Source organism: Phyllobates terribilis, unplaced genomic scaffold, assembly GCF_046119375.1.
Source record: "Phyllobates terribilis strain yellow unplaced genomic scaffold, ASM4611937v1 Scaffold_2__4_contigs__length_985480577, whole genome shotgun sequence".
Lineage (NCBI taxonomy): Eukaryota > Metazoa > Chordata > Amphibia > Anura > Dendrobatidae > Phyllobates > Phyllobates terribilis.
Genome location: NW_027362762.1, coordinates 255,442,251 through 255,514,339, shown reverse-complemented (window position 1 = coordinate 255,514,339; position 72,089 = coordinate 255,442,251).

Sequence of the window (72,089 nt, the reverse complement as noted above, 5' to 3'; positions counted from 1 at the left end):
TTGTTACTGTGGCCCTGCTCCATGTGTCTTTAAATTCTTAGTCAAGATTTTCCTAAAATTGGTCAGCCGTTGGACTCACTGCATACCCTATAACTATATAGCAGACCCTCTCATTTCTAATGGGAACATGTCATACCTTGTTACTGTGGCCCTGCTTCGTGAGTATTTTAAATTCTTCGTGGGTTTTTTCCTAAAATTGGTCAGCCGATGGACTCACTGCATACCCTATAACTGTATAGCAGACCCTCCCCTTTCTAATGGGAACATGTCGCACTTGTTACTGTGGCCCTGTTCTGTGTGTATTTAAATTCTTAGTAGTGTTTTTCCTAAAATTGGTCAGCCGTTGGACTCACTGCATACCCTATAACTATATAGCAGACCCTCTCCTTTCTAATGGGAACATGCCGTACCTTGTTGCTGTGGCCCTACTCTATGTGTCTTTAAATTCTTAGTGGGGTTTTTCCTAAAATTGGTCAGCCGTTGGACTCACTGCATACCCTCTAAATGTATAGCAGACACTCTCCTTTCTAATGGGAACATGTCGTACCTTGTTACTGTGGCCCTGCTCCATGTGTCTTTAAATTCTTAGTGGGTTTATCCTAAAATTGGTTAGCCGTTGTCTCACTGCATACCCTATAACTGTAGAGCAGAACCTATCCGATCTAATGGCAACATGTCGCACTTGTTAGTGTGGCCCTGCTCTGTGTGTATTTAAATTCTTAGTGGGGTTTTTCCTAAAATTTGTCAGCCGTTGGACTTACTGCATACCCTATAACTGTATAGCAGAACCTCTCCTTTCTAATGGGAACATGTTGTACGTTGTTACTGTGGCCATGCTCTATGTGTCTTTAAATTTTTAGTGTGGTTTTTCCTAAAATTGGTCAGCCGTTGGACTCACTTCATACCCTATAACTGTATAGCAGACCCTATCCTTTCTAATGAGAACTTGTCGTACTGGTTACTGTGGCCCTGCTATATGCGTCTGTAAATTCTTAGTGGGGTTTTTCCTAAATTTGGTCAGCAGTTGGACTCACTGCATACCCTATAACTGTATAGAAAACTCTCTCCTTTCTAATGGGAACACGTCGTACCTTGTTACTGTCGCCCTGCTCTATGTGTCTTTTAATTCTTAGTGGGGTTTTTCCTAAAACTGGTCAGCCATTGGACTCACTGCATACCTTATAACTGTACAGCAGACCCTCTCCTTTCTAATGGGAATATGTCGTACTTTTTCCTGCGGCCCTGCTCTATGTGTCTTTTAATTCTTAGTGGGGTTTTTCCTAAAACTGGTCAGCTGTTGGACTCACTGCATACCCTATAACTGTATAGCAGACCCTCTCCTTTCTATATGGGAACATATCGTACCTTGTTACTGTGGCCCTGCTCCATGTGTCTTTAAATTCTTAGTCAAGTTTTTCCTAAAATTGGTCAGCCGTTGGACTCACTGCATACCCTATAACTATATAGCAGACCCTCTCATTTCTAATGGGAACATGTCATACCTTGTTACTGTGGCCCTGCTTCGTGAGTATTTTAAATTCTTCGTGGGTTTTTTCCTAAAATTGGTCAGCCGATGGACTCACTGCATACCCTATAACTGTATAGCAGACCCTCCCCTTTCTAATGGGAACATGTCGCACTTGTTACTGTGGCCCTGTTCTGTGTGTATTTAAATTCTTAGTAGTGTTTTTCCTAAAATTGGTCAGCCGTTGGACTCACTGCATACCCTATAACTGTATAGCAGACCCTCTCCTTTCTAATGGGAACATGCCGTACCTTGTTGCTGTGGCCCTACTCTATGTGTCTTTAAATTCTTAGTGGGGTTTTTCCTAAAATTGGTCAGCCGTTGGACTCACTGCATACCCTCTAAATGTATAGCAGACACTCTCCTTTCTAATGGGAACATGTCGTACCTTGTTACTGTGGCCCTGCTCCATGTGTCTTTAAATTCTTAGTGGGTTTATCCTAAAATTGGTTAGCCGTTGTCTCACTGCATACCCTATAACTGTAGAGCAGAACCTATCCGATCTAATGGGAACATGTCGCACTTGTTAGTGTGGCCCTGCTCTGTGTGTATTTAAATTCTTAGTGGGGTTTTTCCTAAAAATTGTCAGCCGTTGGACTTACTGCATACCCTATAACTGTATAGCAGAACCTCTCCTTTCTAATGGGAACATGTTGTACGTTGTTACTGTGGCCATGCTCTATGTGTCTTTAAATTTTTAGTGTGGTTTTTCCTAAAATTGGTCAGCCGTTGGACTCACTTCATACCCTATAACTGTATAGCAGACCCTATCCTTTCTAATGAGAACTTGTCGTACTGGTTACTGTGGCCCTGCTATATGCGTCTGTAAATTCTTAGTGGGGTTTTTCCTAAAATTGGTCAGCAGTTGGACTCACTGCATACCCTATAACTGTATAGCAAACTCTCTCCTTTCTAATGGGAACACGTCGTACCTTGTTACTGTCGCCCTGCTCTATGTGTCTTTTAATTCTTAGTGGGGTTTTTCCTAAAATTGGTCAGCCATTGGACTCACTGCATACCTTATAACTGTACGGCAGACCCTCTCCTTTCTAATGGGAATATGTCGTACTTTTTCCTGTGGCCCTGCTCTGTGTGTCTTTAAATTCTTCTTGGGGTTTTTCCTAAAATTGGTCAGCTGTTGGACTCACTGCATACCCTATAACTTTATAACAGACCCTCTCCTTTATATATGGGAACATGTCGTACCTTGTTACTGTGGCCCTGCTTCATGAGTTTTTAAATTCTTCGTGGGGTTTTTCCTAAAATTGGTCAGCTGTTGGACTCACTGCATACCCTATAACTGTATAGCAGACCCTCCCCTTTCTAATGGGAACATGTCGCACTTGTTAATGTGGCCCTGTTCTGTGTGGATTTAAATTCTTAGCAGTGTTTTTCCTAAAATTGGTCAGCCGTTGTACTCACTGCATACTCTATAACTGTATAGCAGACCCTCTCCTTTCTAATGGGAACATGTTGTACCTTGTTAATGTGGCCCTGCTCTATGTGTCTTCAAATTCTTAGTGTGGTTTTTCCTAACATTGGTCAGCCGTTGGGTTCACTTCATACCCTATAACTGTATAGCAGACCCTCTCCTTTCTAATGGGAACATGTTGTACCTTGTTAATGTGGCCCTGCTCTATGTGTCTTCAAATTCTTAGTGTGGTTTTTCCTAACATTGGTCAGCCGTTGGGTTCACTTCATACCCTATAACTGTATAGCAGACCCTCTCCTTTCTAATGGGAACATGTCGTACCTTGTTACTGTGGCCCTGCTCCATGTGTTTTTAAATACTTCGTGGGGTTTTTCCTAAAATTGGTCAGCCGTTGGACTCACTGCATACTCTATAACCGTATAGCCGACCCTCTACTTTCTAATGGGAACATGTCAAACATTGTTACTGTGGCGCTACTCTGTGTGTCTTTAAAATCTTAGTGGGGTTTTTCCTAAAATTGGTCAGCCGTTAGACTCACTGCATACACTATAACTGTATAGCAAACTCTCTCCTTTCTAATGGGAACATGTTGGACCGTGTTACTGTGGCACTGCTCCATGTGTTTTCAAATTCTTCGTGGGGTTTTTCCTAAGATTTGTCAGCCGTTGGACTCACTGCATACCCTATAACTGTCTAGCAGACCGTCAACTTTCTAATGGGATCATGTTGTACCTTGATACTGTGGCCCTGCTCTATGTGTCTTTAAATTCTTAGTGGGGTTAATCCTTAAATTGGTCAGCAGTTGGACTTACTGCATAAACTATAACTGTATAGCAGACCCTCTCCTTTCTAATGAGAACATGTTGTACCTTGTTTCTGTGGCCCTACTCTATGTGTCTTTAAATTCTTAGTGGGGTTTTTCCTAAAATTGGTCAGCCGTTGGACTCACTGCATACCCTATATCTGTATAGCAGATCCTCTGCTTTCTAATGGGAACATGTCATAACTTGTTACTGCAGCGCTGCTCTGTGTGTCTATAAATACTTAGTGGGGTTTTTCCTAAAATTGGTCAGCTGTTAGACTCACTGCATACCCTATAACTGTATAGCAGACCCTCTCCTTTCTAATGGGAACATGTTGTACCTTGTTACTGTTGCTCTGCTCTATGAGTCTTTAAATTCTTCGTGGGGTTTTTCCTAAAATTGGTCATCCGTTGGACTCACTGCATACCCTTTAACTGTAGAGCAGACCCTCTCCTTTCTATTGGGAACATGTCGTACCTTGTTACTGTGGCCCTGCTCCATGTGTCTTTAAATTCTTAGTCGGGTTTTTCCTAAAATTGGTCAGCCGTTGGACTCACTGCATATCTTATAACTATATAGCAGACCCTATCCTTTCTAATGGGAACATGTCATACTGGTTACTGTGGCCCTGCTATATGTGTCTTTAAATTCTTAGTGGGGTTAATCCTTAAATTGGTCAGCAGTTGGACTTACTGCATAAACTATAACTGTATAGCAGACCCTCTCCTTTCTAATGGGAGCATGTCGTAACTTTTTCCTGTGGCCCTGCTCTGTGTGTCTTTAAATTCTTAGTGGGGTTTTTCCTAAAATTGGTCAGCCGTTGGACTCACTGCATACCCTATAACTGTATGCAGACCCTCTCCTTTCTATTGGGAACATGTCGTACCTTGTTACTGTGGTCCTGCTCCATGTGTCTTTAAATTCTTAGTCGGGTTTTTCCTAAAATTGGTCAGCCGTTGGACTCACTGCATACCCTATAACTATATAGCAGACCCTCTCATTTCTAATGGTAACATGTCATACCTTGTTACTGTGGCCCTTCTTCATGTGTCTTTAAATTCTTAGTGCGGTTTTTCCTAAAATTGGTCAGCCGTTGGACTCACTGCATAAACTATAACTGTATAGCAGACCCTCTCCTTTCTAATGAGAACATGTTGTACCTTGTTTCTGTGGCCCTACTCTATGTGTCTTTAAATTCTTAGTGGGGTTTTTCCTAAAATTGGTCAGCCGTTGGACTCACTGCATACCCTATATCTGTATAGCAGATCCTCTGCTTTCTAATGGGAACATGTCATAACTTGTTACTGCAGCGCTGCTCTGTGTGTCTATAAATACTTAGTGGGGTTTTTCCTAAAATTGGTCAGCCGTTAGACTCACTGCATACCCTATAACTGTATAGCAGACCCTCTCCTTTCTAATGGGAACATGTTGTACCTTGTTACTGTTGCTCTGCTCTATGAGTCTTTAAATTCTTCGTGGGGTTTTTCCTAAAATTGGTCATCCGTTGGACTCACTGCATACCCTTTAACTGTAGAGCAGACCCTCTCCTTTCTATTGGGAACATGTCGTACCTTGTTACTGTGGCCCTGCTCCATGTGTCTTTAAATTCTTAGTCGGGTTTTTCCTAAAATTGGTCAGCCGTTGGACTCACTGCATATCTTATAACTATATAGCAGACCCTATCCTTTCTAATGGGAACATGTCATACTGGTTACTGTGGCCCTGCTATATGTGTCTTTAAATTCTTAGTGGGGTTAATCCTTAAATTGGTCAGCAGTTGGACTCACTGCATACCCTATAACTGTATAGCAGACCCTCTCCTTTCTAATGGGAACACGTTGTACCTTGTTACTGTCGCCCTGCTCTATGTGTCTTTAATTTCTTAGTGGGATTTTTCCTAAAATTGGTCAGCCATTCGACTCACTGCATACCCTATAACTGTACAGCAGACCCTCTGCTTTCTAATGGGAACATGTCGTAACTTTTTCCTGTGGCCCTGCTCTGTATGTCTTTAAATTCTTAGTGGGGTTTTTCCTAAAATTGGTCAGCCGTTGGACTCACTGCATACCCTGTAACTGTATGCAGACCCTCTCCTTTCTATTGGGAACATGTCGTACCTTGTTACTGTGGCCCTGCTCCATGTGTCTTTAAATTCTTAGTCGGGTTTTTCCTAAAATTGGTCAGCCGTTGGACTCACTGCATACCCTATAACTATATAGCAGACCCTCTCATTTCTAATGGTAACATGTCATACCTTGTTACTGTGGCCCTTCTTCATGTGTCTTTAAATTCTTAGTGCGGTTTTTCCTAAAATTGGTCAGCCGTTGGACTCACTGCATACCCCATAACTGTATAGCAGACCCTCTCCTTTCTAATGGGAACACGTCGTACCTTGTTACTGTCGCCCTGCTCTATGTGTCTTTAATTTCTTAGTGGGATTTTTCCTAAAATTGGTCAGCCATTCGACTCACTGCATACCCTATAACTGTACAGGAGACTCTCTGCTTTCTAATGGGAACATGTCGTAACTTTTTCCTGTGGCCCTGCTCTGTGTGTCTTTAAATTCTTAGTGGGGTTTTTCCTAAAATTGGTCAGCCGTTGGACTCACTGCATACCCTGTAACTGTATGCAGACCCTCTCCTTTCTATTGGGAACATGTCGTAACTTGTTACTGTGGTCCTGCTCCATGTGTCTTTAAATTCTTAGTCGGGTTTTTCCTAAAATTGGTCAGCCGTTGGACTCACTGCATACCCTATAACTATATAGCAGACCCTCTCATTTCTAATGAGAACATGTTGTACCTTGTTTCTGTGGCCCTACTCTATGTGTCTTTAAATTCTTAGTGGGGTTTTTCCTAAAATTGGTCAGCCGTTGGACTCACTGCATACCCTATATCTGTATAGCAGATCCTCTGCTTTCTAATGGGAACATGTCATAACTTGTTACTGCAGCGCTGCTCTGTTTGTCTATAAATACTTAGTGGGGTTTTTCCTAAAATTGGTCATCCGTTGTACTCACTGCATACCCTTTAACTGTATAGCAGACCCCCTCCTTTCTAATGAGAACATGTTGTACCTTGTTTCTGTGGCCCTACTCTATGTGTCTTTAAATTCTTAGTGGGGTTTTTCCTAAAATTGGTCAGCCGTTGGAGTCACTGCATACCCTATATCTTTATAGCAGATCCTCTGCTTTCTAATGGGAACATGTCATAACTTGTTACTGCAGCGCTGCTCTGTGTGTCTTTAAATACTTAGTGGGGTTTTTCCTAAAATTGGTCAGCCGTTAGACTCACTGCATACCCTAGAACTGTATAGCAGACCCCCTCCTTTCTAATGGGAACATGTTCTACCTTGTTACTGTTGCTCTGCTCTATGAGTCTTTAAATTCTTTGTGGGGTTTTTCCTAAAATTGGTCATCCGTTGGACTCACTGCATACCCTTTAATTGTATAGCAGACCCTCTCCTTTCTATTGAGAACATGTCGTACCTTGTTACTGTGGCCCTGCTCCATGTGTCTTTAAATTCTTAGTCAGGTTTTTCCTAAAATTGGTCAGCCGTTGGACTCACTGCATATCTTATAACTATATAGCAGACCCTCTCATTTCTAATGGGAACATGTCATACCTTGCTACTATGGCCTTGCTCTATGTGTCTTTAAATTCTTAGTGGGATTTTTCCTAATATTGGTCAGCCATTGAACTCACTGCATAGCCTATAACTGTATAGCATACCCTCTCCTTTCTAATGGAAACATGTCGCACCTTGTTACTGTGGCCCTGCTCCATGTGGCTTTAAATTCTTAGTGGGGTTTTTCCTAAAATTTTTTCAGCCACTGAGCTCACCGCAAACCCTATAACTTTATAGCAGACCCTCTCCTTTCTAATGGGAACATGTCGTACTTGTTACTGTGGCCCGGTTCTGTGTGTCTTTAAATTCTTAGTGGGTTTTTCCTGAAATTGGTCAGCCGTTGGACTCATTTCACACCCTAAAACTGTATAGCAGACCCTCTCCTTTCTATTGGGAACATATCGTACCTTGTTACTGTGGCACTGCTCCATGTGTTTTTAAATTCTTCGTGGGTTTTTCCTAAAATTGGTCAGCCGTTGGACTCACTGCATACCCTATAACCGTATAGCAGACCATCTACTTTCTAATGGGAACATGTCATAACTTGTTACTGTGGCGCTGCTCTGTGTGTCTTTAAATTCTTAGAGGGGTTTTTCCTAAAATTGGTCAGCCGCTAGAGTCACTGCATACCCTATAACTGTACAGCAGACCGTCTCCTTTCTAATGGGATCATGTTGTACCTTGTTACTGTGGCCCTGCTCTATGTGTCTTTAAATTTTTCTTGGGGTTTTTCCTTAAATTGGTCAGCCGTTGGACTCACAGCATACCCTATAACTGTATAGCAGACCCTCTCCTTTCTAATGAGAACATGTCATATATTGTTACTATGGCCTTCGTCTATGTGTCTTTAAATTCTTAGTGGAATTTTTCCTAATATTGGTCAGCCGTTGAACTCACTGCATAGCCTATAACTGTATAGCAAACCCTCTCCTTTCTAATGGAAACATGTCGTACCTTGTTGCTGTGGCCCTGCTACATGTGGCTTTAAATTCTTAGTTGGGTTTTTCCTAAAATTGGTCAGCCGTTGAACTCACTGCATACCCTATAACTTTATTTCAGACCCTCTCCTTTCTAATGGGAACATGTTGTACTGGTTACTTTGGCCCTGGTATATGTGTCTTTAAATTCTTAGTGGGGTTTTTCCTAAAATTGGTCAGCCATTCGACTCACTGCATACCCTATAACTGTACAGCAGACCCTCTCCTTTCTAAGTGGAATATGTCGTACCTATTTCCTGTGGCCCTGCTCTGTGTGTCTTTAAATTCTTAGTGGGGTTTTTCCTAAAATTGGTCAGCCGTTGAACTCACTGCATATCCTATAACTGTATGCAGACCCTCTCCTTTCAATTGGGAACATGACGTACCTTGTTACTGTGGCCCTGCTCCATGTGTCTTTAAATTCTTAGTCGGGTTTTTCCTAAAATTGGTCAGCCGTTGGACTCACTGCATACCTTATAACTATATAGCAGACCCTCTCATTTCTAATGGGAACATGTCATACCTTGTTACTGTGGCCCTGCTTTGTGTGTCTTTAAATTCTTAGTGGGGTTTTTCCTAAAATTGGTCCGCCGTTGGACTCACTGCATACCCTATAACTGTAGAGCAGACCCTATCCTATCTAATGGGATCATGTCGCACTTGATACTGTGGCCCTGCTCTGTGTGTATTTAAATTCTTAGTGGGGTTTTTCCTAAAATTTGTCAGCCGTTGGACTCACTGCATACCGTATAAATGTATAGCAGACACTCTCCTTTCTAATGGGAACATGTCGTACCTTGTTACTGTGGCCCTGCTCCATGTGTCTTTAAATTCTTAGTGTGGTTTTTCCTAAAATTGGTCAGCCGTTGGACTCACTTCATACCCTATAAACTGTTTTTAATATAGGCAGTATAGGTACCGTCCCAATTTAGGGTCACCTTGCCGCTGGTGGGACGGCTTGTATACTTTTTTTGATCAAAAATAGTTCACTAAGTACCCTATATTTATTATGCAACTTTGCTTTACATTTATATATAATTAAGGTAGGGTATGAGATATACTTTTGTCTTGCTTCTTTTTTGCTAGTGTGAACATGCCTCTGTTTCTTGTATGTCTGCCATCTTAGACCTCAGTTCACATTGTCTGGTTTTTTGACTTGTTTGCATTCTGTGCAATTTAAGGGTGTGGCATGCCCTTTGTTGAACTGATTGGTATATATGTAGCTTACCACGGGCCTAGGTGGTCTGGAGTTGGGACCCGGTCCTATTTGTCTACCCTTTTATATGCATTACTTCAACTTTGATATACAGTAAGGTTTTTAATATAGGCAGTATAGGTACCGTCCCAATTTAGGGTCACCTTGCCGCTGGTGGGACGGCTTGTATACTTTTTTTGATCAAAAATAGTTCACTAAGTACCCTATATTTATTATGCAACTTTGCTTTACATTTATATATAATTATGGTAGGGTATGAGATATATTTTTGTCTTGCTTCTTTTTTCCTATAACTGTATAGCAGACCCTCTCCTTTCTAATGAGAACTTGTCGTACTGGTTACTGTGGCCCTGCTATATGTGTCTTTAAATTCTTAGTGGGGTTTTTCCTAAAATTGGTCAGCAGTTGGACTCACTGCATACCCTATAACTGTATAGCAAACTCTCTCCTTTCTAATGGGAACACGTCGTACCTTGTTACTGTCGCCCTGCTCTATGTGTCTTTTAATTCTTAGTGGGGTTTTTCCTAAAATTGGTCAGCCATTGGACTCACTGCATACCTTATAACTGTACAGCAGACCCTCTCCTTTCTAATGGGAATATGTCATACTTTTTCCTGTGGCCCTGCTCTGTGTGTCTTTAAATTCTTCTTGGGGTTTTTCCTAAAATTGGTCAGCTGTTGGACTCACTGCAAACCCTATAACTATATAGCAGACCCTCTCCTTTCTATATGGGAACATGTCGTACCTTGTTACTGTGGCCCTGCTCCATGTGTCTTTAAATTCTTAGTCGGGTTTTTCCTAAAATTGGTCAGCCGTTGAACTCATTGCATACCCTATAACTATATAGCAGACCCTCTCATTTCTAATGGGAACATGTCATACCTTGTTACTGTGGCCCTACTTCGTGAGTCTTTAAATTCGTCGTGGGGTTTTTCCTAAAATTGGTCTGCCGTTGGACTCACTGCATACCCTGTAACTGTATAGCAGACCCTCCACTTTCTAATGGGAACATGTCGCACTTGTTACTGTGGCCCTGTTCTGTGTGTATTTAAATTCTTAGTAGTGTTTTTCCTAAAATTGGTCAGCCGTTGGACTCACTGCATACCCTATAACTGTATAGCAGACCCTCTCCTTTCTAATGGGAACATGTTGTACCTTGTTAATGTGGCCCTGCTCTATGTGTCTTCAAATTCTTAGTGTGGTTTTTCCTAACAGTGGTCAGCCGTTGGGTTCACTTCATACCCTATAACTGTATAGCAGACCCTCTCCTTTCTAATGGGAACATGTCGTACCTTGTTACTGTGGCCCTGCTCCATGTGTTTTTAAATTCTTCGTGGGGTGTTTCCTAAAATTGGTCAGCCGTTGGACTCACTGCATACCCTATAACTATATATCAGACCCTCTCCTTTCTAATGGGAACAAGTTGCACTTTGTTACTGTGGTCCTGCTCTATGTGTCTTTAAATTCTTAGTGTGGTTTTTCCTAAAATTGGTCAACCGTTGGACTCAGTTCATACACTATAACTGTATAGTAGACCCTCTCCTTTCTAATGGGAACATGTCGGACCTTGTTACTGTGGCACTGCTCCATGTGTCTTTTAATTCTTAGTGGGGTTTTTCCTAAAATTGGTCAGCCATTGAACTCACTGTATACCTTATAACTGTACAGCAGACCCTCTCCTTTCTAATGGGAATATGTTGTACTTTTTCCTGTGGCCCTGCTCTGTGTGTCTTTAAATTCTTCTTGGGGTTTTTCCTAAAATTGGTCAGCTGTTGGACTCACTGCAAACCCTATAACTGTATGCAGACCCTCTCCTTTCTATATGGGAACATGTCGTACCTTGTTACTGTGGCCCTGCTCCATGTGTCTTTAAATTCTTAGTCGGGTTTTTCCTAAAATTGGTCAGCCGTTGGACTCACTGCATACTCTATAACCGTATAGCCGACCCTCTACTTTCTAATGGGAACATGTCAAACCTTGCTACTGTGGCGCTGCTCTGTGTGTCTATAAATTCTTAGTGGGGTTTTTCCTAAAATTGGTCAGCGGTTAGACTCACTGCATACCCTATAACTGTATAGCAGACTCTCTCCTTTCTAATGGGAACATGCTGTACCTTGTTACTGTAGCCCTGCTCTATGTGTCTTTAAATTCTTAGTGTGGTTTTTCCTAAAATTGGTCAGCCGTTGGACTCACTGCATACTCTATAACCGTATAGCCGACCCTCTACTTTCTAATGGGAACATGTCAAACCTTGCTACTGTGGCGCTGCTCTGTGTGTCTATAAATTCTTAGTGGGGTTTTTCCTAAAATTGGTCAGCGGTTAGACTCACTGCATACCCTATAACTGTATAGCAGACTCTCTCCTTTCTAATGGGAACATGCTGTACCTTGTTACTGTAGCCCTGCTCTATGTGTCTTTAAATTCTTAGTGTGGTTTTTCCTAAAATTGGTCAACCGTTGGACTCAGTTCATACACTATTACTGTATAGTAGACCCTCTCCTTTCTAATGGGAACATGTCGGACCTTGTTACTGTGGCACTGCTCCATGTGTCTTTTAATTCTTAGTGGGGTTTTTCCTAAAATTGATCAGCCATTGGACTCACTGCATACCTTATAACTGTACAGCAGACCCTCTCCTTTCTAATGGGAATATGTCGTACTTTTTCCTGTGGCCCTGCTCTGTGTGTCTTTAAATTCTTCTTGGGGTTTTTCCTAAAATTGGTCAGCTGTTGGACTCACTGCAAACACTATAACTGTATAGCAGACCCTCTCCTTTCTATATGGGAACATGTCGTACCTTGTTACTGAGGCCCTGCTACATGTGTCTTTAAATTCTTAGTCGGGTTTTTCCTAAAATTGGTCAGCCGTTGAACTCATTGCATACCCTATAACTATATAGCAGACCCTCTCATTTCTAATGGGAACATGTCATACCTTGTTACTGTGGCCCTGCTTCGTGAGTCTTTAAATTTGTCGTGGGGTTTTTCCTAAAATTGGTCTGCCGTTGGACTCACTGCATACCCTGTAACTGTATAGCAGACCCTACACTTTCTAATGGGAACATGTCGCACTTGTTACTGTGGCCCTGTTCTGTGTGTATTTAAATTCTTAGTAGTGTTTTTCCTAAAATTGGTCAGCCGTTGGACTCACTGCATACCCTATAACTGTATAGCAGACCCTCTCCTTTCTAATGGGAACATGTTGTACCTTGTTAATGTGGCCCTGCTCTATGTGTCTTCAAATTCTTAGTGTGGTTTTTCCTAACAGTGGTCAGCCGTTGGGTTCACTTCATACCCTATAACTGTATAGCAGACCCTCTCCTTTCTAATGGGAACATGTCGTACCTTGTTACTGTGGCCCTGCTCCATGTGTTTTTAAATTCTTCGTGGGGTTTTTCCTAAAATTGGTCAGCCGTTGGACTCACTGCATACTCTATAACCGTATAGCCGACCCTCTACTTTCTAATGGGAACATGTCAAAACTTGTTACTGTGGCGCTGCTCTGTGTGTCTATAAATTCTTAGTGGGGTTTTTCCTAAAATTGGTCAGCCGTTAGACTCACTGCATACCCTATTACTGTATAGCAGACTCTCTCCTTTCTAATGGGAACATGCTGTACCTTGTTACTGTAGCCCTGCTCTATGAGTCTTTAAATTCTTCGTGGGGTTTTTCCTAAAATTGGTCAGCCGTTGGACTCACTGCATACCCTATAACTATATATCAGACCCTCTCCTTTCTAATGCAAACAAGTTGCACTTTGTTACTGTGGCCCTGCTCTATGTGTCTTTAAATTCTTAGTGTGGTTTTTCCTAAAATTGGTCAACCGTTGGACTCAGTTCATACACTATAACTGTATAGTAGACCCTCTCCTTTCTAATGGGAACATGTCGGACCTTGTTACTGTGGCACTGCTCCATGTGTCTTTTAATTCTTAGTGGGGTTTTTCCTAAAATTGGTCAGCCATTGAAATCACTGCATACCTTATAACTGTACAGCAGACCCTCTCCTTTCTAATGGGAATATGTCGTACTTTTTCCTGTGGCCCTGCTCTGTGTGTCTTTAAATTCTTCTTGGGGTTTTTCCTAAAATTGGTCAGCTGTTGGACTCACTGCAAACCCTATAACTGTATAGCAGACCCTCTCCTTTCTATATGGGAACATGTCGTACCTTGTTACTGTGGCCCTGCTGCATGTGTCTTTAAATTCTTAGTCGGGTTTTTCCTAAAATTGGTCAGCCGTTGAACTCATTGCATACCCTATAACTATATAGCAGACCCTCTCATTTCTAATGGGAACATGTCATACCTTGTTACTGTTGCCTGCTTCGTGAGTCTTTAAATTCGTCGTGGAGTTTTTCCTAAAATTGGTCTGCCATTGGACTCACTGCATACCGTGTAACTGTATAGCAGACCCTCCACTTTCTAATGGGAACATGTCGCACTTGTTACTGTGGCCCTGTTCTGTGTGTATTTAAATTCTTAGTAGTGTTTTTCCTAAAATTGGTCAGCCGTTGGACTCTCTGCATACCCTATAACTGTATAGCAGACCCTCTACTTTCTAATGGGAACATGTTGTACCTTGTTAATGTGGCCCTGCTCTATGTGTCTTCAAATTCTTAGTGTGGTTTTGCCTAACAGTGGTCAGCCGTTGGTTTCACTTCAACCCTATAACTGTATAGCAGACCCTCTCCTTTCTAATGGGAACATGTCGTACCTTGTTACTGTGGCCCTGCTCCATGTGTTTTTAAATTCTTCGTGGGGTTTTTCCTAAAATTGGTCAGCCGTTGGAGTCACTGCATACTCTATAACCGTATAGCCGACCCTCTACTTTCTAATGGGAACATGTCAAACCTTGTTACTGTGGCGCTGCTCTGTGTGTCTATAAATTCTTAGTGGGGTTTTTCCTAAAATTGGTCAGCCGTTAGACTCACTGCATACCCTATAACTGTATAGCAGACTCTCTCCTTTCTAATGGGAACATGCTGTACCTTGTTACTGTAGCCCTGCTCTATGAGTCTTTAAATTCTTCGTGGGGTTTTTCCTAAAATTGGTCAGCCGTTGGACTCACTGCATACCCTATAACTATATATCAGACCCTCTCCTTTCTAATGGGAACAAGTTGCACTTTGTTACTGTGGTCCTGCTCTATGTGTCTTTAAATTCTTAGTGTGGTTTTTCCTAAAATTGGTCAACCGTTGGACTCAGTTCATACACTATAACTGTATAGTAGACCCTCTCCTTTCTAATGGGAACATGTCGGACCTTGTTACTGTGGCACTGCTCCATGTGTCTTTTAATTCTTAGTGGGGTTTTTCCTAAAATTGGTCAGCCATTGAACTCACTGTATACCTTATAACTGTACAGCAGACCCTCTCCTTTCTAATGGGAATATGTTGTACTTTTTCCTGTGGCCCTGCTCTGTGTGTCTTTAAATTCTTCTTGGGGTTTTTCCTAAAATTGGTCAGCTGTTGGACTCACTGCAAACCCTATAACTGTATGCAGACCCTCTCCTTTCTATATGGGAACATGTCGTACCTTGTTACTGTGGCCCTGCTCCATGTGTCTTTAAATTCTTAGTCGGGTTTTTCCTAAAATTTGTCAGCCGTTGGACTCACTGCATACTCTATAACCGTATAGCCGACCCTCTACTTTCTAATGGGAACATGTCAAACCTTGCTACTGTGGCGCTGCTCTGTGTGTCTATAAATTCTTAGTGGGGTTTTTCCTAAAATTGGTCAGCGGTTAGACTCACTGCATACCCTATAACTGTATAGCAGACTCTCTCCTTTCTAATGGGAACATGCTGTACCTTTTTACTGTAGCCCTGCTCTATGTGTCTTTAAATTCTTAGTGTGGTTTTTCCTAAAATTGGTCAGCCGTTGGACTCACTGCATACTCTATAACCGTATAGCCGACCCTCTACTTTCTAATGGGAACATGTCAAACCTTGCTACTGTGGCGCTGCTCTGTGTGTCTATAAATTCTTAGTGGGGTTTTTCCTAAAATTGGTCAGCGGTTAGACTCACTGCATACCCTATAACTGTATAGCAGACTCTCTCCTTTCTAATGGGAACATGCTGTACCTTGTTACTGTAGCCCTGCTCTATGTGTCTTTAAATTCTTAGTGTGGTTTTTCCTAAAATTGGTCAACCGTTGGACTCAGTTCATACACTATTACTGTATAGTAGACCCTCTCCTTTCTAATGGGAACATGTCGGACCTTGTTACTGTGGCACTGCTCCATGTGTCTTTTAATTCTTAGTGGGGTTTTTCCTAAAATTGATCAGCCATTGGACTCACTGCATACCTTATAACTGTACAGCAGACCCTCTCCTTTCTAATGGGAATATGTCGTACTTTTTCCTGTGGCCCTGCTCTGTGTGTCTTTAAATTCTTCTTGGGGTTTTTCCTAAAATTGGTCAGCTGTTGGACTCACTGCAAACACTATAACTGTATAGCAGACCCTCTCCTTTCTATATGGGAACATGTCGTACCTTGTTACTGTGGCCCTGCTCCATGTGTCTTTAAATTCTTAGTCGGATTTTTCCTAAAATTGGTCTGCCGTTGGACTCACTGCATACCCTGTAACTGTATAGCAGACCCTCCACTTTCTAATGGGAACATGTCGCACTTGTTACTGTGGCCCTGTTCTGTGTGTATTTAAATTCTTAGTAGTGTTTTTCCTAAAATTGGTCAGCCGTTGGACTCACTGCATACCCTATAACTGTATAGCAGACCCTCTCCTTTCTAATGGGAACATGTTGTACCTTGTTAATGTGGCCCTGCTCTATGAGTCTTTAAATTCTTCGTGGGGTTTTTCCTAAAATTGGTCAGCAGTTGGACTCACTGCATACCCTATAACTATATGTCAGACCCTCTCCTTTCTAATGGGAACAAGTTGCACTTTGTTACTGTGGCCCTGCTCTATGTGTCTTTAAATTCTTAGTGTGGTTTTTCCTAAAATTGGTCAACTGTTGGACTCAGTTCATACACTATAACTGTATAGTAGACCCTCTCCTTTCTAATGGGAACATGTCGGACCTTGTTACTGTGGCACTGCTCCATGTGTTTTTAAATTCTTCGTGGGGTTTTTCCTAAAATTTGTCAGCCGTTGGACTCACTGCATACCCTATAAGTGTATAGCAGACCGTCAACTTTCTAATGGGATCATGTTGTACCTTATTACTGTGGCCTGCTCTATGTGTCTTTAAATTCTTAGTGGGATTTTTCCTAATATTGGTCAGCAATTGGACTCACTGCAAACCCTATAACTGTATAGCAGACCCTATCCTTTCTAATGGGAACATGTCGTACTGGTTACTGTGGCCCTGCTATATGTGTCTTTAAATTCTTAGTGGGGTTTTTCCTAAAATTGGTCAGCAGTTGGACTTAGTGCATACCCTATAACTGTATAGCAGACCCTCTCCTTTCTAATGGGAACATGTCGTAACTTGTTTCTGTCGCCATGCTCTATGTGTCTTTAATTTCTTAGTGGGGTTTTTCCTAAAATTGGTCAGCCATTCGACTCAGTGCATAACTTATAACTGTACATCAGAACCTCTCCTTTCTAATGGGAATATGTCGTAACTTTTTCCTGTGGCCCTGCTCTGTGTGTTTTTATATTCTTAGTGGGGTTTTTCCTAAAATTGGTCAGCCGTTGGACTCACTGCATACCCTATAACTGTATAGCAGACCCTCTCCTTTCTAATGGGAACATGTCGTACCTTGTTGCTGTTGCCCTACTCTATGTGTCTTTAAATTCTTAGTGGGGTTTTTCCTAAAATTGGTCAGCCGTTGGACTCACTGCATACCGTATAAATGTATAGCAGACACTCTCCTTTCTAATGGGAACATGTCGCACCTTGTTGCTGTGGCCCTGCTTTATGTGTCTTTAAATTCTTAGTGTGGTTTTTCCTAAAATTGGTCAACCGTTGGACTCAGTTCATAAACTATAACTGTATAGTAGACCCTCTCCTTTCTAATGGGAACATGTCGGACCTTGTTACTGAGGCACTGCTCCATGTGTTTTTAAATTCTTCGTGGGGTTTTTCCTAAAATTTGTCAGCCGTTGGACTCACTGCATACCCTATAACTGTATAGCAGACCGTCAACTTTCTAATGGGATCATGTTGTACCTTGTTACTGTGGCCCTGCTCTATGTGTCTTTAAATTCTTAGTGGGATTTTTCCTAATATTGGTCAGCCATTGGACTCACAGCAAACCCTATAACTGTATAGCAGACCCTATCCTTTCTAATGGGAACATGTTGTACTGGTTACTGTGGCCATGCTATATGTGTCTTGAAATTCTTAGTGCGGTTTTTCCTAAAATTGGTCAGCAGTTGGACTTAGTGCATACCCTATAACTGTATAGCAGACCCTCTCCTTTCTAAAGGGAACACGTCGTACCTTGTTACTGTCGCCATGCTCTATGTGTCTTTAATTTCTTATTTTGGTTTTTCCTAAAATTGGTCAGCCATTCGACTCAGTGCATACCCTATAACTGTACAGCAGCACCTCTCCTTTCTAATGGGAATATGTCGTAACTTTTTCCTGTGGCCCTGCTCTGTGTGTTTTTATATTCTTAGTGGGGTTTTTCCTAAAATTGGTCACCCATTGGACTCACTGCATACCCTATAACTGTATAGCAGACCCTCTCCTTTCTAATGGGAACATGTCGTACTGGTTACTGTGGCCCTGCTCTATGTGTCTTTAAATACTTAGTGGGGTTTTTCCTAAAATTGGTCAGCCGCTGGACTAACTGCATACCCTATAACTGTTTAGCAGACACTCTCCTTTCTAATGGGAACATGTCGTACCTTGTTGCTGTGGCCCTGCTTTATGTGTCTTTAAATCCTTAGTGGGGCTTTTCCTAAAATTGGTCAGCCGTTGGACTCACTGCACACCCTATAAATATATAGCAGACCATCTAATTTCTAATGAGAGCATGTCGTACCTTGTTACTGTAGCCCTGCTACATGTGTCTTACATTCTTAGTGGGTTTTTTCCTAAAATTGATCAGCCGTTGCTCTCTCTGCATACCCTATAACTGGATAGCAGACCCTCTCCTTTCTAATGGGAACATGTCGTACTGGTTACTGTGGCCCTGCTCTATGTGTCTTTAAATACTTAGTGGGGTTTTTCCTAAAATTGGTCAGCCGCTGGACTAACTGCATACCCTATAACTGTTTAGCAGACGCTCTCCTTTCTAATGGGAACATGTCGTACCTTGTTGCTGTGGCCCTGCTTTATGTGTCTTTAAATCCTTAGTGGGGCTTTTCCTAAAATTGGTCAGCCGTTGGACTCACTGCACACCCTATAAATATATAGCAGACCATCTAATTTCTAATGAGAGCATGTCGTACCTTGTTACTGTAGCCCTGCTACATGTGTCTTAAATTCTTAGTGGGTTTTTTCCTAAAATTGATCAGCCGTTGCTCTCTCTGCATACCCTATAACTGGATAGCAGACCCTCTCCTTTCTAATGAGAACATGTCGTACCTTGTTACTGTGGCCCTGCTCTATGTGTCTTTAAATTCTAAGTGGGGTTTTCCTAAAATTGGTCAGCCGTTGGACTCACTGCATACCCTATAACTGCATAGCAGACCCTCTGCTTTTTAATGGGAACATGTTGTACCTTGTTACTGTGGCCCTGCTATATGTGTCTTTAAATTCTTATTGGGGTTTTTCCTAAAATTGGTCAGCTTTTGGACTCACTGCACACCCTATAACTGTATAGGAGACCCTTTCTATTCTATTGGGAACATGTCGCACCTTGTTATTCCGGCCCTGCTCCGTGTGGCTTTAAATTCTTAGTGGGGTTTTCCTAAAATTGGTCTGCCGTTGGACTCACTGCATACCCTATAACTGTATAGCAGATCCTCTACTTTGTAATGGGAACATGTCGAACCTTGTTACTGTGGCCCTGCTCTATGTGTCTTTAAATTCTTAGTGGGGTTTTTCCTAAAATTGGTCAGCCATTGGACTCACTGCATACCCTATAACTGTATAGCAGACCCTCTCCTTTCTAATGGGAATATAGTAACATAGTTTTTACATAGTAACATAGTTTTTAAGGTTGAAGGAAGACTAAGCCCATCTAGTTCAACCCATAGCCTAACATGTTGATCCAGAGAAAGGCAAAGAAACCCATGCGGCAAACACTAAGCTCCACATTGGGGAAAAAAATTCCTTCCCGACTCCATACGACAATCAGACTAGGGATCAACGCCCTATCAAGAAATCTAGTATATATAACCTTTAATATTATACTTTTCAAGAAAGGCATCCATGACCTTCTTAAATTTTAATAGTGAATCACTCATTACAACATCATGCGGCAGAGAGTTCCATAGTCTCACTGCTCTTACAGTAAAGAATCCCCGTCTGTGATTATGATTAAACCTTCTTTCCTCCAGACGTAGAAGATGCCCCCTTGTCCCCATCTCTGGCCTCAGAGTGAAAAGATCAGTAGAAAGGGCTTTGTACTGTCCCCTCATATACTTGTTCATAGTAATAAGATCACCCCTAAGCCTTCTTTTTTCCACAGTAAATAACTCCAAGTGTAATAACCTGTCTTGGTATTGCAGACCCCCCAGTCCTCTAATAACCTTGGTCGCTCTTCTCTGCACCCTCTCTAGTTCAGCTATGTCTTTCTTATACACCGGAGACCAAAACTGTACACAGTATTCTAAGTGTGGTCGCACTAATGACTTGTATAGAGGTAAAATTATGTTCTCCTCATGAGCATCTATGCCTCTTTTAATGCATCCCATTATTTTATTTGCCTTTGCCGCAGCTGCCTGACACTGACCACTAAACGTGAGCTTGTCGTCCACCAATACACCCAGGTCTTTTTCATTTACAGTTTTGCCCAGTGTTCTACAATTAAGCATATAATTATACATTTTATTTCCTCGGCCCAAGTGCATTACCTTACATTTATCCCCATTAAAGCTCATTTGCCATTTATCAGCCCAAGCTTCTAGTTTACATAGATGCTCCTGTAATATAAAATTGTCCTCCTCTGTATTGATTACCCTGCAGAGTTTAGTGTCATCTGCAAATATTGAAATATTACTCTGTATGCCCTCTACAAGGTCATTAATAAATATGTTAAAAAGAAGGGGGACCAAAACTGACCCCTGTGATACCCCACTGTTATCTGAGACCCAATCTGAGTGTTTTCCATTAATAACCACCCTTTGTTTCCTATCACTAAGCCAATTCTTAACCCACATACATATATTTTTCCCTATCCCCATTGTTCTCATTTTATGTATTAACCTTTTGTATGGAACCGTATCAAAAGCTTTTGAAAAGTCCATATATACAACATCCACTGCATTTCCTTGGTCCAGTCCAGAACTTGCCTCCTCATAAAAACTGATCAGATTAGTTTGACAGGAATGGTCCCTCGTAAACCCATGTTGATATTGGGTCATGAGGTTATTCTTCTTCAGATACTCTATTATAGCATCTCTTAGGAAACCCTCCAGGATTTTACCCACAGTAGAGGTTAAGCTTACTGGCCTATAATTTCCAAGTTCAGTTTTTGTCCCCTTTTTGAATATTGGCACCACATTTGCTATACGCCAGTTGTGTGGTACAGACCCTGTTATTATGGAATCTTTAAAGATTAAAAATAATGGTCTATCTATGACGTTACTTAATTCCTGCAGTACTCGCGGGTGTATCCCATCCGGGCCCGGGGATTAGTCAACTTTAGTGATTTTTAGACGCCGCCGTACCTCCTGCTGGGTTAAGCAAGTGACATTTAATGGAGAATTTTTGTTATCACTAATCATGCTTTCTGTCATGTGATTTTCTTGTGTAAATACAATTGAAAAAAAATCATTTAGCATATTGGCTTTTTCCTCATCCTCATCCACGATTTCACCCAGACTATTTTTAAGGGGGCTAACACTTCCATTTTTTAGATTTTTACTATTTATGTAGCTAAAGAATATTTTGGGGTTATTTTTACTTTCTCTGGCAATGATTCTCTCTGCCTCAATCTTTGCTGCCTTGATTTGTTTTTTACATAATTTATTTAATTTTCTATATTTATTTAATGCCTCATCACTACCTACTTGCTTTAGTTCTCTAAATGCTTTCTTTTTGTCACTTATTGCGCCCCTTACAGCTCTATTTAGCCATAGTGGTTTCTTCCTATTTCTAGCATGTTTATTCCCAAACGTCCTGTTAGTCTAGGTATTCCACAACATATACATAAATATATGTATATATATATATATATATATATATATAAATATATATATATATATATATATATATATACAGTATATATATCAGAGCTAGGCAGGCAGGCAGTGTATGTGGCAGACTGCAGTGTATACTACAGCACAAGAGGATCCATTCCAGTTCTGTCTGCTGCTTCTGTTACAGATATTCCTACAGATAGCCCCAGGTATCAGGGGCCAGGAATAATTATTTTTTTTTATCTTAATCCTGATTATTTGGTTAAAAAGCAATCCAGAGAACACCGTTTTTCTGCTCCATTTACTTGTTGCCACAGCAGAATACAGTAAGATTCTTTCCATAGTACAGCAATAAAAATCCAGAAATTTGTAGTGAATGTAGAAAATATTGGCCCCTATTTCAATTTTTGTTGCAGTGTGTCATTGAAATTATTGACACCAGGTCGCTGTGAAAAATAGTAACCTACAGGCCAGCTATTTAAAACTGTGGTTTTCCGTCACACTTATCACATATCACTGCAGTTTAAATCCAGCCATTTGTAGAGAAAGAGGAAAATATTGTCCTCCATTCAAAATGGGCAAGGCGTATGTCGTACTTGTTACTGTGGCCCAGCTCCATGTGTCTTTAAATTCTAAGTGGGGTTTTTCCTAAAATTGGTCAGCCGTTCTCTCACTGCATACCCTATATCTGTATAGCAGACCCTTTCCTTTCTAATGGGAACATGTCGTACCTTGTTACTGTTGCCCTGCTCTATATGTCTTTAAATTCTTAGTGGGGTTTTTCCTAAAATTGGTCAGCCGTTGGACTCACTGCATACACTATGATTGCATAGCAGACCCTCTCCTTTTTAATGGGAACATGTTGTACCTTGTTACTGTGACCCTGCTCTATGTTTCTTTAAATTCTTAATGGGGTTTTTCGTAAAATTGGTGAGCCGTTGGACTCACTGCATGCCCTTGTTACTGTGGCCCTGCTCTGTGTGTCTTTAAATTTTTCTTCGGGTTTTCCTAAAATTGTTCAGTCATTGGACTCACTGCATACCCTATAACTGTATAGGAGACCCTCTCTTTTCTAATAGGAACATGTCGTACCTTGTTAGTATGGCCCAACTCTATGTGTCTTTAAATTCTTAGTGTTTTTTTTTTTAAATTGGTCAGCGTTTGGACTCCCTGCATACCCTATAACTGTATAGCTGACCCTCTCCTTTCTAAAGGGAACATGTCAAACTTGTTACTGTGGCCCTACTCTGTGTGTTTTTAAATTCTTATGTGGGTTTTTCCCAAAATTGGTCAGCCGTTGGACTCACTGCATACCCTATAACTGTATAGCAGGCCCTCTCCTTTATAATGGGAACATGTCGTACCTTGGTACTGTGGCCCTACTCTGTGTGTCTTTAAATTCTTAGTGGGGTTTTTTCCTAAAATTGGTCAGCCGTTGGACTCACTGCATACCCTATAACTGTATAGCAGACCCTCTCCTTTCTAATGGGAACATGTCATACCTTGTTACTGTGGCCCTCCTCCGTGTGTCTTTAAATTCTTAGTTTGGTTTTTCCTAAAATTGGTCAGCCTTTGTACTCACTGCATACCCTATAACTGTATAGCAGACCCTCTCCTTTCTAATGGGAACATGTCGTACCTTGTTAATGTGGCCTTGCTCCCAGTGTCTTTAAATTCTTAGTGTGGTTTATCCTAAAATTGATCAGCCGTTGGACTCACTGCATACCCTATAACTGTATAGCAGACCCTCTCTTTTCTAATGGGAACATGTTGTACCTTGTTACTGTGGCCCTGCTCCATGTGTCTTTAAATTCTTAGTGGGTTTTTTCCTAAAATTGGTCAGCCGTTGGACTCACTGCATACCCTATAACTGTATAGCAGACCATCTCCTTTCAAATGGGAACATGTTGTTCCTTGTTACTGTGGCCCTGCTCTATGTGTCTTTAAATTCTTATTGGGGTTTTTCCCAAATTTTGGCAGCCCTTGCAGTCACAGCATGGTCATTACCACTATAGGAGACCCGCTCCTTTATAATGGGAACATTTCATTTACTGAGACCTCCTTTATGTCTCTTCAAAGGGGCATTGGGTTGCATCCAAATTTTTGGTAGCCCCAGCAGTCACTGGATACGCAATAGCAGTATAAGAGACCCACTTGTTAATGATGGGAACAACAAAGCATAGCCTGCTGATGGCTCTCTAACAATAGCTACGGCCGACTGCTGGCCTTTTAAGAATAGTAAGGGCCGTCTGTTATCCCTGTAAAAATAGGCTTTATGACTTTCAGAATCCCTCCATCATAAGTAAAAAAGGATGTGTCTGATGATGTGTCACACACCACATTGCCAGAAAAGGTTGTAAAATGTTAAAATGACATTTCCCGGTGAATGCATTTGTCTTAAAAAATAACGTAAAAAAAACAAAACAATAGAATCTTTCTTTAGTATAAAAAACAGCGTCACCAATTTAACCTCAATGTAATCACATTGTTCAGCTCATGTACCTCCTCCATCTCCGAAATGATCACACCAGTCACAAGCTGACAGCACTGCAGCACTGCCTTGGCCAATCGGCAACAGGCTGTGCTGAAGATAACATGCTTAATGCTTAATTAACAAACCGCCCAGCTCTGCAGAGTTGTTGAAAGCTGTAACACTTTAGCCTGATCTGTGGCTCTCACCTCTGAACATACAGCCAGGCATGGTCGTGTGTGACAATGGGCGGAACCTGGTCACGGAGAAATGACAGCCGGGGTAGATACGGTTTCCCTCTATGCCAGCCCTTTCACTGAACTAAAGAATATGGCTGTGGTGAAATACAACTCCCACTGAGAAGCTGTTTCAGATTGAAAAACATTGGGCCCACCACATGATTTGATTCTGAGGGCTAACCTTTCTCACCTGCTCAAGAGCCCCATAGCAGCTGCAAAATTAGCGCTATCATGAACTCTCCTGTGGTAGAAGCCAAGGCACACCAGAGGTGGAACCGTTCAACCCTGCCGAGAAGCAGTCCTGGCTAAGAAAAGTGTGTGGGAAGGTTCCTGGATACTCTATGGCTGCTTTTTTACTGAGGAGGAAACACAAGCAAAAACAGGGAGAACATACAAAGTTCTTGCAGATGTTGTCCTTGCTGGGATTTGAACCCAGGATCCCAGCACCGCAAGGCTTCAGTGCTATCCACTGATCCAATGTGCTGCCGTTCACCCTCTAATATCTAACAGGCTGGAGAAACTTGCACCTACTGCCACTCTATCTTCAGCTCTTTTGTGAGAAAATGTATTTGGGCAGCCACTCAGTCTGCCAAATAAAATTCCTGAGAATGAAATTGGGGATAGCTTCGCTACTGGTATTGGGGGCAGTGCTAAAACCATGGCGTCGTACCATAGTTTTCTGGAAATATTCCAGGCTGGTAGGAGGCAAGCAAATTCCCACAGAAAAGTACAAGCAGTAATATTCAGGCCACATTTTAAGTGCAAGCAGCTTTAGAGGACTTCCTGGGAGAAATGACATGCAGGGTAGATACGGTTTCCCTTTATGCCAGTCCTTTCACCAAGCTAAATTCAACTCTCAGCCAAAAAAGTTGTGGACTGGCTCCGTACCATCCCTGGCAACATTCACCTGTCCACGTGTTTGTGGTTCGGCGGTCCTTCCCATTAAGTGCACTGGAGAGGGCACAGGTAATGTTGTGGAACCCGTGCTTGTGGAAGGCGGAGGCGATACCGGGAAATATAGTGGTTACTGGGGACCGAGTATGGACACCCGGCTGCCGCCGGCTTGAGGCTGTGAAAAGCTTCCGCCTCCATGAGCTTAAAAGGCCATATTTCAATTGCAAAGAGCTGCCCAGAAATCTGGCAGTTTAGTGTAGCGGCCTGTGGGTGGGTGGGTGTTTGGTTGCATACTTGCACTAGCATTCCAAGTAACAGAAAACTAAGCAGATGGTGGCCTCTATCATGATCATGGTCTCACCTCGGCACAATGAATTTTCCTGAAGGAGAAGCCAGGGCCCGCCGGAGGAGTCTCCGGTTCTTTGGTGGGCCCGTCCAACCCTGCCGAAAAGCAGCCCTGTCTAAGAAAAGTGCGGGGGAAGGTTCCTGGACACTCTTTGGCGGCTTTTTTAATGTGGATCGGCCATTCTTTTGCATGTTATTTCTCAAAATGCATTACAGATCAGGCCATTGTCCAACTCTGTATTCAAGAAATTAAATGCGCAAAGAAAGATGTGTGTCTGTGTCAAAGCACCACCGACAAGTGCGAGTTGATGTTGTTTGGGCTACCATTGCTTCTGCAACATGCTCAATTACAGGACTTCCTGGGAGAAATAACCTGCAGGGTACATGCGGTTTCCCTCTCTGGCAGTCCTTTCATCGAGCTAAATACAACTCTTAGCAAAAAAATTGTGGACTGGCTCTGTACCGTCCCTGGCCACATTCACCTGTCCACGTGTTTGTGGTAAGGTGGTCCTTCCCAGTAAGTGCACTGGGGAGGGCACTGGTAATGTGGGACCCGTGCTTGTGGAAGGCGGAGGCGATACCGGGAAATATAGTGGTGGCTGGGGACCGAGTATGGACACCCGGCCGCCGCTGGCATGAGGCTGTGAAAAGCTTCCGCCTCCACGAGCTTAAAAGGCCATATTTCAAGTGCAAAGAGCAGCCCAGAAATCTGGCAGTTTAGTGTTGCGGCCTGTGTGTGGGTGGGTGGCTGGCTGCATGCTTGCACTTGCATTCAAAGTAACAGAAAACTAAGCAGATGGTGGCCTCTTTCATAGAATCATAGAATGGTAGAGTTGGAGGGGACCTCCTGGATCATCTGGTCCAACCCCTGCTCAAAGCAGGATTCACTAAATCATCCCAGACAGATGTCTGTCCAGCCTCTGTTTGAAGATGTCTATTGAAGGAAAACTCACCACCTCTCGTGGCAGCCTGTTCCACTCATTGATCACCCTAACCGTCAAAATTTTTTTTATAATATCTAATCTGTGTCTCCTCCCATTCAGTTTCATCCCATTGCTTCTAGTCTTTCCTTGTGCAAATGAGAATAAAGATGATCCTTCTACAATGTGACAGCCCTTGAGATATTTGTAGACAGCTATTTAGTTTTCTCTCAGTCTTCTTTTTTGCAAGCTAAGCATTCCCAAATCCTGTAACCGTTCCTCATAGAACATGGTTTGCAGACCGGTCACCATTCTGGTCGCTCTTCTCTGAACTTGCTCCAGTTTGTCAATGTCTTTTTTAAAATGTGGTGCCCAAAACAGGACACAGTTTTCCAGATGAGGTCTGACCAAAGAGGAGTAAAGTGCGATAATGACTTCACGTGATCTAGACTGTATGCTTCTATTAATACATCCCAGAATTGTATTTGCCTTTTTTGCTGCTGCATCACATTGTTGACTCATGTTCAGTCTATGATCTATTAGTATACCTAAGTCTTTTTCACATGTGCTGCTGCTTAGCTCTATTCCTCCCATTCTGTATATGCTTTTTTCATTTTTATTGCCCAGATGTAGTACTTTGCAATTTTCCATGTTAAAAACCATTCTGTTGGTTACAGCCCACGGCTCCAGTTTATTTAGGTCTTTTTGAATCCTCTCTCTCTCTTCTCTAGTATTAGCTATCCCTCCTAGCTTTGTGTCATCAGCAAATGTAATCAGTATACCCTCAATTCCTTCATCTAAATCATTGATAAAGATGTTGAACAATACAGGTCCCAGGACAGAGCCCTGTGGTACCGCACTTGAGACATTCATCCAACTGGATGTGAAGCCATTTACGACCACTCTTTGAGTCCGATCACTAAACCAGATATGAATCCACCTAACAGTTGCTTTGTCCATTCCATACTTGGTAATTTTTTCAATTTGGATGGTGTGAGATAATTTGTCAAATGCTTTGCTGAAGTCAAGATATACTATATCTACAGCATTTCCCTGATCCACCCAGTCAGTGATTCTGTCATAGAAGGAAATTAAGTTAGTCTGACATGACTTGTTTGTCACAAACCGATGCTGACTCTGGTTAATCACTTCATTCTTATCCAGGTACTTACATACATGTTGTTTTATAATTTGTTCAAAGATCTTTCCTGGTATAGAAGTCAGACTCACCGGCCTATAGTTCCCTGGGTCCACCTTCTTCCCCTTTTAGAAGATAGGAACAACGTTTGCTATTCTCCAGTCTTCTGGGACTTCTCCTGTTCTCCAAGAATTTTCAAAGATTATGGAGAGTGGTTCTAAAATTTCTTCTCCGATCTCCTTCAGTACTCTGGGGTGTAATTCATCTGGACCTGGAGACTTGAACTCATTTATGTTAGCTAAATATTCCCTCACAATCTCTCTGTATACAACTAGCTTGGATGTTTCTATTCCTTTAATAGGACAGTGAAGATCAGTTGATGTTACATTTTCTTTATGAGAGAAAACAGATGCAAAATAGGAATTAAAAAGTTCGGCCTTCTCAACATCCTTTCTTACCATTTCAGCATTTTCATCCTGTAAAAATCCTATAGCATCTTTGACTTTTCTTTTACTTTTGACATACCCCCAAAATCCTTTTTTATTGCTTTTGACATCTCTTGCAAGCCTTAATTCATTATCAGCTTTATCTAACCTGATACGTGCCCTACAAGTTCTGCAGACTGCATTATAATCTTCTTTAGATATGCCTCACTCTTTCCATTTGATAAACATTTCTTTCTTTCTTTTTAGCATGTGTTTACGTTCTGTGTTCATCCATCCTGGTTAACTTAGATTTTTCCCATTCTTCACACTTTTCGGGATTGTTAACGATTGTGCTTTGAGAATCTCATTTTTAAAAATTTCCCATCCTTCCTGGACATTTTTGTCCTTAAGGACATCCAGCCATTGGATCCCTCCTATTCTCTTTCTAAGTAGTTTAAAATCTGCCTTTCTGAAATCTAACCTTGAAGTTTGAGTCTTTACATGTCTTCCTCCTCTAGTTATCCAAAATTCTATAATAGCATGATTGCTGCCTCCTAGGGTCCCAGCCACTTTTAACTCCTCAACCATTTCCTCCCTGTTTATAAGGATTAGATCCAAAGTAGCAGATCCCCTGGTTTTCTCCCCTACCTTTTGGAAGATAAAGTTGTCAGCAAGAGAGGATAAAAATTTGCTTGACCTGTTAGTTTTACTTGAGAGAGATTCCCAACAAATGTCTGGATAATTGAAATCTCCCATGACCACTACGTCATATTTTTTGTTGAACTTGGTCATTTGATACATAAAGAGTTCATCCATATCTTCAGTTTGCCCAGGTGGCCTGTAGTAAATGCCTACAATGGTGTCCTTTCCGTTGTTCTCTCCTTGTATTCTTACCCAAATAGTTTCCACAGAACTCCCAGTCTCTGAAGCTTCAATCTCTGTGCAGATATATGCTTTTCTAACATACAAAGCGACACCTCCTCCTCGTTTATCAAGTCTGTTTCTTGCAAATAAGTTGTATCCTTTTAGCCTTGTATTCCAATCATGTGTATAGTCCCACCAAGTTTCAGTGATTCCAATGACATGATATTCCTTTTCCTGCGTTAGTAGTTCCAATTCTCCTTGTTTGTTGCCCATGCTTCGTGCATTTGTATAAAAACATTTTAGTTTGTGATTGGTTTCTATTCCTCCCATATTTTTATTGTTTAGATTTTTTTGTCTTTGTTCTTTCTTTCCACTTCCAATAGCAGAGATCTCAATAGTATTTGTCAGCTGTATAGCTTTTTCTGGCTTTTTGCTTCCCTTCCCACATTGTTCTAGTTTAAAGCTCTCCTGATGAGTGTAGCAAGGCGACTTCCAAATACCCGTTTTCCAGTCTTTGTAAGGTGCACCCCATCTCCAGCAAGTAGTCCATCATATACGTAATTCATTCCGTGATCCAGAAATCCAAATCCTTGTTGACTGCACCATCGACGTAGCCAGTTGTTCACCTGTAGAATCTTATTCCACCTCATTGTTCCATGGCCATCCACAGGGAGGATGGATGAGAAGACCACCTGCACTCCCAATTCTTTCACTTTCTTGCCTAAGTCGTCAAAGTCACTGCAGATGGTTTCCAGGTCCTTTCTTGCGGTGTCATTTGTCCCCACATGTATTAGCAGGAATGGGTAGTGATCTGTAGGTCTGAAGAGTCTTGATATCCTGTCAGACACATCTTTAATTTTTGCACCTGGAAGACAGCACATTTCTCTTGAGGTTATGTCTGGTCTGCAGATAGCGGCCTCTGTTCCTCTCAACAGGGAATCCCCCATGACCACCACTCTCTGCTTTTTCTTCACAACATTTTTCTTTCTCCATCCAGGAGGATTCTGAGGGCTTACAAGGTTATTCATTGTGGGCAAAGTCTTATCTTGCTGTATTTCTTTTTTGTTCTCCTGCGTGAGAGCCTGGTTCTGGTTCCTGAGCAGTATGGGTGCTGACTGCCTCTCGATCCTCCTGCTTCTCTGGGTCACATGCTTCCATTCCTCTGTTTTGTCAGGTGCAGTTCGAATTTCTTCTCTTTCTGTATCATGAATGAGATAATTCTGCTCTGTCTAAGAACTATTCACCTCTCTTAATGATTTTCAAGGTAGTTAACCTCTCTTGTTATTTCGCAACTTTTCCTCCAACAGGGACACAAGCTTGCATTTCTGGCATGTGAAGTTTGGCTTTTCCACTGGCAAGTCTGTGAACATGTAGCAGGATATTCAGCTCACCAAATGGCTCCTGGACTCTTCCATGTTCTTATTGTTAATGTGTTATGAAAACAGTTGAAAACACTCCAAAATTCGCGTGCCAGTAGGCGCGTGGTTTACCGATATCCTCCTTTCAGCTCCAACGGCCAAAATCAGTATTCTTTGAGCTCGCAGAGACTCTTCACTTATCCCAAGATGCAGTGGGAATATGCAAATTATCTCCTCAGGACTCCTCCCCTGGTTTACCGATGTCCTCATTTCAGCTCCAACTGCCAAAATCCAGTGTTCTTTGAGCTCGCGGAGACTCTTCACTTATCCCAAGATGCAGTGGGAATATGCAAATTATCTCCTCAGGACTCCTCCCCTCTCATCATAACCTCTCCTTGGCACTATGAACTCTCTTGAAGGAGAAGCCACGGCCCGCCGGAGGAGTCTCCGGTTCTCTTGTGGGCCTGTCCAACCCTGCCGAAAAGCAGCCCTGGCTGAGAAAAGTGTGGGGGAAGGTTCTATGGCTGCTTTTTTAATGTGGATCAGCCATGCTTATGCATGTTATTTCTCAAAACGCATTACAGATCATTCCATTGTCCAACTCTGTATTCAAGAAATCAAATGAGCAAAGAAAGATGTGTGTGTGTGTGTGTCAAAGCACCACCGACAAGTGCGAGTTAATGATGAACGAGCTTCCATTGCTTCTACAACAAGCTCAATTACAGGACTTCCTGGGAGAAATGACACGCTGGGTAGGTACGTTTTCCCTCTATGCCAGTCCTTTCACCGAGCTAAATACAACTATTAGCAAAAAAAGTTGTGGACTGGCTCTTTACCATCCCTGGCCACATTTACCTGTCCATGTTTTTGTGGTTAGGCGGTCCTTCCCAGTAAGTGCACTGGGGAGGGCACGGGTAATTTTGTGGGACCCGTGTTTGTGGAAGGCGGAGACAATACCGGGAAAAATAATATCGGCTGGGGACCGAGTATAGACACCTGGTTGCCGCCGGCATGAGGTTGTGAAAAGCTTCCGCCTCCACAAGCTTAAAAGGCCACATTTCAAGTGCAAGCAGCTGTCAAAAATTTGGCAGTATAGTATCGCAGCCTGTGGATGCAGATTGCACATTTTGTGTTAGTACAATAAACCTCATTTCAAAGCAGAAACATTACTGTGTCCAACAGTTATTACATATATCAAACTGAAATAGCTGTTGCAAAAACACCAATTTTTATAAAACATTAAGCTTAAGATTAATAGGGGTGCCCAAACTTTTTCATATAACTGTATATATATATATATTTACACGACAATCACTTGAGCCAACACAAAATGTACACAGTGCACGCCCTAACAGAATATCCTCAAACAGAAAACAACTGGACTTGTTATGATGACATCCAGCCACAAGATTTGATCAGCTTCCTTGGTCACGGGTCATGGGAGAAGAAACAGTTTCAGATCAATCCCAGTATAATTTCACGGAGCTCTCCTATGGCGTCCACGTTTATCAGAGTGTCGATATACTAGAGTTCACACAGTCTCCATCAGTCCATCTATATTCTCATTGATAGCAATGTTCCTTGTGAAGCTGTGAATCTAATCTAGCTCTTCCTAACTACCTAAACAGTCGGTGACTGGTCACACATTAGAGTTTACTCACGGAGCCTCTCCCTCTGTATCACACCATCCAGTGTGGATCACTTTAGAGTCCCAGTCCTCCATGTCTCAATGCAGGACCACTCTTCAAAATCACCTCAGGGAAAACTACCGTTTTTTTCTACTTCCTGTTTTCAGTCTTTTCTCCTCGTGTTCAAAGGTGACCTCTAGTGGCCAAACTAAGTTATTATGGCATCATATTTTATAACAGAAAACATTAACATACTACACAGCCATGAGTCTTCTTGGAAATGATGCAATAAGTTTTTCACACCTGGATATGGGGATCCTCTGCCATTCTTCTTTGTGGATCCTCTCCAGTTACGTCAGGTTGGATGGTGAACATTGGTGGACAGCCATTTTCAGGTCTCTCCAGAGATGCTCAATTGGGTTTAGGTCAAGGCTCTGGCTGGGCCAGTCAAGAATGGTCACAGAGTTGTTCTGAAGACACTCCTTTGTAATTTTAGCTGTGTGCTTAGGTTCATTGTCTTGTTGGAAGGTGAACCTTCGGCCTAGTCTGAGATCCAAAGCACTCTGGAAGAGGTTTTCATCCAGAATATCTCTGTACTTGGCAGCATTTATGTTTCCTTCAATTGCAACCAGTCATCCTGTCCTTGCAGCTGAAAAACACCCCCATAGCATGATGCTGCCATCACCATGTTTCACTGTTGGGATTGTATTGGGCAGGAGATGAGCAGTGCCTGGTTTTCTCCACACATACCACTTAGAATTATCACCAAAAAGTTCTATCTTCATCTCAGCAGACCAGAGAATCTTATTTCTCATAGTCTGGGAGTCCTTCATGTGTTTTTGAGCAAACTCTATGCAGGCTTTCATATGTCTTGTGCTGGAGGAGAGGCTTCCGTCGGGCCACTCTGTCATAAAGGTCCGACTGGTGGAGGGCTGCAGTGATAGTTGACTTTGTGGAACTTTCTCCCATCTCCCTACTGCATCTCTGGAGCTCAGCCACAATGATCTTGGGGTTCTTCTTTACCTCTCTCACCAAGGCTCTTCTCCCACGATTGCTCAGTTTGGCTAGACGGCCAGGAATAGGAAAACTTCTGGTGGTCCCAAACTTCTTCCATTTAAGGATTATGGAGGTCACTGTGCTCTTAGGAACCTTGAGTACTGCAGACATTTTTTTGTAACCTTGGCCAGATCTGTGCCTTGCCACAATTCTGTCTCAGAGCTCCTTGGGCAGTTCCTTTGAGCTCATAATTCTCATTTAGTCTGACATGGACTGTGAGCTGTGAGGTCTTATATAGACAGGTGTGTGCCTTTCCAAATCAAGTCCTATCAGTTTAATTAAACACAGCTGGACTCCAATGAAACAGTAGAACCATCTCAAGGAGGATCACAAGGAAATGGACAGCATGTGACTTAAATATGAGTGTCTGAGCAAAGGGTCTGAATACTTATGACCATGTGATATTTCAGGTTTTCTTTTATAATAAATTTGCAAAAATTTCTACATTTCTGTTTTTTTTCAGTCAAGATGGGGTACAGAGTGTACACTAATGTGAAAAAAATGAACTTTTTAGAATTTACCAAATGGCTGCAATGAAACTAAGAGTGAAAAATTTAAAAGGGGTCTGAATACTTTCCGTACCCACTGTTCATCCTATAAGTGGCACTAAGGTTTAAGTCCTCCCTCTCTGAAAAGGCTATTTTCATATTTAAATTCCCAGAGAAGCATTGTATGGCCTATAAGTCTCCTTATGCCTACTAGGCACTTTCCACAAGGAGTAACATTTTTGTTTAGAACACCAGTTTGTTTATTGATGCATGAATTTTCAGTAGTTCAAGTCTACTGATAAATAATTGTTCCAAATAAATCACAGCATAGTGCAGAAAAAATAAATATATATTTACATATATATATATATATATATATATATATATTGTGTATACATATATATATATATATATATATATATATATATATGAATATATATACCTTAACATTATGTTGAAACAGGAGGCTTTGTCAAAATATGTTGTATTTATGGTTTGCATGACTCCTTGTGGACTATACGAAGAACTACATATAGTTAATCATATAAAGTTTTTCTAATATTTTGTTTTAGATTAAACACTTTTATTGAACATCATGTGCTTTTTCTTAAATTATTACACACACAGGTACTCTTTAATGTACGTTTATGAATTAACAAAAGTTCAAATGAATGCAGAAAAGAGAAATCGAAATCTTGATTTGATCACGCTTTGCATTCAAAACTATCAATTTTCTAGATACACTAGCATAAAGTCAGGGATATTGTAGGATTATAATCAAGTCTATGAGAAACCAATTACATCAAACAGGTGATGATAATAACACAGGTATGCAAAATTTGGTTTATGAAAATTTTGACTGATTCTTATGTTTTCTTATACCCTGATTTAAAAAAACACTTCTATTTTTAAGCATTACGTATGGATTTTGCACAAATTTTGTGTGAAATTAGGTATAAGCAAGCTGAACAAGAAAAATCTTTATTGCAGCCTAAAAGGTACACAATATTATACATAAAAAATTATTGAACATTCATTCTGCAACTTTATTGAAAATGGAGAAATGTAGCAAAAGTTGAAATGATCTCTTCTCAAATGATAGATTTTCCTGCTCTGTTCCTGTAATGTGGTGCAGGAATGATGGAGATCATACCTTAATAATAAACTGACATGCCATAAAATACAGAGGATACCACTACCTCAGGAGTTTCACACCAACCTGACATTGGACGTTTATTTACCCTATCAGTCAAAAGTTTGGACATACCTGTTCCTGTAAAATGCCAAATAATGAACTTGTGAACATGACCTAAATATTAGATTCCTCAAAGTACCAACCTTTTATTCTAATGAAAGCTAGAGATGAGCGGTGTTCGACTCGAACTGATCGCCAATCTCAAATTCGAGCTGTTTTGGACGGTGTTCGGTCTGTCAGGCGAACTCGAACAATTTGAAAAAAATTCGGCTGTTCGAGGTTATGTTCGATAACTGTTCATGCACCAAAATTATAACTGGATTTTTTCTCAGTAATGCTGAAAATTAATGTTAATATGCAGTTTGAGCGTACAGCGGGGCGGGGGAATGGGCAGGGGATGGATCTCTGCATCAATAATGAAGATCTCCATTTTTTTTTCTCTTTCCCACATTTACAGTGGGGAGGTGCAATCTGTCAGCCTATCAGCAGTGCACACACGGAGCAAACTGCTTTTTTTCACACAAGCAAGGGCATGAGTCATTGGCAGTGTATGTCACATGTCCTTACCCTATAAGACCCAGCCATTTTCCACGTAGCCACCATTTTCTCACTGCTGCAGCTGCGTGTTAGACGGCACCGCTGTTGCTGTGTGCGCTATACTTTGAGTGTTAATTTCAAGCCAATTTTCGCACAAATCTACAGATACTGTAGCTTGGGAGTAGGGAATACTTGAGATTGCAGTCCCTTTGAGGACTAGGTTACATCATTTCCTACGACTTTTATCAGGCAGGTCTGTGCTCTTAAATAGATAGGTTGGGAGTAAAGACTAATTGTAATTGCAGTCCTTTTGAGGGCTAGGTTACATCAGTTCCTATCACTTTTTGCCAGGCAGGTCTGTGCCAGTGCTGTGCAAGTTTTTTTCACAGCATTTGGCTAAATCTAGCAAAGCAAATCCTTTTTGGCCTCTTGCAGTGTGTGTTAGTCAGTGGAGTAGCCTATCTGTGTTGCAAGCTACACCACCTGTGTATAGAATACAATTTCTTTTACTGTACCTAGTGAAGTAAAACCTTTCGGGCATAGCATCATTCTATTAGTCTATCTATACTAACCTTCACCAGGTTGCAATTTCAAAATAATTTTTATCTGCATCTAGCTCTGAAAAAATATTTGGGCTTGTAGCAGTGTGTGGGACTTGTTCTATTAGTCCATCTATACTAACCTCCACCAGGTTACAAATTCAAAATAATTTTTATCTGCATCTAGCACTGAAAAAATATTTGACCTTCTAGCAGTGTGTGGGACTTTCTCTATTAGTCCATCTATACTGACCTCCATCAGGTTGCAAATTAAAAATAATTTTTATCTGCATCTACCTCTGAAAAAATATTTGGGCTTCTAGCTGTGTGTGGGACTTGTTCTATTAGTCCATCTATACTGACCTCCATCAGGTTGCAAACTGAATATAATTTTTTTCTGCATCTAGCTCTGAAAAAATATTTGGCCTTCTAGCAGTGTGTGGGACTTTCTCTATTAGTCCATCTATACTGACCTCCATCAGGTTGCAAATTAAAAATAATTTTTATCTGCATCTAGCTCTGAAAAAATATTTGGCCTTCTAGCAGTGTGTGGGACTTTCTCTATTAGTCCATCTATACTGACCTCCATCAGGTTGCAAATTAAAAATAATTTTTATCTGCATCTACCTCTGAAAAAATATTTGGGCTTCTAGCTGTGTGTGGGACTTGTTCTATTAGTCCATCTATACTGACCTCCATCAGGTTGCAAACTGAATATAATTTTTTTCTGCATCTAGCTCTGAAAAAATATTTGGCCTTCTAGCAGTGTGTGGGACTTTCTCTATTAGTCCATCTATACTAACCTCCATCAGGTTGCAAATTAAAAATAATTTTTATCTGCATCTACCTCTGAAAAAATATTTGGGCTTCTAGCTGTGTGTGGGACTTTCTCTATTAGTCCATCTATACTGACCTCCATCAGGTTGCAAACTGAATATAATTTTTTCCTGCATCTAGCTCTGAAAAAATATTTGGCCTTCTAGCAGTGTGTGGGACTTTCTCTATTAGTCCATCTATACTGACCTCCATCAAGTTGCAAATTAAAAATAATTTTTATCTGCATCTACCTCTGAAAAAATATTTGGGCTTCTAGCTGTGTGTGGGGCTTGTTCTATTAATCCATCTATACAGACCTCCATCAGGTTGCAAACTGAATGTAATTTTTTTCTGCATCTAGCTCTGAAAAAATATTTGGCCTTCTAGCAGTGTGTGGGACTTTCTCTATTAGTCCATCTATACTGACCTCCATCAGGTTGCAAATTAAAAATATTTTTTTTTCTGCATCTACCTCTCAAAAAATATTGGGCTTCTAGCTGTGTGTGGGACTTGTTCTATTAATCCATCTATACAGACCTCCATCAGGTTGCAAACTGAATATAATTTTTTTCTGCATCTACCTCTGAAAAAATATTTGGCCTTCTAGCTGTGTGTAGGACTTGTTCTATTAGTCCATCTATACTGACCTCCATCAGGTTGCAAACTGAATATAATTTTTTTCTGCATCTAGCTCTGAAAAAATATTTGGCCTTCTAGCAGTGTGTGGGACTTTCTCTATTAGTCCATCTATACAGACCACCATCAGGTTGCAAATTAAAAATAATTTTTATCTGCATCTAGCTCTGAAAAAATATTTGGCCTTCTAGCAGTGTGTGGGACTTTCTCTATTAGTCCATCTATACTGACCTCCATCAGGTTGCAAATTAAAAATAATTTTTATCTGCATCTACCTCTGAAAAAATATTTGGGCTTCTAGCTGTGTGTGGGACTTGTTCTATTAGTCCATCTATACTGACCTCCATCAGGTTGCAAACTGAATATAATTTTTTTCTGCATCTAGCTCTGAAAAAATATTTGGCCTTCTAGCAGTGTGTGGGACTTTCTCTATTAGTCCATCTATACTGACCTCCATCAGGTTGCAAACTGAATATATTTTTTTTCTGCATCTACCTCTGAAAAAATATTGGGCTTCTAGCTGTGTGTGGGACTTGTTCTATTAATCCATCTATACAGACCTCCATCAGGTTGCAAACTGAATATATTTTTTTTCTGCATCTACCTCTGAAAAAATATTGGGCTTCTAGCTGTGTGTGGGACTTGTTCTATTAATCCATCTATACAGACCTCCATCAGGTTGCAAACTGAATATAATTTTTTTCTGCATCTAGCTCTGAAAAACTATTTGGCCTTCTAGCAGTGTGTGGGACTTTCTCTATTAGTCCATCTATACTGACCTCCATCAGGTTGCAAATTAAAAAAAATTTTTTCTGCATCTAGCTCTGAAAAAATATTTGGGCTTCTAGCTGTGTGTGGGACTTGTTCTATTAGTCCATCTATACTGACCTCCATCAGGTTGCAAACTGAATATAATTTTTATCTGCATCTACCTCTGAAAAAATATTTGGGCTTCTAGCTGTGTGTGGGACTTGTTCTATTAGTCCATCTATACTGACCTCCATCAGGTTGCAAACTGAATATAATTTTTTTCTGCATCTAGCTCTGAAAAAATATTTGGCCTTCTAGCAGTGTGTGGGACTTTCTCTATTAGTCCATCTATACTGACCTCCATCAGGTTGCAAACTGAATATATTTTTTTTCTGCATCTACCTCTGAAAAAATATTGGGCTTCTAGCTGTGTGTGGGACTTGTTCTATTAATCCATCTATACAGACCTCCATCAGGTTGCAAACTGAATATATTTTTTTTCTGCATCTACCTCTGAAAAAATATTGGGCTTCTAGCTGTGTGTGGGACTTGTTCTATTAATCCATCTATACAGACCTCCATCAGGTTGCAAACTGAATACAATTTTTTTCTGCATCTAGCTCTGAAAAAATATTTGGCCTTCTAGCAGTGTGTGGGACTTTCTCTATTTGTCCATCTATACTGACCTCCATCAGGTTGCAAATTAAAAATAATTTTTATCTGCATCTAGCTCTGAAAAAATATTTGGGCTTCTAGCTGTGTGTGGGACTTGTTCTATTAGTCCATCTATACTGACCTCCATCAGGTTGCAAACTGAATATAATTTTTTTCTGCATCTAGCTCTGAAAAAATATTTGGTCTTCTAGCAGTGTGTGGGACTTTCTCTATTAGTCCATCTATACTGACCTCCATCAGGTTGCAAATTAAAAATAATTTTTATCTGCATCTAGCTCTGAAAAAATATTTGGCCTTCTAGCAGTGTATGGGACTTTCTCTATTAGTCCATCTATACTGACCTCCATCAGGTTGCAAATTAAAAATAATTTTTTTTCTGCATCTACCTCTGAAAAAATATTGGGCTTCTAGCTGTGTGAGGAACTTGTTCTATTAATCCATCTATACAGACCTCCATCAGGTTGCAAACTGAATATATTTTTTTTCTGCATCTACCTCTGAAAAAATATTGGGCTTCTAGCTGTGTGTGGGACTTGTTCTATTAATCCATCTATACAGACCTCCATCAGGTTGCAAACTGAATATAATTTTTTTCTGCATCTAGCTCTGAAAAAATATTTGGCCTTCTAGCAGTGTGTGGGACTTTCTCTATTAGTCCATCTATACTGACCTCCATCAGGTTGCAAATTAAAAATAATTTTTATCTGCATCTAGCTCTGAAAAAATATTTGGGCTTCTAGCTGTGTGTGGGACTTGTTCTATTAGTCCATCTATACTGACCTCCATCAGGTTGCAAACTAAATATAATTTTTTTTTGCATCTAGCTCTGAAAAAATATTTGGCCTTCTAGCAGTGTGTGGGACTTTCTCTATTAGTCCATCTATACTGACCTCCATCAGGTTGCAAATTAAAAATAATTTTTATCTGCATCTAGCTCTGAAAAAATATTTGGCCTTCTAGCAGTGTGTGGGACTTTCTCTATTAGTCCATCTATACTGACCTCCATCAGGTTGCAAATTAAAAATAATTTTTTTTCTGCATCTACCTCTGAAAAAATATTGGGCTTTTAGCTGTGTGTGGGACTTGTTCTATTAATCCATCTATACAGACCTCCATCAGGTTGCAAACTGAATATAATTTTTTTCTGCATCTAGCTCTGAAAAAATATTTGGCCTTCTAGCAGTGTGTGGGACTTTCTCTATTAGTCCATCTATACTGACCTCCATCAGGTTGCAAATGAAAAATAATTTTTATCTGCATCTACCTCTGAAAAAATATTTGGGCTTCTAGCTGTGTGTGGGACTTGTTCTATTAGTCCATCTATACTGACCTCCATCAGGTTGCAAACTGAATATAATTTTTTTCTGCATCTAGCTCTGAAAAAATATATGGCCTTCTAGCAGTGTGTGGGACTTTCTCTATTAGTCCATCTATACTGACCTCCATCAGGTTGCAAATTAAAAATAATTTTTTTTCTGCATCTACCTCTGAATAAATATTGGGCTTCTAGCTGTGTGTGGGACTTGTTCTATTAATCCATCTATACAGACCTCCATCAGTGTGCAAACTGAATATAATTTTTTTCTGCATCTAGCTCTGAAAAAATATTTGGCCTTCTAGCAGTGTGTGGGACTTTCTCTATTAGTCCATCTATACTGACCTTCATCAGGTTGCAAATTAAAAATAATTTTTATCTGCATCTACCTCTGAAAAAATATTTGGGCTTCTAGCTGTGTGTGGGACTTGTTCTATTAGTCCATCTATACTGACCTCCATCAGGTTGCAAACTGAATATAATTTTTTTCTGCATCTAGCTCTGAAAAAATATTTGGCCTTCTAGCAGTGTGTGGGACTTGTTCTATTAGTCCACCTATACTGACCTCCATCAGGTTGCAAACTGAATATATTTTTTTTCTGCATCTACCTCTGAAAAAATATTTGGGCTTCTAGCTGTGTGTGGGACTTGTTCTATTAGTCCATCTATACTGACCTCCATCAGGTTGCAAATCGAATATAATTTTTTTCTGCATCTAACCCAGCCAATAGTTTTGGCCTAATACCACAGTTTGGCCACTCAGCTCTGCTCGGTTCCCATCCATTGTTTTTTTGTGCAAACAACTCCAGAGTTGTGAATTAGTTAACCACCAAAATGAGTGGAAAAAGGCCTGCTGCTGGTGGAAAGGGGAATAGGCGTGTTGGGAAGGGGAAAAAAGGTTGTGTCCGTGGGGTAGGTGTTAAAGCAACAGTAACATCTGCAGAAGAAAGACCATCTTCCAGGCAAACTAAAATGTCTACTTCTTTTAGCGGACAATGTGATAAGATCCCTTTCTTACGGACACGCCAATCGCTACAAATTCCAGATGAGGCACAAAAACAGCAGGTGCTTCAATGGATATCAAGTGCTCCTTTAAGTGGGCTCTCCTCCACATCAACTTCAACATCACAAATACTCCAGTCCTCAAAGGTGTCACCCCAATCGCACTTGCTTCCTCACAGCTCCCAAATCTCCAGCTGCCCGTCTGAGTATGAGGTAGAACAGATGGTTGAGTCTGCAGAGCTGTTTACTCATACTATAGCCTGGGAATCAGAGGTCGACTCCAGCGCTTCTGTGAATCCAGATGAGGAAATGATCTGCACTGATGCCCAGAATCTTTATGAGTCGGATCCAGGACCAGACACAGAAGGTTCTGACCATAATGTATACCCTCATTCCCAAACTGTAACTCCTGTTGGTGGAGACAATGAGGAAGACGATGATAAGACTCAAATACCTGATTGGAGCGTCAACTTTAGTTTTTTGTCAGGGCAGGAACAGGTTGGCTCTGAGGACGACGGGTGTGATAACGCACAGGGTGATGATGATGAGGTTGGAGATCCCACTTACTGTCAACCCACAGTCAGCCAAGAGATGAGGTCAGCAGAGGAGGTGGAGGAAGATGCTAGTGACGACGAGGTCAGGTTGCGCCTTCCTGGACAGAGACGTAGTACTGGAAGCACGTCAACAACTGCATCCTCAAACACAACTCTGCCTCTCACCACAAGTCGTGGTGGCTCTTCAGGTTGCATGGGTGCTAAGCCTTGCATAGCCTGGGCATTTTTTCAGATCGATAAAGATGACCCAACTCGTGTTATCTGTAACATTTGTCAGCAAAAGCTAAGTAGAGGCCAAAAAATACATAGTTTGAGTACTTCATGAACCGGCACATGGACATGAAGCATAAGTTGCAGTGGGAAGCTCAGTGTGCTACAATGCGGCCTAGCCGGCCGGGCCAACCACCGTCTGCCATATCTTGTGCATCCGCGGCCTATTCATCCTCTGTGACTGGGGGGACAGCAGTCACACCTGTTTTGGGGTGAAGACCTGCCACCTCTTTACCCGCAACAGCCAGCGTGATTGGCAGGTCATCATTTTCTTTGGAGGTGGTAACACCAGCTGGTGTTGAGCGCTGTACGACATCGATAGCACCACCTTTGGATCAAGGCAACCTAACATGTCCGCCTGCATCTTCCTCACAGACCGACAGTTTGCTGGGGACACACTTATCAACCCCGTCAAGCACAGTAGCCAGCCCTTGGTCCCTCAGATGTGGACAAGTAAAAGACCATTTCCTCCTAGCCATGAGAAAGCTAAGAGGTTGAATTTCAACATCTGCAAGCTCTTGGTTACAGAAATGCTGCCTTTCCGCCTGGTGGACACAGAGGATTTTCGAGACCTTATGTCCATCGCAGTGCCCCAGTACCAGATGCCCAGTCGGCACTACTTCTCAAAGAAAGGTGTGCCTGCGCTCCACCAGCATGTCGTACACAACATCACCGCTTCTTTGAGAAACTCTGTGTGTGACAGGGTGCATTTCACCACAGACACTTGGACGAGTAGGCATGGACAGGGGCGTTACATGTCGCTGAATGGGCACTGGGTAACTATGGTGACAGCAGGACAAGGGGCTGCTGTCCAAGTCTTGCCGTCCCCACGAGTTGTGCGTCAATCCTCTTTATGTCAAAGTTCCTCCACTGCTTCTGCCTCCTCAACCTCCTCTCGGTCTTCCACCTGCACCCAAAGCCTGTCTGGTCATGCCACAAGCTTTCTAACTGCGCAGAAGGGATCCTGCACACCTCCTTACTATGCTGGCAGTAGGGCTCAACGTCATCAGGCGGTTTTTACTTTGAAATGTCTGGGAAATGTGAGTCACACAGCTGAGGAGTTGTGGTCAGCTCTGGAGAACCAATTTCATGAATAGTTGTCTCCACTGGACCTGAAACCAGGGAAGGCCGTGTGCGACAATGCTGCAAACCTGGGTGCGGCCCTTCGCCGGGGCAATGTCACACACGTGCCTTGTATGGCTCACGTGTTGAACCTGGTTGTCCAGAAATTTTTAGCCCACTATCCCAGACTAGATGGCCTTCTGCAGAGGGCACGGTCGCTGTGTGCTCACTTCCGCCGTTCGCATCCCGCAGCTCAGCGACTTACATCTCTACAGAAGTCGTTGGGCCTGCCACTTCACTGGCTAAAATGCGATGTGCCTACCCGGTGGAATTCAACTCTGCACATGTTTCAGCGACTGTGGCAGCACCTACAAGCCCTGGTGCAATACGTTCTGACGTATAGCCTGGGCCAACGAGATCCAGAGGTGGGGCAAATCACGCTGGAAGAGTGGTCTCAGATCAGGGACCTATGCACCCTTCTGCACAGTTTTGAAATGGCGACGAAGATGTTTAGTGCTGACGATGCCATTATCAGCATGACTATTCCGGTGATTTACATGCTGGAGCACATGTTAAACAGAATTCGGAGTCAGGTGGTGGCACAAGAGGAGGTGGAGGAAGTAGAGGAGGAGGAGTTGTATGCGGAAGGGCTAACATCTGCAAGGTCCAGACGGTCGGCAGCACCAAGGCGGCAGGCATGTGAGGGTGGGGGAGATGGTTTTTCCAGGGCGCATGGTAGCAGCCAAACTAGTGAGGAAGGTGCAGGAGCCCAGGAACAAGTGGAGGACGAACTGATGGAAGACTCATCAGATGAGGGAGACCTTGATCACATTTCTGTTGTGCGAGGTTGGGGGGAGAGGACAGAGGAAGGAAGCATGATTGTTACCTCGCCACCAACACAACAGGGACTTGGTGCTCCTGGATGTGCAACACACATGAGTGCCTTCTTGCTGCACTACCTGCAACATGACCCTCGAATTGTGAGAATTAGAAATAATCCTGACTACTGGGTTGCCACACTGTTAGATCCCCGGTACAAAAGTAAATTTGCTGAAATTATTCCTGCCATAGAAAGGGATGCACGCATGCAGGAGTATCAGCAGAGACTGTTGCAGAATCTTACATGTGCTTTTCCACAAAACACCAGTGGTGCACGTAGTGAATCTCACAGTTCCAACTTGCCAACCGTGGGACCGTCAAGTGTTCAGCACTCAAACCGTAACAGAACCACAGTATCTGCTGGTAACATCAATTTTGCGGAATCATTTCACCACTTTTTTAGCCCATCCTTTGCAAGGCCACAGGAGACAAGAAGTCTGACACATAGTCAACGCCTAGAGACGATGGTACAGGAGTATCTCCAAGTAAACATTGAAGCCATGACTGTGTCACTGGACCCTTGCTCTTTTTGGGCTTCCAATCTGGATAAATGGCCGGAGCTAGCCACTTATGCCTTGGAGATCTTGTCATGACCCGCAGCCAGCGTTCTGTCTGAACGTGTGTTCAGCGCTGCTGGTGGTGTGCTGACAGATAAGCGTACGCGGCTCTCCACTGATAATGTAGACAGACTCACGTTCATAAAGATGAACAAATCATGGATCCGAAACGACTTTTCTACCCCTGTGTCATCCTGGGGAGAGTAAAAGCTTGATGACTGGTTAAAATCACCCTACCAACCGTTTTAAGCTTTCAAATTACTAATCATGTTTATCTGTATCTTGGCTGGAAAATAATTTGGGCTTTGTAGCAGTGTGCAGCACTGATTCTATTAGGCCATCTATAATAAGCTCCACCAGATTTAAAATTACTAATCATGTTTATCTGTATCTTGGCAAGAAACTAATTTGGGCTTTGTAGCAGTGTGCAGCACTGATCCTATTAGGCCATCTATACTAAGCTCCACCAGATTTAAAATTAATAATAATTTTTAGCTGCATCTAGCCTGGAAAATAATTTTGGGGCTCCGAGATGCGCAAGACACATAAGTGCCTTCTTGCTGCACTACCTGCAACATGACCCCCATATTGTCAGAATTCGAAGTAATCATGACTATTGGGTTGCCACACTCTTAGATCCCCCGAACTTTTCGATCAACCTTTTCATTTTAATAAAGACCAATAAAATTGTCATTTTTGAAATTATAAGCATTAGCAGGTTATTAGAAACTGAAATCAAACAGTTTTCAACTCAAAACTTTATTCTAGGTGATGTTACATTTTCACATAGGACCCCTTGTTCGAAAGGAGCTTCTGAACTCTCTCGTCCATTGAATTTGTCAGGTTTTGGATGGTTTCTGCTTCAATTGTTTTGCATGAGGACAGAATACCCTCCCAGAGCTGTTGCTTAGATGTGAACTGCCTCCCGCCATCATAGACACTCCTTTTGATGATGCTCCAGAGGTTCTGAATGGGGTAGAGGTCAGGGGAGCATGGGGGTCACACCATAAGTTTGTCCCTTTTTATGCCCATATCAGCCAGAGATGCAGATGTTTTATGTGCAGCATGAGATGGTGCATTATCATGCAAAAAAATGATCTTGCTGTGAAATACACGGTTCTTCTTCTTGAACCATGGCAGGAAGTGCTGTTTGAGAAAATCCACATACATTATGGAGTTCATCTTTAGCGCCTTTAGGGATCCTAAAGGGGCCGATAATCTCTCTCCCCATGATTCCAGCCCAAAACATTACTCCACCTCCTCCTTGTTGGCGCTGTAGCCGTGTTTGCGTGGGGTGTCCATCAAACAGCCATCCTCCACTCCATCCATCTGGACCATCGAGCGCTGCACGGCACTCATCCGTGAACAAAACAGTTTTGAAATCAGTCTTCATGTAATGTTTAGCCCACTGGAGCCATTTCTGCTTGTGTGAAGTGGATAGAGGAGGTCGACAGGATGGCGTATGCACAGCTGCAAACCTCTGAAGGACCCTGCATCTTGTTGTTCGGGGGACGTTGGAGGCACCAGCAGCTTCAAAAACTTGTCTGCTGCTATGACAAGGCTTTTTTGCCGCTGCTCTTTTAACCTGACGTAATTGCCTGTAGGAAAGAGTCCTCAATTTGCCCTTATCAGCACGCACACGTGTGTACTGTGAATCAGCTACATACTTCTTGATTGCCAAGACACTTCATCCTGATCATCGCACAATGTTGATTGTAGTCATGCCTTGACCTAAACACTCCACAATTTGTTGCTTCTCAGCAGCCGACACATCCTTTTTCTTTCCCATTTTGGCAGAAAATGTAGGCTGCTTAATAATGTGAGACAGCCTTCTTAAGTAGTCTTGCCTTTCATTGGACACACCTGCCAAACTAATTAGCACAGGTGTCTGCAATTGCTTACAGTGATATAAAGAGCCCTGACACACATCACCATCAATGAGTTTAACTGACAAACAAACAAATTCTTCCCTTATCACTCCTAAACACTTTTTGCATAATAATTTGGAACACAGTGTACATGTGCTTTTCCACAAAACACCAGTGGTTCACTTAGTGAATCTTACAGTTCTAACTTGCCAACCGTGGTCTGTATGGAGTTGTTCAATAAAGGGCCCAAAATTAAGATAACATAGATGGGAGAGGTCTCTATGAATAGGAATTCCTAAGTATTTGATACCCTGTGAGGGCCAGGCAAAGGGAAAGTTGGACTGGATGGAATCCTATATGGATTTGGAGAGGGAGACATCGAGGGCCTCAGACTTCGCTGCATTGATTTTGAAATTTGACCATGTAACAAAGTGATCTATTTCAGCCATAACAGCATGGATGGATATATGTGATTGAGTGATATATACTAGGACATCATCAGCAAATAGAGAGCACTTGTACTCGGTGCCTCCCACCTCAATCCACCTAATATTGGGGTTATGGCGAATTGATGAGAGCAGGTGCTCCGTCACTAGGATGTATAAGAGAGGGGACAGAGGACATCCCTGCCTTGTCCCATTGGTGATTGTGAAAGGTGATGAAAATGTTCTGATGCATCCCCTGGGCCTTGGGACACCCGGAGCCGGACCCTTTTTGGTGGATGCTGGTGGTTGTAGTCTTCGTGGCGGCGACCCAGTTCCGTGGCTCAAGGTGGTCAAACCAGTGGCGGAACTATTTATGTGGTTTTGATGTTTAAATGTCCGACTACGCCACCCGTGGATTGCGGTCAGAGTGAACCGCCGCTGCAGGGCAGACCGCTGAGGCTGGTGTTGTGGGTGCAGCAGAGCGTAGCATAACTCCCCACGGGAGGAGTATAGCCTCAGGGCAGTGTATGCGGAGGATGGGGGTGATGGTGCAGGGCAGCACCAGTAATGACACGGAGTCAGTGATGCAGTCCAGGGCCTTTACTCACAGTTCTTATTATCCAGACCACGTCTGCAGGTAACGGCTGCCCACGTCATACTGTGCTCACCAGGTGAGGGGCTCAGACAACTCCCAGATAACTTTGGAGCGCTTCACAGGACCCCCTTTGTGTGTCCTTTGTCTGGCCTTTCTTACCAACCCTTCTGTCCGGCTGCCTCGGGCCTCCTCTTGGTAAACTTGGCGCCAGTTTCCCTGACCCTATGTGGTGCCTTCCTAGCGGGTGTAGCGAGGGGCTGCGCCACATAAAATGTCACAGCCTCCAGTTTCTAGCTGAGGGTCGTTTCCTGCCTCCACTAGTTTCAGGGACCGGTCTCCCCCTTTGGCCTGACCCCTCCACGCAGGTGGATTCGGGCGTGCGGTGGCGACTCGCCCGTCCGCACCCCTGGGATCCCTTCATTCCTCGTTCCTGGAGCCTTCTCCGCTCCTCTTCCTTCCTTCTCCCTCTTCCAGGCCTGGGCCTCTGTTACTAGGCCAGCCTCCGGAGCAGAGCTCATGCAGAGCCCCTGCTCCCTGCCACTTCTGCTCAGACTTCGCTGCACTGAACTAAGATGGTGCCCACCTTTTATACTCCCTTCTCAATGCACCCAGGAACTGCTTCCTCCCTGCTCCTGCACTACAGGGTTCCCCTTCCTCAGTGTTCCCTCCCCCCACTCCAGCCAGGGACAGGGACTGTCGTGCCCATCTCAGAGGCATATTGGTCGCCCTGCCCCACGGCAATGTGGTGTAATGCATGCAGGTGTCGGGTCCTGATCCACACTCCATCCTTACCTGAGAGTGAGATATCACACCTCTGGGTGAGGTGCAATACCTCTGTAGCAACCGAGCCCTCAGGGTGCTACAGTTCCATTTATCTTCAGCCTAGGTGACGTATTGTGATACAGGGCCGTGATTTGGGCTATAAAAGGGTCCCCTAGACCCCTACCCCAAGCTTTTTAAGAGAATCATATATGGCGTGCCAGGAGACTCTATGGAATGCTTTCTCAGCATCCAACGAGAGTATCTAATTACAAATTTTTAACTGCATCTAGCCCAGGAAATACTTTGTGCCTAGTAGCAGTGTCTGCTAGTCAGTGGATTATCCAGGCTGTTAAGCAAGCTACTCCACCTGTAGTTTGGACACTTAATTTTTTCAAAGGAAATGCTTCGGGACCACGGGATACTCAGTGAAGAGCATCAGGAGGCACCCCAAGGCATAGGGGCTGGGACTGGCAGTAGGATGCCTTGCGGTGGACAGCCGAGCTCGATCCTTATAAAAGCTTTTTAACTGCAGCAGCTTTAGTGGACGCTACTGGAGCTGGAATTGCGCGGCTGCTGGCATGAGACTTGCCCTCCAATAGATCCTTGTAAATGGATTTAAAGTGTATTCATTCAAATTAGAGAGACAATTTAAATTAAAAAGCTTAGAGCTGCCTCCACCACAGGGGGGCTCGCTCGACCCACCAGCGGACAGGCACCAGTATTGGGAGAGGGGGGCTGGACGTCAGGGTTCCCCGCGGCTCTGGCACAAACCCCGCGACACGGAGGTGGCACGGGCAGGAGCGGACTGAACGTGTCGGCTTCTCACTTTTTGGATTTTAGAAGGGCGTGACATGCCTATATCTGTGTCTCCCCCTCCTTTTACTCCTCCACCTCTTTTCTTTTCGCATAACTATATGTACTTGTCACTTTTCCATGTGTTAGTTGTGTTTTCTGAGCAGTTTGTCAGCTTTTGGACACCTTTGAAGGTGTTTTCTATGTGTTTCTATGTGTTTTTGTTTGCCTGCCATTGGTTTCAAAGGTGTTCGAAGGTGTTCGACGAACAGTTCGACGAACAGTTCGGCGAACACACGGGTGTTCGACGAACCGAACCGAACTCGAACACTACGGGGGTGGCTCAACACTAATTACTAATAATTTTTAGCTGCATCTTGCCAGGAAAATAATTTTGGGCATAGTAGCAGTGTGTGGTACGCATTGTATTAGGCCATCTACACCAAGCTCCACCAGCTTTGAAATTAATAATAATTTTTAGCTGCATCTTGCCTGTAAAATAATTTTAGGCATATTAGCAGTGTGTGGTACTCTTTGAATTAGGCCATCTATACCAAGCTCCACCACCTTTGAAATTAATAATAATTTTTAGCTGCATCTTGCCTGTAAAATAATTTTGGGCATATTAGCAGTGTGTGGTACTCATTGTATTTGGCCATCTATACCAAGCTCCACCAGCTTTGAAATTAATAATAATTTTTAGCTGCATCTTGCCTTTAAACTAATTTTGGGCATATTAGCAGTGTGTGGTACTCATTCTATTAGGCCATCTATACTAAGCTCCACCAGCTTTCAAATTACTAATAATTTTTAGCTGCATCTTGCCTGTAAACTAATTTTGGGCATAGTAGTAGTGTGTGGTACTCATTGTATTAGGCCATCTATACCAAGCTACACCTGCTTTGAAATTAGTAATAATTTTAAGCTGCATCTTGCCTGTAAAATAATTTTGGGAATATTAGCAGTGTGTGGTACTCATTCTATTAGGCCATTTATACTAAGCTCCAACAGCTTTCAAATTACTAATAATTTTTAGCTGCATCTTGCCTGGAAAATAATTTTGGGCATAGTAGCAGTGTGTGGTACTCATTGTATTAGGCCATCTATTCCAAGCTACACCAGCTTTGAAATTAAAAATAATTTTTAGCTGCATTTTGCCTCTAAAATAATTTTGGGCATATTAGCAGTGAGTGGTACTCATTGTATTAGGCGATCTGTACCCAGCTCCACCTGCTTTGAAATTAATAATAATTTTTAGCTGCATCTTGCCTTTAAACTAATTTTGGTCATATTAGCAGTGTGTGTTACTCATTCTATTACGCCATCTATACTAAGCTCCACCAGCTTTCAAATTACTAATAATTTTTAGCTCCATCTTGCCTGTAAACTAATTTTGGGCATAGTAGCAGTGTGTGGTACTCATTGTATTAGGCAATCTATACGAAGCTACACCAGCTTTGAAATTAGTAATCATTTTTAGCTGCATCTTGCCTGTAAAATAATTTTGGGCATATTAGCAGTGTGTGGTACTCATTGTATTAGGCCATCTATACCAAGCTCCACCAGCTTTGAAATTAATAATAATTTTTAGCTGCATCTTGCCTGTAAAATAATTTTGGGCATATTAGCAGTGTGTGGTACTCATTGTATTTGACCATCTATACCAAGCTCCACCAGCTTTGAAATGAATAATAATTTTTAGCTGCATCTTGCCTGTAAAATAATTTTGGTCATATTAGCAGTGTGTGGTACTCATTGTATTTGGCCATCTATACCAAGCTCCACCAGCTTTGAAATTAATAATAATTTTTAGCTGCATCTTGCCTTTAAACTAATTTTGGGCATATTAGCAGTGTGTGGTACTCATTCTATTAGGCCATCTATACCAAGCTCCACCAGCTTTCAAATTACTAATAATTTTTAGCTGCATCTTGCCTGTAAACTAATTTTGGGCATAGTAGCAGTGTGTGGTACTCATTGTATTAGGCCATCTATACCAAGCTACACCAGCTTTGAAATTAGTAATAATTTTTAGCTGCATCTTGCCTGTAAACTAATTTTGTAAATATTAGCAGTGTGTGGTACTCATTCTATTAGGCTATCTATACCAAGCTCCACCAGCTTTCAAATTACTAATAATTTTTAGCTGCATCTTGCCTGGAAAATAATTTTGGGCATAGTAGCAGCGTCTGGTACTCATTGTATTAGGCCATCTATACCAAGCTACACCAGCTTTGAAATTAATAATAATTTTTAGCTGCATCTTACCTGCAAAATAATTTTGGGCATATTAGCAGTGAGTGGTACTCATTGTATTAGGCCATCTGTACCAAGCTCCACCAGCTTTGAAATTAATAATAATTTTTAGCTGCATCTTGCCTTTAAACTAATTTTGGGCATATTAGCAGTGTGTGGTACTCATTCTATTAGGCCATCTATACTAAGCTCCACCAGCTTTCAAATTACTAATAATTTTTAGCTGCATCTAGCCCGGAAAATAATTTTTCTTCCCAATAGTTGTAGCAATAGAAATATGTGGCGCGTTCCTGGCTAACAAAAGTATATGCTTCATAACAAAAAACACCAGCCTAGCGCACTGCATTAATAAGATGGCATCATCGTCTCTCCCAGTGCTAGGCCTACTACGCTGGCTAGCATTCCTGTGCCTAAAACACAATGTATGGGTCTGCGCTCGCCACGATGCTGAGGGATCTAATGCTGCTGTTAACGCTTTATCACAATTCAATTGGCAGATTTTCACAGAGCTCCACCCCAACGCCCACCCATCGGGCAACAGTTGCCCACCCTCCCTATGGGATCTAGTGGTTAATAGTTGATGCCATTAATCAGAGCGTCAGTTGCCCCGTCGACGTGTCAAGCATACGGTAAGGCATGGGAAGAGTGGACACGACTAGTAGCAGGCAGACGGGTTGACCAATGTGGACAAGCCAGATTACAAGTCACCATAGAATTTCTCCACCAGCTAATGATGAGGAGCATATCAGGGGTGTCAGCACAGCGATGTCTGACCAGAGTAGCATTTCACTTCCAACTACTGAATTGTGGAGATGTGACAAAGAGATTCATCATCAGACAATCCATAAATGGTGGAAAAGGGGTCAGCCAAGTCAGGAGTGTAGACGTACCGTCCCGTGTCACTAAAACTGATTTCTCACATCATATCCCTAACACCATTAACATGACACTCACAATTTGAAGCAACACTACTGTCTACTGCATTTGCGATCGCCTTCTTCGGGGAGCTATGCATAAGCGAATTAGTCCCTCAATCCAAAATTACCACAAGTGGAGGCTTATTACACCAGGACGTAGTCATAGCCAGTAATGCAATACAACTACGCAAACGCCAATCGAAAACGGTTCCAGCGGGCAGGGGCACTTGGGTACTTCTACAACCCACAAACGGTACACTGAGTCGGGTAACAATAGTAAAAACATATATAACCATCAGATCACAAAGTAATTTCTTCCTATCACACATTGATGGAACCCCATTATCAAGATACCAGTTCCAAGCTATATTTAATAAATGCATAACATCGGCAGGGAACCACCCCAAAGATTAAGGGACACACTCATTCCGCATAGGCGTGGCCACGGAAGCAGCAAGAGCAGGACTGTCAGAAACGGAAGTTTAGAGGATAGGGAGATGGCGATCCACGTGTTTGGCGAGATACATAAGACCGGACTTGTTATCCTAACGTGGTTTGTTTCTTTTACAGGTGACGCTAAGCTAACAGTGTGGGTGATAGGCCACTCGTATATATATTGGGCAGAAAAAGGGGCGAAAGTCCGCCCAGGCGGAAGAAAATTAGAGTTTCATAACACATATTTCAACTGGAGAGGTATTAGATGCCTGCTATGGTCACAGGTACTAATGGAGGTAATCAAGGCAGCGAGAGAGGCAAGAGGTCCGGTCATCTTAGTTATACAGGCCTGGGGAAACGACCTAGGTCATCACAAGAGCACATAACTAATGGCAATAATGAAACTAGACACTGAGCGTTCAGAGAATTTTTCACAAAACTAACTATAGTATGATTAGAGATTGTGCCGATAGCGGTATGGCAAGGTGCGCGAGACATCACGGCCATCGAGCGGACAAGGTGGGAAATAAATATGGCAAAATTTAGAAGAGACAGAGGCGGTGTATTGATACAACACCGACAACTGGAAAGAGATAAAGCAGTCCTCATACGGCCTGACGGTGTTCACTTAATGGATATTGGACTGGACATATTCCTGTCAGGACTCCAGGACGGAGTGGAACAAGCGTTAAGAGTGATGGATGGGGGTCAGAGTCCTGCATACGAGTATGCAGGATCCTCCGTAGCCTGGAAATAGAAAGGACAAGTTGGAGAGTTAAAATTGTTGGCCAACTTGCTGGTGTGGAGACACAGGGCATGCTGCAACAAGCTGAATTATTTTAGAAATCAAATGCCTTTCTAATGGAATGAGTATAAAGAGCTAATAAAGCTGTGACCGATCCTCACCCATCCAGTTGTAAGAGTTACATTATTGTATTGTCAAGGAAAGGGGGGCGGTAGGGGGGCTGAGTGTCTGGGTTTGGATGGGGGTCTCCACAGTCTGACTAGGCTAGATGCATTTAAAAATTCTTATTAGATACACAGGCGGTGCAGCTTGCTTCGCAGCTGGGCTACTATGCCCAAAGTATTGCCTAGGCTAGATGCAGTTAAAAATTCTACGCTGACTAGCAGACACTGAAGCTTTGGAGCAGACCTCTGAGTAAACAGCTCTTCAGACTCAACCATCTGTGTTACCCCAAGCCATAGTGTATATAGTTTCTTACAGTTAAAAGGGGGGGGGGGCGACCCAACCCACCTGGAATTGACGATGCCAACGTCACGGAAAACACAGCAAGGGGACTCCAAAAAGAGTCTCCATTTTTTCAAAAAATTGTGGCACAGACACCACTTAAGTGGCATCAATTGCTTAAAACAGTTGGTGAGATGATTTTACCAAATCCTCAAGCTTTTAGTCTCCCCAGGATGACACAGGGATAGAAAAGTCCTTGCGGATCCATGATTTGTTCATCTTTATGAACGTGAGTCTGTCTACATTCTCTGTGGACAGCCGCGTGCGCTTATCTGTCAGCACACCACCAGCAGCGCTGAAAACATGTTCAGAGAGAACGCTGGCTGCAGGGCATGACAAGATCTCCAAGGCGTGAGTGGCGAGCTCCGGCCATTTTTCCAGATTGGAAGCCCAAAATGAGCAAGGGTCCAGTGACACAGTCATAGCTTCGATGTTCACTTTGAGATACTCTTGTACCATCCTCTCTAGGTGTTGACTATGTGTCAGACTTCTTGTCTCCTGTGGCCTTGCAAAGGATGGTCTAAAAAAGAGGTGAAACGATTCCATAAAATTGCTGTTACCAGCAGATACTATGTTACTGTTACGATTTGAGTGATGAAGACTCGACAGTCCCACGGTTTGCAAGTTAGAACTGTGAGATTCACTACGTGCACCACTAGAGTTTTGTGGAAAAGCACATGTTAGATTCTGCAACAGCCTCTGCTGATACTCCTGCATGCTTGAATCCCTTTCTATGGAAAGAATTATTTTGGCAAATTTACTTTTGTACCTGGGATCTAAGAGTGTGTCACTGGCAACCCAGTAGTCGGGATTACTTTGAATTCTGACATTCCAAGGGTCATGTTGCAGGTAGTGCAGCAAGAAGGCACTCATGTGTCTTGCGCATCCAGGAGGACCAAGTCCTTGTTGTGTCAGTAGCGAGGTAAGAATCATGCTTCCTTCCTCTGCCCTCTCCCCTCAACCTCACACAACAGAAATGTGATCAAGGTCTCCCTCATCTGATGAGTCTTACATGCCCATCGCCAGTTCGTCCTCCACTTCTTCCTCGGCTCCTGCACCTTCCTCAACAGTTTGGCTGCTACCATGCGCCCTGGTTAATCCCTCTCCCCCACCCTCCCATGCCTGCCGCCTTGGTGCTGCTGACCGTCTGGACCTTGGAGATGTTATCACTTCCTCATACGACTCCTCCTCTACTTCCTCCACCTCCTCTTGTCCCACCACATGACTCTGAATTCTGTTTAACGTGTGCTCCAGCATGTAAATCACCGGAATAGTCAATCTGATAATGGCATCGTCAACACTAAACATCTTCGTCGCCATTTCAAAACTGTGCAGTAGGGTGTGTGGTGCCCCTGAGGGTTCAGTCGCCACAGAGGTACTGCATCTCTCCCAGAGGTGTGGTATCTCACCCTCAGGTAAGGAAGAAGTATGGCTCGGGTCCCTAAAACCTGCATCCAACACATGCCCGCAGTGGGGGTAGGGCGAGATTGCTCCTAAGGTAGAGCACAGTCCCAGGTCCCTAGCTGGCGGGTGGGTCCTATGTAGTGGGTGTGGGTGGAGAAAGCAGCTTAGGGGAGCACATGACAGGGAGAGTATAAATAGGAAGCCATCTTAGAAAGAGCAAGCCAGTCAGAGGAGGAGAAGTGACAGGAGCAGAGGCTCTGCATGAGCTCTGCTCCGCAGGCGGGCCTAGCCTGGGAGGCCCAGGACTGAAGGAGAGAAGAGAGGAGTGGGAGCAGGAAGGCTTCAGGAATTGAAGGGACCCTAGAGGTACGGGCCGTGCAGAAGGCCACCCGTACGCCCGCTGCTACCAGGAGGTAGAGGGTAGAGATGAGCGTTGTTCTACTCGAACTGTTCGCCAATCTCAAATTCGAGCTGTTTTGGGCGGTGTTCGAGCCGTTCGGCGAACACGAACAATTTGATAAAAATTCGGCTGTTCGAGGTTATGTTCGATAACTGTTCGTGCACCAAAATCATAACTGGATTTTTTCTCAGTAATGATGAAAATTAATGCTAATACGCAGTTTGAGTGTACAGCGGGGTGGGGGGAGGGGCAGGGGATGGATCTCTGCAGGAACAATGAAGAGCTCCATTTTTTTTTCTCTTTCCCGCATTTGCAGTGGGGAGGTGCAATCTGTCAGCCTATCAGCAGCGCACACACGGAGCGAAGTGCTTTTTTTCACACAAGCAAGGGCATGTGTCATTGGCAGTGTATGTCACATGTCCTTGCCCTATAAGACCAAGCCATTTTCCCCGTCGCCACCATTTTCTCACTGCTGCAGCTGCGTGTTAGACGGCACCGCTGTTGCTGTGTGCGCTATACCTTGTTAATTTCAAGCCAATTTTCGCACAAATATACAGATAGCTTGGGAGTAGGGAATAGTTGTGATTGCAGTCCTTTTAAGGACTAGGTTACAGCATTTCCTACGACTTTTATCAGGGAGGTCTGTGCTCTTAAATAGATAGGTTGTGGGAGTAAAGACTAATTGTAATTGGAGTCCTTTTCAGGACTAGGTTACATCAGTTCCTATCAGTTTTTGCCAGGCAGGTCTGTGCCAGTGCTGTGCAAGTTTTTTTCACAGCATTTGGCTGAATCTAGCAAAGCTAATCCTTTTTGGCCTATTGCAGAGTGTGTTAGTCAGTGGAGTAGCCTATCTGTGTTGCAAGATATACCACCTGTGTATAGAATACCAATTTTTTTACTGCACCTAGTGAAGTAAAATCTTTTGGGCATAGCATCATTCTATTAGTCCATCTATACTGACCTCCATCAGGTTGCAAATTAAAACTAATTTTTATCTGCATCTACAGTACCTCTGAAAAAATATTTGGGCTTCTAGCTGTGTGTGGGACTTGTTGTATTAGTCCATCTATACTGACCTCCATCAGGTTGCAAATGAATATATTTTTTTCTGCATCTACCTCTGAAAAAATATTGGGCTTCTAGCTGTGTGTGGGACTTGTTGTATTAGTCCATCTATACTGACCTCCATCAGGTTGCAAACTGAATATATTTTTTTCTGCATCTACCTCTGAAAAAATATTGGGCTTCTAGCTGTGTGTGGGTCTTGTTATATTAATCCATCTATACTGACCTCCATCAGGTTGCAAACTGAATATAATTTTTTTCTGCATCTAGCTCTGAAAAAATATTTGGCCTTCTAGCAGTGTGTCGGACTTTCTCTATTAGTCCATCTATACTGATCTCCATCAGGTTGCAAATTAAAACTAATTTTTATCTGCATCTACAGTACCTCTGAAAAAATATTTGGGCTTCTAGCTGTGTGTGGGACTTGTTGTATTAGTCCATCTATACTGACCTCCATCAGGTTGCAAACTGAATATATTTTTTTCTGCATCTACCTCTGAAAAAATATTGGGCTTCTAGCTGTGTGTGGGACTTGTTGTATTAGTCCATCTATACTGACCTCCATCAGGTTGCAAACTGAATATATTTTTTTCTGCATCTACCTCTGAAAAAATATTGGGCTTCTAGCTGTGTGTGGGTCTTGTTCTATTAATCCATCTATACTGACCTCCATCAGGTTGCAAAATGAATATAATTTTTTTCTGCATCTAGCTCTGAAAAAATATTTGGCCTTCTAGCAGTGTGTCGGACTTTCTCTATTAGTCCATCTATACTGACCTCCATCAGGTTGCAAATTAAAAATAATTTTTATCTGCATCTACAGTACCTCTGAAAAAATATTGGGCTTCTAGCTGTGTGTGGGACTTGTTGTATTAGTCCATCTATACTGACCTCCATCAGGTTGCAAACTGAATATATTTTTTTCTGCATCTAACCCAGCCAATAGTTTTGGCCTAATACCACAGTTTGGCCACTCAGCTCTGCTCGGTTACCATCCATTGTTTTTTTGTGCAAACAACTCCAGAGTTGTGAATTAGTTAACCACCAAAATGAGTGGAAAAAGGCCTGCTGCTGGTGGAAAGGGGAATAGGCGTGTTGGGAAGGGGAAAAAAGGTTGTGTCCGTGGGGTAGGTGTTAAAGCAACAGTAACATCTGCAGAAGAAAGACCATCTTCCAGCCAAACTAAAATGTCTACTTCTTTTAGCGGACAATGTGATAAGATCCCTTTCTTACGGCCACGCCAATCGCTACAAATTCCAGATGAGGCACAAAAACAGCAGGTGCTTCAACGGATATCAAGTGCTCCTTTAAGTGGGCTCTCCTCCACATCAACTTCAACATCACAAATACTCCAGTCCTCAAAGGTGTCACCCAAATCGCACTTGCTTCCTCACAGCTCCCAAATCTCCAGCTGCCCGTCTGAGTATGAGGTAGAACAGATGGTTGAGTCTGCAGAGCTGTTTACTCATACTATAGCCTGGGAATCAGAGGTCGACTCCAGCGCTTCTGTGAATCCAGACGAGGAAATGATCTGCACTGATGCCCAGAATCTTTATGAGTCGGATCCAGGATCAGACGCAGAAGGTTCTGACCATAATGTAGACCCTCATTCCCAAACTGTAACTCCTGTTGGTGGAGACAATGAGGAAGACGATGATAAGACTCAAATACCTGATTGGAGCGACAACTTTAGTTTTTTGTCAGGGCAGGAACAGGTTGGCTCTGAGGACGACGGGTGTGATAACACACAGGGTGATGATGATGAGGTTGGAGATCCCACTTACTGTCAACCCACAGTCAGCCAAGAGATGAGGTCAGCAGAGGAGGTGGAGGAAGATGCTAGTGACGACGAGGTCAGGTTGCGCCTTCCTGGACAGAGACGTAGTACTGGAAGCACGTCAACAACTGCATCCTCAAACACAACTCTGCCTCTCACCACAAGTCGTGGTGGCTCTTCAGGTCGCATGGGTGCTAAGCCTTGCATAGCCTGGGCATTTTTTCAGATCGATAAAGATGACCCAACTCGTGTTATCTGTAACATTTGTCAGCAAAAGCTAAGTAGAGGCCAAAAAATACATAGTTTGAGTACTTCATGCATGAACCGGCACATGGACATGAAGCATAAGTTGCAGTGGGAAGCTCAGTGTGCTACAATGCGGCCTAGCCGGCCGGGCCAACCACCGTCTGCAATATCTTCTGCATCCGCGGCCTCTTCATCCTCTGTGACTGGGGGGACAGCAGTCACACCTGTTTTGGGGCGCAGACCTGCCACCTCTTTACCCGCAACAGCCAGCGTGATTGGCAGGTCATCATTTTCTTTGGAGGTGGTAACAGCAGCTGGTGCTGAGCGCTGTCCGACATCGATAGCACCACCTTTGGATCAAGGCAACCTAACATGTCCACCTGCATCTTCCTCACAGACCGGCAGTTTGCCGGGGACACCCTTATCAACCCCGTCTAAGCACAATAGCCAGCCCTCGGTCCCTCAGATGTGGACAAGTAAAAGGCCATTTCCTCCTAGCCATGAGAAAGCTAAGAGGTTGAATTTCACCATCTGCAAGCTCTTGGCTACAGAAATGCTGCCTTTTCGCCTGGTGGACACAGAGGATTTTCGAGACCTTATGTCCGTCGCAGTGCCCCAGTACCAGATGCCCAGTCGGCACTACTTCTCAAAGAAAGGTGTGCCTGCGCTCCACCAGCATGTCGCACACAACATCACCGCTTCTTTGAGAAACTCTGTGTGTGACAGGGTGCATTTCACCACAGACACTTGGACGAGTAGGCATGGACAGGGGCGTTACATGTCGCTGACTGGGCACTGGGTAACTATGGTGACAGCAGGACAAGGGGCTGCTGTCCAAGTCTTGCCGTCCCCACGAGTTGTGCGTCAATCCTCTTTATGTCAAAGTTCCTCCACTGCTTCTGCCTCCTCAACCTCCTCTCGGTCTTCCACCTGCACACAAAGCCTGTCTGGTCATGCCACAAGCTTTCTAACTGCGCAGAAGGGATCCTGCACACGTCCTTACTATGCTGGCAGTAGGGCTCAACGTCATCAGGCGGTTTTTACATTGAAATATCTGGGAAATGTGAGTCACACAGCTGAGGAGTTGTGGTCAGCTCTGGAGAACCAATTTCATGAATGGTTGTCTCCACTGGACCTGAAACCAGGGAAGGCCGTGTGCGACAATGCTGCAAACCTGGGTGCGGCCCTTCGCCGGGGCAATGTCACACACGTGCCTTGTATGGCTCACGTGTTGAACCTGGTTGTCCAGCAATTTTTAGCCCACTATCCCAGACTAGATGGCCTTCTGCAGAGGGCACGGTCGCTGTGTGCTCACTTCCGCCGTTCGCATCCCGCAGCTCAGCGACTTACATCTCTACAGAAGTCGTTGGGCCTGCCACTTCACCGGCTAAAATGCGATGTGCCTACCCGGTGGAATTCAACTCTGCACATGTTGCAGCAACTGTGGCAGCACCGACAAGCCCTGGTGCAATACGTTCTGACGTATAGCCTGGGCCAACGAGATTCAGAGGTGGGGCAAATCACGCTGGAGGAGTGGTCTCAGATCAGGGACCTATGCACCCTTCTGCACAGTTTTGAAATGGCGACGAAGATGTTTAGTGCTGACGATGCCATTATCAGCATGACTATTCCGGTGATTTACATGCTGGAGCACATGTTAAACAGAATTCGGAGTCAGGTGGTGGCACAAGAGGAGGTGGAGGAAGTAGAGGAGGAGGAGTTGTATGCGGAAGGGCTAACATCTGCAAGGTCCAGACGGTCGGCAGCACCAAGGCGGCAGGCATGTGAGGGTGGGGGAGATGGTTTTACCAGGGCGCATGGTAGCAGCCAAACTAGTGAGGAAGGTGCAGGAGCCCAGGAAGAAGTGGAGGACGAACTGATGGAAGACTCATCAGATGAGGGAGACCTTGATCACATTTCTGTTGTGCGAGGTTGGGGGGAGAGGACAGAGGAAGGAAGCATGATTGTTACCTCGCCACCAACACAACAGGGACTTGGTGCTCCTGGATGCGCAACACACATGAGTGCCTTCTTGCTGCACTACCTGCAACATGACCCTCGAATTGTGAGAATTAGAAATAATCCTGACTACTGGGTTGCCACACTGTTAGATCCCCGGTACAAAAGTAAATTTGCAGAAATTATTCCTGCCATAGAAAGGGATGCACGCATGCAGGAGTATCAGCAGAGACTGTTGCAGAATCTTACATGTGCTTTTCCACAAAATACCAGTGGTGCACGTAGTGAATCTCACAGTTCCAACTTGCCAACCGTGGGACCGTCAAGTGTTCAGCACTCAAACCGTAACAGAACCACAGTATCTGCTGGTAACATCAATTTTGCGGAATCATTTCACCACTTTTTTAGCCCATCCTTTGCAAGGCCACAGGAGACAAGAAGTCTGACACATAGTCAACGCCTAGAGACGATGGTACAGGAGTATCTCCAAGTAAACATTGAAGCCACGACTGTGTCACTGGACCCTTGATCTTTTTGGGCTTCCAATCTGGATAAATGGCCGGAGCTAGCCACTTACGCCTTGGAGATCTTGTCATGCCCCGCAGCCAGCGTTCTGTCTGAACGTGTGTTCAGCGCTGCTGGTGGTGTGCTGACAGATAAGCGCACGCGGCTCTCCACTGATAATGTAGACAGACTCACGTTCATAAAGATGAACAAATCATGGATCCGAAATGACTTTTCTACCCCTGTGTCATCCTGGGGAGAGTAAAAGCTTGATGATTGTTTAAAATCACCCTACCAACCGTTTTAAGCTTTCAAATTACTAATCATGTTTATCTGTATCTTGACTGGAAAATAATTTGGGCTTTGTAGCAGTGTGCAGCACTGATCCTATTAGGCCAACTATAATAAGCTCCACCAGATTTAAAATTAAAAATAATTTTTAGCTGCATCTAGCCCGGAAAATAATTTTGGGGCTCCGAGATGCGCAAGACACATAAGTGCCTTCTTGCTGCACTACCTGCAGCATGACCCTCATATTGTCAGAATTCGAAGTAATCATGACTACTGGGTTGCCACACTCTTAGATCCCCCAAACTTTTCGATCAACCTTTTCATTTTAATAAAGACCAAAAAAATGGTCATTTTTGAAATTATAAGCATTAGCAGGTTGTTAGAAACTGAAATCAAACAGTTTTCAACTCAAAACTTTATTCTAGGTGATGTTACATTTTCACATAGGACCCCTTGTTCGAAAGGAGCTTCTGAACTCTCTCGTCCATTGAATTTGTCAGGTTTTGGATGGTTTCTGCTTCAATTGTTTTGCATGAGAACAGAATACCCTCCCAGAGCTGTTGCTTAGATGTGAACTGCCTCCCGCCATCATAGACACTCCTTTTAATGATGCTCCAAAGGTTCTGAATGGGGTAGAGGTCAGGGGAGCATGGGGGTCACACCATAAGTTTGTCCCCTTTTATGCCCATATCAGCCAGAGATGCAGATGTTTTATGTGCAGCATGAGATGGTGCATTATCATGCAGAAAAATGATCTTGCTGTGAAATACACGGTTCTTCTTCTTGAACCATGGCAGGAAGTGCTGTTTGAGAAAATCCACATACATTATGGAGTTCATCTTTAGCGCCTTCAGGGATCCTAAAGGGGCCGACAATCTCTCTCCCCATGATTCCAGCCCAAAACATTACTCCACCTCCTCCTTGTTGGCGCTGTAGCTGTGTTTGCGTGGGGTGTCCATCAACCAGCCATCCTCCACTCCATCCATCTGGACCATCGAGCGCTGCACGGCACTCATCCGTGAACAAAACAGTTTTGAAATCAGTCTTCATGTAATGTTTGGCCCACTGGAGCCGTTTCTGCTTGTGTGAAGTGGATAGAGGAGGTCGACAGGATGGCGTATGCACAGCTGCAAACCTCTGAAGGACCCTGCATCTTGTTGTTCGGGGGACGTTGGAGGCACAAGCAGCTTCAAAAACTTGTCTGCTGCTATGACAAGGCTTTTTTGCCGCTGCTCTTTCAACCTGACGTAGTTGCCTGTAGGAAAGAGTCCTCAATTTGCCCTTATCAGCACGCACACGTGTGTACTGTGAATCAGCTACATACTTCTTGATTGCCAAGACACTTCATCCTGATCATCGCACAATGTTGATTGTAGTCATGCCTTGACCAAACACTCCACAATTTGTTGCTTCTCAGCAGCCGACACATCCTTTTTCTTTCCCATTTTGGCAGAAAATGTAGGCTGCTGAATAATGTGAGAGAGCCTTCTTAAGTAGTCTTGCCTTTCATTGGACACACCTGCTAAACTAATTAGCACTGGTGTCTGCAATTGCTTACAGTGATATAAAGAGCCCTGACAAACATCACCATCAATGAGTTTAACTGACAAACAAACAAATTCTTCCCTTATCACTCCTAAACACTTTTTGCATAATAATTTGGAACACAGTGTACATGTGCTTTTCCACAAAACACCAGTGGTTCACGTAGTGAATCTTACAGTTCTAACTTGCCAACCGTGGTCTGTATGGAGTTGTTCAATAAAGGGCCCAAAATTAAGATAACATAGATGGGAGAGGTCTCTATGAATAGGAATTCCTAAGTATTTGATACCCTGTGAGGGCCAGGCAAAGGGAAAGTTGGACTGGATGGAATCCTATATGGATTTGGGGAGGGAGACATCGAGGGCCTCAGACTTCGCTGCATTGATTTTAAAATTTGACCAGGTAACAAAGTGATCTATTTCAGCCATAACAGCATGGATGGATATATGTGATTGAGTGATATATACTAGGACATCATCAGCAAATAGAGAGCACTTGTACTTGGTGCCTCCCACCTCAATCCACCTAATATTGGGGTTATGGCGAATTGATGAGAGCAGGTGCTCCGTCACTAGGATGTATAAGAGAGGGGACAGAGAACATCCCTGCCTTGTCCCATTGGTGATTGTGAAAGGTGATGAAAATGTTCTGACGCGCCCCCTGGGCCTTGGGACACCCGGAGCCAGACCCTTTTTGGTGGATGCTGGTGGTTGTAGTATCCGTGGCGGCAACCCGGTTCCGTGGCTCAGGGCGGTCAAACCAGTGGCGGAACTATTTATGTGGTTTTGATGTTTAAATGTCCGACTACGCCACCCGTGGATTGCGGTCAGAGTGAACCGCCGCTCCAGGGCAGACCGCTGAGGCTGGTGTTGTGGGTGCAGCAGAGCGTAGCATAACTCCCCACGGGAGGAGTATAGCCTCAGGGCAGTGTATGCGGAGGATGGGGGTGATGGTGCAGGGCAGCAGCAGTAATGACACGGAGTCAGTGATGCAGTCCAGGGCCTTTACTCACAGTTCTTATTATCCAGACCACGTCTGCAGGTAACGGCTGCCCACGTCGTACTGTGCTCACCAGGTGAGGGGCTCAGACAACTCCCAGATAACTTTGGATTGCTTCACAGGACCCCTTTTGTGTGTCCTTTGTCTGGCCTTTCTTACCAACCCTTCTGTCCGGCTGCCTCGGGCCTCCTCTTGGTAAACTTGGCGCCAGTTTCCCTGACCCTATGTGGTGCCTTCCTAGCGGTTGTAGCGAGGGGCTGCGCCACATAATATGTCACAGCCTCCTGTTTCTAGCTGAGGGTCGTTTCCTGCCTCCACTAGTTTCGGGGACCGGTCTCCCCCTTTGGCCTGACCCCTCCACGCAGGTGGATTCGGGCGTGCGGTGGCGACTCGCCCATCCGCACCCCTGAGAACCCTTCGTTCCTCGTTCCTGGAGCCTTCTCCGCTCCTCTTCCTTCCTTCTCCCTCTTCCAGGCCTGGGCCTCTGTTACTAGGCCCGCCTCCAGAGCAGAGCTCATGCAGAGCCCCTGCTCCCTGCCACTTCTGCTCAGACTTCTCTGCACTGAACTAAGATGGTGCCCACCTTTTATACTCCCTTCTCAATGCACCCAGGAACTGCTTCCTCCCTGCTCCTGCACTACAGGGTTCCCCTTCCTCAGTGTTCCCTCCCCCCACTCCAGCCAGGGACAGGGACTGTCGTGCCCATCTCAGGGGCATATTGGTCGCCCTGCCCCACGGCAATGTGGTGTAATGCATGCAGGTGTCGGGTCCTGATCCACACTACATCCTTACCTGAGAGTGAGATATCACACCTCTGGGTGAGGTGCAATACCTCTGTAGCAACCGAGCCCTCAGGGTGCTACAGTTCCATTTATCTTCAGCCTAGGTGACGTATTGCGATACAGGGCCGTGATTTTGGCTATAAAAGGGTCCCCTAGACCCCTACCCCAAGCTTTTTAAGAGAATCATATATGGCGTGCCAGGAGACTCTATGGAATGCTTTCTCAGCATCCAACGAGAGTATCTAATTACAAATTTTTAACTGCATCTAGCCCAGGAAATACTTTGTGCCTAGTAGCAGTGTCTGCTAGTCAGCGGATTATCCCGGCTGTTAAGCAAGCTACACCACCTGTAGTTTGGACACTTAATTTTTTCAAAGGAAATGCTTCGGGACCACGGGATACTCAGTGAAGAGCATCAGGAGGCACCCCAAGGCATAGGGGCTGGGACTGGCAGTAGGATGCCTTGCGGTGGACAGCCGAGCTCGATCCTTATAAAAGCTTTTTAACTGCAGCAGCTTTAGTGGACGCTACTGGAGCTGGAATTATGCGGCTGCTGGCATGAGACTTGCCCTCCAATAGATCCTTGTAAATGGATTTAAAGTGTATTCATTCAAATTAGAGAGACAATTTAAATTAAAAAGCTTAGAGCTGCCTCCACCACAGGGGGGCTCGCTCGACCCACCAGCGGACAGGCACCAGTATTGGGAGAGGGGGGCTGGCCATCAGGGTTCACCGCGGCTCTGGCACAAACCCGGCGACACGGAGGTGGCACGGGCAGGAGCGGACTGGCCGTGTCAGCTTCTCACTTTTTGGATTTTAGAAGGGCATGACATGCCTATATCTGTGTCTCCCCCTCCTTTTACTCCTCCACCTCTTTTATTTTCGCATGACTATATGTACTTGTCACTTTTCCATGTGTTAGTTATGTCTTCTGAGCAGTTTGTCAGCTTTTGGACACCTTTGAATGTGTTTTCTATGTGTTTCTATGTGTTTTTGTTTGCCTGCCATTGGTTTTAACGGTGTTCGAAGGTGTTCGACGAACAGTTCGACGAACAGTTCGGCGAACACACGGGTGTTCGACGAACCGAACCGAACTCGAACACTACGGGGGTGGCTCAACACTAGTAGAGGGGTCAGGCCAGATAAGGGGATCCGGTCCCTCAACTAGCGGAGAAACAGCAAGGCTCAACTAGAAACCAGAGGCTGCAGCATTTCATGTACTGCAGGTCAAAGTCCACACCAGTCTCACTAAGAAGGTAGCCACATAGGACCCAGGGGACAGAACACACATCGCCCGCCAAGGCCCGAGGGTACCGGATAGAAGTGTCACTGGGTGTGAGGTGCAGGAAGAAGGCGAGAGAAAGGACACACAGAAGGGGGTCCTGCTAAGTACTCCGGAGCTATCTGGGGGTGGACTGAGCCCCTCACTGAGAAAGCACAGCTCGATGGGGGAGATTGCTCTGGTACCTGTAATCTGGACAGAAACAACTGTGAGTAAAGATCTTGGGACTGCATCACACGGACTCTGTGTTCATTACTGACTCCCTGCACCACAACCACCAACATCCACCCTCACTGCCCTGAAGCTACACTCTTCCTGTGGGGAGTAATAATACCATTGCTGCAAAACCACCAGCTTCAGAGGATTGTTCCGCAGCGGCGGCCCCTTTGGCCGCACTCCACAGGTGGCGTAGTCGGACATTATAAAACCCAAATATAAAAATTACCCTTGGATTGACTGCCCTGGGTCACGGACCGGGTCGCCGCCACATTGACTACAACCCCCAGCGTCTACCGGCCCGGCTCCGGGAACCCCACGGCCCAGGGGGCGAGTCAACTTCATAGGTCCCTGATCTGAGGCCACTCCTGCAGCTTGATTTGCCCCATCTCTGGATCTCGTTGGCCCAGGCTATAGAACGTATTACACCAGGGCTTGTCGGCACTGCCACAGTCGCTGCAACATGTGCAGAGTTGAATTCCACCGTGTCAGCACATCGCATTTCAGCCGGTGAACTGGCAGGCCCAACGACTTCTGTAGACATGTAAGTCATTGAGCTGCGGGTTGCGAATTGCGGTAGTGAGCACACAGCGACCGTGCCCTCTGCAGAATGCCATCTAGTCCGGGATTATGGGCTAAAAATTGCTGGACAACCAGGTTCAACACGTGAGCCATACAAGGCACGTGTGTTACATTGCCCTGGCGAAGGGCCGCACCGAGGTTTGCATCATTGTCACACATGGCCTTCCCTGGTTGCAGGTCCAGTGAAGACAACCATTCATGAAACTGGGTCTCCAGAGCTGACCACAACTTCTCCGCTATGTGACTCACATTTCCCAGACATTTCAAAGTAAACACCGCCTGATGCCATTGAGCCCTGCTGCAGGCATAGTAAGGAGGTTTGCAGGATTCCTTCTGCACAGTTAGAAAGCGGGTGGCATTACCAGACAGGCTTTGGGTGCAGGTGGAGGACGGAGAGGAGGTTGAGGAGGCAGAAGCAGTGGAGGAACTTCTAGATAAAGAGGATTGACGTACAACTCCTGGGGGCGGCAAGACTTGGACAGCAGCCCCTTGTCCTGCTGTCACCATAGTTAGCCAGTGCCCAGTCAGCGACATGTATCGCCCCTGTCCATGCCTACTCGCCCAAGCGTCTGTCGTGAAATGCACCCTGTCACACACAGAGTTTCTCAAAGAAGCGGTGATGTTGTGTGCGACATGCTGGTGGAGCGCAGTCACACCTTTCTTTGAGAAGTAGTGCCGACTGGGCATCTGGTACTGGGGCACTGCGACGGACATAAGGTCTCGAAAATCCTCTGTGTCCACCAGGCGAAAGGCAGCATTTCTGTAGCCAACAGCTTGCAGATGGTGAAATTCAACCTCTTAGCTTTGTCATGGCTAGGAGGAAATGGTCTTTTACTTGTCCACATCTGAGGGACCCAGGGCTGGCTGTTGTGCTTAGACGGGGTTGAGTAGGGTGTCCCCGGCAAACTTGCCGGTCTGTGAGGAAGATGCAGGCAGAAAAGTTAGGTTGCCTTGATCCAAAAGTGGTGCTCTCGATGTCGTAGAGCGCTCAACACCAGCTGGTGTTTCCACTTCCAAATGAAATGATGACTTGCCAATCACACTGGCTGTTGCGGGTAAAGAGGTGGCAGGTCTGTGTCCAAAACATGTGTGACTGCTGTCTCCCCAGTCACAGAGGATGACGAGGCCGCGGATGCACATGATGGGGAAGACAGTGGTTGGCCCGGCCCGCTAGGCCGCATTGTAGCACAGTGAGCTTCCCACTGCAACTTATGCTTCATATCCATGTGACGGTTCATGCATGAAGTACTCAAACTATGGATTTTTTGGCCTCTACTTAGCTTTTGGTGACAAATATTACAGATAACACGAGTTGGGTCATCCTTATCGATCTGAAAAAAATTTCCAGGCTATGCAAGGCTTAGAGCCCATGCGACCTGAAGAGCCACTACGACTTGTGGTCAGAGGCAGAGTTGTGGTTGAGGATGCAGTTGATGACATGCTTCCAGGACTCCGTCTCTGTCCAGGAAGGCGCAACCTAACCTCGTCGTAAATAGCATCTGTGACGCCCAGCTGCGCTTGGTATCACAGATCCTAGAAGAGTGCATTGATGGAATCTTCCACAAGAGGCCCCCATAAACATTCACACATCTTCACCTTCCACCTCAGACCAGCAGAGGGAGCCCGTTAGGGATATAAATAGGGAAGGTGGAGCTAGGCAGTTCAGTTCCTCTGAAGAGTTCCTGCAGTAGAGAAGCCTAAGAGAGGTCAGTCTGCAGTGGAGCTCAGTCTAGTCTAGAGAACTCAGTTAATAGTTCAGCAGTGGAGCACGAGGCTCCGGTTAGCTAGATTCAGGGAGCCCAGTTAGAGCTTAAGGTGTGCTTGCGCCATAAGATCAGTGAAGCGCGGCAAGCTGCCGTTAGTGTGTATAGCCTAGTGAGGGCCCGAGTAGGCTGAAGGCGAGTGGAGAGTTAGTACATAGGGGGCAGAGGAGCTTAACCAGCTCACCCCGAAGCATTTACCGGACACCGGATCTGAGCTTACAGGGATCTCTATGACCCAGTAAGGCATAACCGGAATCCCTGGAGAACTACAAGTCCCAGGATCGCTAAGGTGCTGATATCTATCAGAGCCAGGAGACGCTTAGGCCCCACATACTGGGAGCGTGAGCTCCTAGACAAGGCCGTACCACAATGTCAGCCAGCGCAGGACACAGACAAAGTTAGGCCTAGCTCCAGGCTGGTCAGAAACTTACTACGAAGTGGCAAGAAACAGGAGGCCCTACACCCGCTCATTGGGGAGGATCCTGATATGCACCCTTCACCCTACAGTGCTCCGTGATGTGCCTGAATTTCCACCAGTAAAAGGTACTGAAGTGACTACCGTGTCCATTCCCGTTCTTGCTCTGGCCCAGCTGGGTCTCGCCTGTCCTGCATTCCCCCAGCATACGCTTTTCTGAGGCCTAGCTCCACCTGTGGGAGCTATACCATCGAGCTGACTTATCACCGGCCTCAGTGGACTGCTGCAGCGCTGGTGCTTCTCACCAGATAGCACAGGTGGTGTCACAAACTCTTATAAAATTAACAATTATCCACCCTTTTAAAGAGTGACCCCAGGGTACGGGCCCGGGAGCCGACCTCCGCGACATCCCAAAGGCCAGGCAAAGGCCCACGTACCGAGTCATCCCTATCCCCTGGGTTAGTCACATCCTCCTCCACCTCCTCTGCTGACCTCATCGACTGGCTGACTGTGGGTTGACAGTAAGTGGGATCTCCAACCTCGTCATCATCACCCTGTGTGTTCTCACACCCGTAGTCCTCAGAGCCAACCACTTCCTGCCCTGACCGAAAAGTCAAGTTGTCGCTCCAATCACGTATTTGAGTCTCATCATTGTCTTCATCATTGTCTCCACCAACAGGAGATACAGTTTGGGAACGAGGGTCTACATTATGCTCAGAACATTCTTCATCTCTTCGACTCATAAAGATTCTGGGCATCAGTGCAGATCATTTCCTCATCAGGATTAGCAGAAGCTCTGGAGCAGACCTCCGTTTCCCAGGCTATAGTATGAGTAAACAGCTGTGCAGACTCAACCATCTATGTTACCCCATACTCAGACGAGCAGCTGGAGACTTGGGAGATGTGAGGAAGCAAGTGCGATTGGGGTGACACCTCTGAGGACTGGAGTATTTGTGATGTTGAAGTTGAGGTGGAGGAGAGCCCACTTGAAGGAGCACTTGATATCCGTTGAAGCACCTGCTGTTTTTGTGCCTCATCTGGAGTTTGTAGCAATGGGCAAATCCGTAAGAAAGGGATCGTATCACATTGTCCACGAAAAGAAGTAGACATCTTAGTTTGGCTGGAAGATGGTCTTTCTTCTGCAGATGTTACTCCCCCCCACCGCGGGGGGGCTCGACCCACCAGCGGACAGGCACCAGTATTGGGAGAGGAGGGCTTGCCGTCAGGGTCCACCGCGGCTCTGCCACAAACCCGGTGACACGGAGGTCGCACGGGCAGGAACGGACTGGCCGTGTCAGCTTCGCACTCCAGCGTAGTCCCTCTGCCCACTCGCGCCCGTAACCTCAAAGGGATGTGCAAGCGGCTTTTCTTCCCAGGGCTGTTCCCCGCCCAGCAGGAACGTGGGTGAGCTCAGGTCGGCCTTCCACTGTACTCCCTTACCTCCCTCCCCCTCTTTCCTTCTTCCGTTCTCCATCTAACACCTCGGCTCTGTGGTGACCGCTCTCCCTCCAGCTCTCTCCTTCTCACAGATGGACTACCGCGTGTATTCACACTGTGGCGAATCTTTTGGGCCCAGGCATAAGTAGTTGTCGAGGTAATGGATAATATGTGCCCCCTTAGAAACGTCCATTACAACCCATTCGAGGAAGCAACTACACGCCTCAAATAGTGAGCTGGATCTGGAGCACCCCATGGTCAAACAGCGATCTATATAGTATGCTCCTTCCCAGAAGCAGCCCAATAGGTGGACACTATTCGGAGACACAGGTAGTAAGTAACCGGAACGCCGCATCAATGTCTGTTTTGGCCATTAGGGTGTCTCTTTCCAACTTCTTGATCCACCTGATTGCCTTGTCAAAGGATGTACAGTATATACTACTGTACTTGGTTCCGCATCGATGTTGTCGTTTACGGACCTGCCCCTTGGATATGACAAATGGTGGATTAGTCCGAATGTATTGGGTTCCGTTTTTTGCACAACTCACAACGGGGATACCATTACGTCTTGTAAGGAAAGTGTTCTGAATGGAACATTCATTAATCCTAAAGATATTTATTTTTTTAATTTTCTTGTCACGACGTCTGGGTGTTGGTAGGCTGATTTTAGATTTTTACTCCAGCCTTTCTTGATTTTAGAAGGGCATGACATGCCTATATCTGTGTCTCCCCCTCCTTTTACTCCTCCACCTCTTTTCTTTTCGCATGACTATATGTACTTTTCACTTTTCCATGTGTTAGTTGTGTCTTCTGAGCAGTTTGTCAGCTTTTGGACACCTTTGAAGTGTTTTCTATGTGTTTTCTATGTGTTTCTATGTGTTTTTGTTTGCCTGCCATTGGTTTTAACGGTGTTCGAAGGTGTTCGACGAACAGTTCGACGAACAGTTCGGCAAACATATGGGTGTTCGATGAACCGAACCGAAGTCGAACACTACGGGGGTGGCTCAACACTAATGAAAGCATTACACACCCTTTGCATAATCTCTAGTTGCTAAATCAGGAAGTCGCCCACCATTTTGAAGGAGTTCCCAGAGGTGCTATGCAATTGTTGGCTGCTTTGCTTTCACTTGGGGTCTAATTAATGGGATAACTACTCTCCTTTTTCACAAGAATTTATTTAACCCTTTTACCCCCCAAGCTTATTTGCACCTTCTTGACCAAATTTTACAATTCTGACCAGTGTCGATTTATGAGGTAATAACTCTAGAATGCTTTAATGGATCCCACTCATTCTGAGATTGTTTTTACGTGACATATTGTACTTCATGATAGTGGTAAAGTTTATTAGCTATGACTTGCATTTATTTGTGAAAAAAATGTAAATTTGTAAAAAAAAATAAAAAATTTTGCAATTTTCAAACTTAATTTTTATGCCCTTAAATCAGGAGCATAATGGTTAATAAATAACATTTTGAGGGGTCAATATGACTGAAAATACCCAAAAGTGAAATATTTCTAAAAACTGCACCCCTCAAGGTGCTTAAAACAATATTCAATAAGTTTATTAACTCTTCAGGTGCTCCACGGGAATTTTTGGAATGTGGGAAAAAAAATAACATTTAACTTTTTTTCACAAAAATTTTATTTCAGACCCACATTTCTTTAGATTCTCAAGGGTAACAGAAAAATTGGACCCCAAATTTTTTGTGCAAT